Source organism: Marmota flaviventris, chromosome 4, assembly GCF_047511675.1.
Source record: "Marmota flaviventris isolate mMarFla1 chromosome 4, mMarFla1.hap1, whole genome shotgun sequence".
Classification (NCBI taxonomy): Eukaryota; Metazoa; Chordata; class Mammalia; order Rodentia; family Sciuridae; genus Marmota; species Marmota flaviventris.
Genome location: NC_092501.1, coordinates 12,292,778 through 12,364,866, shown reverse-complemented (window position 1 = coordinate 12,364,866; position 72,089 = coordinate 12,292,778). Strand labels below are relative to the sequence as shown.

General features: G+C 39.4%; 1 protein-coding gene across 3 annotated transcripts; it reads right to left on the bottom strand.

Moving 5' to 3' along the window:
• Window positions 1-28,190: 28,190 nt before the first annotated feature.
• Fam204a (family with sequence similarity 204 member A) lies at window positions 28,191-62,242 on the bottom strand. 3 transcript variants are annotated; one of them, XM_027930386.3, is made up of 8 exons: window positions 62,189-62,242; window positions 56,221-56,462; window positions 55,622-55,709; window positions 55,447-55,477; window positions 55,179-55,278; window positions 45,264-45,353; window positions 31,378-31,484; window positions 28,191-31,067 (listed from the first exon to the last, which is right to left on the bottom strand). In XM_027930386.3, the coding sequence occupies exons 2-8, from the start codon at window positions 56,452-56,454 to the stop codon at window positions 31,016-31,018; spliced, it is 702 nt and encodes a 233-aa protein (XP_027786187.1). In that variant the 5' UTR covers window positions 56,455-56,462; window positions 62,189-62,242; the 3' UTR covers window positions 28,191-31,015. The 3 variants fall into 3 exon arrangements, with proteins under 3 accessions (XP_027786187.1, XP_027786189.1, XP_027786188.1); XM_027930388.3 differs by having other exon boundaries at window positions 56,221-56,459; window positions 62,189-62,223; XM_027930387.3 differs by lacking the exon at window positions 62,189-62,242 and adding an exon at window positions 61,750-62,147.
• Window positions 62,243-72,089: the final 9,847 nt, after the last annotated feature.

Sequence of the window (72,089 nt, the reverse complement as noted above, 5' to 3'; positions counted from 1 at the left end):
AACTCTCCATTTCAAAATCGTGCATCTCCCCTCCTCGGGGCGGGGAGGCATCAGCTGCCCCATTGAGCGTCTGGGCACTTCCCCCAGTTTCCATTTTAAGCTGGTAGCAATGAAAATCTCTGGTAATGAGTTCCCTGCCCCCGACGCAAGTTCTGCATCCAATTTGTCCTCGGCCCGGCGACATGGTTTACAAGGCTGAGAGTCCGAGGGTGGAAAATCTAAAGGAATTCTCCCGAGAAAGAATGAAGTGCTATCACTGAAATCTTTATTTATGCGAAGAAAAAAGAGCTAAAACATTACCTCAGAATGCAAGATTACAACATCAGTGGGATAGAACGTAAATCTGGTCTAGTGGTGACACACCAGAAACCCCTAATCCTTTCTCAAAGCCCTTTTGTTATTTTAATGGCCAACAAATTATGCTTTTTAAAAAAAAAAAAAAAAGAAGAAGAAAAACACTTAGATTTGAGAGGTTTCTTTTGCTGCAGCAAAACTAATTTCGCCCGCTAAAAAAAAAAAAAAAAAGTTTTAATTTTCTGTAGCCCAGTCTTTGCTGTGCTGATCGACAGACTGCACCCGGCCAAGGTAATTTTTTAGCTTCAATAGGATTGGGCACAAAGTGACCACCAAGATCGGCCTCGAGTTGCTATGGCAACTGTAGACCTAAAAGGTACTTGCCTTAAGCTGGGCATTTGGGGTTGCTAATTTGAAACTTTTGCCATTATAGTTTTTGGGGTGTTTTTTTTTTTAAGCGGATGTGCATGGATGAGTAAATTTTAATACTGTATTTTCTCCCTTTTTACGACAGTCATATCAAAGATATTGTCCAAGTCTATGACTTTGCAAGGTACCCGCTAAGAAACATGGAAATAGTCAAAGAAAATTGTGCAAATGGGGATATATACAGACAGAGAGAGAGAGAGAGAGAGAGAGAGAGAGAGAGAGAGAGAGAGAGAGAGAGAACGAGGCTAATTTTTAATTTAATTAACCCCTATTTTTTCTGTAGAAGCTCTTTTGTGGGAAGTTGTCTTGGGAAACCCATGAGAAGAGACAGGCCAGGAGGGATGTGGCTTTCATGTGCTGGCCTGGCTTGGTGCAGAGACAGGAAGTCCAGGTCCCCAGGGATGGAAGTGTATATACACCGACAAGATATAATGACAGATTGACAGGTGATGAGGGTGAAAGTGATCGTCCACCAAGGGCTCCATTTTATAAGTACTTTGACCTATAATTTGACCTTTCCTTGATAACTCAAAGGTGGAGGTCAATCAACAGATATTTATTGAGTGTCAACTAGATAACATGAGGCTAAAATAAACACCCTTGCGCTCACAAAGCAAAGGAGTGAGGGGAGTCAAAGAAAAGTCAAGTAAATAATATAGATAACTGATTGACAGATAATAGGTAGCAAACAGTCAGAAGGCTATATGTGCTATGGGGCGGGAAATAAAGGAGAAGTTCCAAGAGTCCAAATGGGGTATGATTTAGGAGAGTCAGGACAGACCTCACTGAGATTGGGGACATTTAACCAGAGGAGGGGTCAGGCAAGTGGAGGGAAGAGCGTAGGCAAAACCTGGGATTCAGGAGATGGTTGTGAATGTCCGTCTTTGTTACCACACTTTGGAAAACAAGAAACCTTGGGGTCTATAACATTTGTAGGCTTTTGTGAAGTTTTGTCTCTCTCTGCTAAATGGCCCAGATGTCACTGCACACTTGACTCTTCTCGTCTTCTCTCTTTCCTCCTAGCCAGCCATGCTCATCAGACACTTTTGCCTTGACCCAGAAACAGCCACTCCTCCTTTCTCATCAGCCAGCTGTGCAGTGGTGGGATTTAGGAAGACAGATGACCAACCTGTTGGATCGGGGTCCAAGCACGACTGATGCTCTGGGGGCGGGGGTGCATCACCAGGGAGAACTCAATGCTGTGTTCATCTTTTACGCATAAATCTCTTCAAGTATGTGACATCATACTTGTGTCCCTTCACACAGCTGGCGCCTGGCACACAGCGCAGGGGACGAGGGGATGTCCTACAGATGCATGAGTCTACTTTTGGGCGTCTGTTCTGTGGATCCAGATGCCTTTCCCCCTCCTTCACGGTTCTCCTCACTTGGGGATGCCAGAGGAGTGAGTGTTGGCCTCAGCAGGGTTTTCCCCCGTCTTTGCAAGTCCCTGGCCTCACCAGGATGCCAGCGCCCTCTGAAGCACGCAGAGAAAGCCTCAACTAACAGAGGGCTGGCAGATCAAAGGCAGAGCGCGCCTGGGCAGCAGGAGAGGCAGACTCCATGTGGACTGGGGGTCCTGATGCTGGTTCAGCCCCCACCACTCTCTCACAATGGACAGCAACAGCTGGGCCAGCAGAGGCTTGCGGCTTCCAGTGGAAACATGTGAACCATTGTACCATTGGTCAAGACGAGGTGGCAGAGCCACCCGAAAGATGTAAGCTCCAAGGACAAAGCCAGCAATTGAGCCAGTAGGCCAGGCTTGCCTGAAAATGCCTGGAAACGAGGGTGGGGTAATAGTGCTTGACTGCTGGTCTTGGGACGGTCACCAACATGCTCTTGGGGACAGTAGTTCACATCCCTGAGCCTCAGTTTCCCCAATGGTGAGAAGAGAGCACAGGCAGCAAACAAGACCATTTCAGAGGCCCCCGAGACACAAAATATCACAGAAGGAAGTACCGACAGGAACTCTGCCTCTGTTCTCCCTCATGCCCTGTTCCAGGCCCCAAGGGTTCCACAACTTAGGCAGGCGGCAGAAATTCAGCAAAAATTAAGTAACAGTGTCCTCTCTGAATTTATTTTACATTTCTTTTCTGTTCATGGCAAATGCCGATTTTCATCTCTAGTAGGCATATCAAGATTCCTTTTAAAACAAATGGATTTAAGTAAACAGAATTATTGAAAGGGAAATGCTAATAATCATTAAAGGTGGGAGCACAGAAAAAGCAAAATCATGAAGGTGGTGTAAGAGTGATGCAATGAGGTCAGATGACCTCAGGGATCCTGCTCTGAAGAGCAGTGGAGGTGGTAGTCACAGGTTTGGGCTGTAGAACTGCACAGCTTGGCCACTGACACGGTTGGCCCAATCTGGTTAGGTTACTTAACCTCTCCGAGCCTCAGTCTCATCTGTGCAGTGGGAATAACAGGACACGTACCTCAAAAGATTGGTGTTGCCCTCAGAAGAGCACCTGGCTCCGTCTAAGTGCTATATGAGGTTACCTCCTCCTATTATCACTTTCAGGGAAGGCTTTGGGAAAAGACAAGGCCCCAGTACCATGACCATACTTGTCACCTGACCAGAACCCGCTGGCTCACACACGCCGCTCCCTGTCCCTGAACACATAACCCTAGTGTCCCTCCTTCTCTCACTGTTCCCTTCTCATTGGAAAGTGAGGGAAGCCTTCCATAAATACGGGCGTGGAGGAGAGAGGCCATCTGATCTCATCCCCTATCCATGTAGAATGGTAAGAGGTGCCCAGGTGTCACCTGTCTTCTCAGCGTTTATCTGAGAGCCTGTAGGAGTCAGCTGGGAGCCACATGTTCAGTCAGCTCTTGAGCCAAAAAGAAAAGAAGGCTCCTGAAGCCAGAGTGCAAAGATGGCAGCTCGCCCACCCACGGTCCTCCTGGGGCTCTTCCCACTACACCCGCACCCTGCTCTGAGTCACATTTCATATTTCTCTGTGACAAAGCCTTTTGGGTTTTGCTCTGGGAAATCCACTTGCTTTCTTCTGGTGCAAGTCAACATTCTCCTGGGATCCAGCATGTGGGCAGGGTCCTTCTGAGCAGGCAGGATTTCCTTTACAATTTACTTCCCAACACCCAGCAAATAGAGGTAAGCAAGGCCTCTTGTCTGCTTGCATCTGTGGCAGCAGATGCCATGTGACTGTTACTAGACTGGCTTGGAAAACTCATTTAAAGGGGAAAACTCATATTCTCTTCCAGGGAGTGTGAAGGATGCTGAAGCAGCTTGGCTGTGGCATATGCACAACCTCAGAAGCCATGCTGTGGACATTTCTAAGAAGTGATGGCAAACTGGGAACTACCACCAGGGCCACATGCTGGAGGGGCAGTGTTTAGACTGTCATCTTCAGTAGAGCAGGAGATTCTGGATGCTCAGATTTGCTATTCTTTGAAGCAAAGGAACCATCTCCACTACCCTTGACTCCCCTCTATCCTTGATATTTCTTTTCTCACCTCCACAAATAGTTGCAAACCAAACCTGGACTGCAGAATTTAATACAACCTAGAGAGAAGATAATACAGTGCTGGGAAGTATGGCTTCCAAAGCTAGATCACCTCAGTTTCAATCCCAAGTTTTCTATTTCTTTTTTTTTTTTTTACAAGTTTTTTTTCTTTCTGTGTGTCTCTCACTAGACACACTAAATAGTTCATTTTATTTATTTATTTATTTTTTATTGGTTGTTCAAAACATTACAAAGCTCTTGACATATCATATTTCATACATTAGATTCAAGTGGGTTATGAACTCCCATTTTACCCCAAATACAGATTGCAGAATCACATCAGTTACACATCCACATTTTTACATAATGCCATATTAGTGAGTTTTCTATTTCTAAGTGAATGATATTTACTTTTTCATTAGTGCAAACTTCTTAAACTATTAGCACCTCAGTTTATTCATTATAAAATGAGGATAATAGGACCAATTTCATAGGCTTATTGTTATAGTTAAAGCTTTGTCCCAGGGTTTCATAAACTGACTTCCAGACCATTCACGTATAATCGAAATCAAGCCTTTATTGAAGCACACTGGTGGCGGCTGACCAGAACATAAGGCTGTTCCCCTGATCAGCCCCGAACAATTGCAAGGGCGCTCCTTATAAGCCTGAAAACCGCAGAAGGGATGTTCGGGGGGTCTAGCCAATGCAAGTAAGACAGGTTACAGAAGTGGGACAGTGCAGTCAAGCAGCGGGAAGCCTAACCAATCACAGTTAGCCCAGTCACCCCAGTTACAGAAACAGAGCCCCGTTACCCTAGTTACAGAAACAATGCCCCATTAGGTAGTTCCGTGTTCTTAAAGGTTTCTATAGCAAAAGGAAAAGAACATCTTGCCCCAGTCATGACTCTTCTACTTGGCGTGGTTGTTTTACAGGATGAAGTCATAAAACAAAATGGATCACATTTGCTCCTACTATCACATTATCAGAAAGATTGAATTAATACATGTAAGCCCTTCAACAGTTACTATGACATAGCAAATACAGGATAAACACAACTACTGTTGTCAGAGAAAATTTTTACCCTGTGTATAGTAGCCAGCCTCCAAGATGGCTCATGACGAGTCTCATCTCCTCTCATTCATGCTCTTGTATAGTTCCTTCCACACTGAATAGGGCTGACTATAACCAATAGGATCTGGAGGACCAGGTAAAGTGTGATAGCTGTAGGTCATGAAGTCATTTCAGCTTCTAACTTGTGCTCTCTGGGATCATTTTGATTCATGCTCCAGCTGCCATATTGTGAGGATACTCAAGCAGCCATGTGGAGAGTCAATTTTCCAGCCATGTGCCTGAGCCACCTTGAGAGAGGATCCTTCAGCCCAAGTCAAGCCTTCTGATGAGAACACCTACCCAGGGGGACCTCATTTAGAGAAAATAGGAGAATTTCCATGTGTCATGCTGGAACAATAAACTCTTTCATGTCAAAGAAGACCTGTTTCCTTATGCATCTTCACAGACTCAGGAAGGTGAAAACCTTCCCCAACCCTCCTCCAGGGAGGGTGAATGTGACAAAGTGTGGAACAGGTGAGGACAGTGCACCAAGAAGAGGAACTCACCATCGTTTACCTGTGGCCAGGTACTTTCTCTCTACTCACTAGCCCATGATGTCATTGTCCAGGCAGAGTAAAGACCCAAGCTCTGCCACATCCCCATCTCCATTATATTTTTTTCTGTGCTAAAGATAGGAAGCATCCTATTTATGGATGTTGTATCAAAAGGGGCTTTTGGTGTGTTTCTACTGTGCCCAGAATCTGTCAAAAGACCTTGCCAGGGTAGACCAGAGGAGGGATTACACGTGGAACTCTTCAGAGACTTCACAACATGGTGGGAGCCTATCCATTGACAGAACACAGCAGATGATGTAGGATTGGGCTTGAACAAGGGAATATGGTGCTTTGGGGGCAGAGAGTTAGGAGTAGTCCATAAAAGAGAAAAGGAGATGTTATAAAATATTCTCAATTGCCACAGTCCGGCTGCAGCAAAATAACCGGGGGGTGACGAACAACTTGTGTACATTGATACAGCAGGAGTGGGAGCCGTTTATTGTAGGACAGGAGTGGTATATATACATTCCACACAGCTTATCTTAATTAACATAAAATAGATACAGCAGTCAACCAATAAGGAATCACCACACTTAATGGCTCGCTAGCATTACTTCACAAACCACTTCCTCTGGCAAAATGCCAGGTGCCATCCTGACTTGTTTACAGACTCTAACACTCAATCATACTGTAAAATCTGTTGTTTTATCCTACATTAATTTCTTAATCTTGCAAGTCTATATTTTCTTACAAGTACCAAGCAGATACTTTCTAAACATTTTGCCCCTTATGTGAATCTTTTCCTAGATGTTGATTTTCTCGATATCTTCAGACTATATTCTTGTGTTTTCTTAGGTTATAACTCATCTTTTTTTAAAAAAAAAAAAATCAATTGCTCAGCTCTCAGTGATTTATTATTGTTCACGTCTTGGGTCTGCTGGAATTTGACTGATCTAGGTGGTCTCAGCTGAGAACTCTGCTTCACACATCATGGCATCTCTGTTGCTCACTACAGGTCTGAGAGCTGATGGGTGCCACCCTACTCCATATGCATTTCATCCTCCTTTGACCAGTGAGCTAGCGTGGGCATGTTTATCTTATAGTGATAGTAGAGGTACCAAATGGCAAATGGAAATATGAGCTTAGTGTGCCAGCTCTGAGCCTGTCACTTCTACCTATCATTAGGCCAAAAAATTGCATGGCCAAGCCCAGATTCCAGTTGTATGAAGCTGTGTTCTGCCATTTTGCCCATAGAGATAGTGGGAGGGTCACAAAGCCATTGGGAAAAGGAAGCATAAGGAAGGGATAAAGAAGTGAGCCCTATAATGCAATCACTTGTGGTGGTTCAAAGACAAATATGGATCTAGAAGCTCAGAGTCTGCCTCCAAGGCATCAAGAAAAATACTGAGAAGGGATATTCAAGAGGAGAAAGGGTTTCGGGAGGAAGAGAGCTGGGCCCCAGGGAACACGTCTGGCCTCATACTACCCATCTTTCCACTTGCTCCAGGTTTCATCTGATTCTTCAAAGAACTGCTCAGTCTGCTACCATCAGAGCCTCCCACAGAGCATGCCCGGCTCCAGGCCACCAATTCCTGCAAAGAATACCCAGCCAGGTTCATGATTTCCCGGCTAGCCCAACACACGAATAGACCCTCAGTCTGCATATGGACTAGCTCTCTCACATGACTAAGTGTACTTGCAGACTGTGACTTCCTGAAAATGTCACTGCTTTTAATTGCTAGTGCATGCTCACCAACTACTACACAACAGCAAGTCCCTCGAGGGATTCATTACCTTAATAAGCAGAACATTTTGTACAGGATAAAAATAGTTTCCCCTAAGAATGGAGCCCAGCCTCCTTTTAAGGGCTTGGTCTCCAGTCCCAACTGTCCCAGAGAATGACACAGGATCCTTTGGGCACAAAGATGTTGTGCTGAGTTTTTTAAAGAAAATCCATGTGATACAAGATGGGTGTTAACCTGAGGGAGTCGTGGGGGTGTCATGGAGGAGGAAAATAAAAGGTCATCGTAGTCTGGGGGATGGCAAACTTTTCTGTAGTAAAGATGTTGGGTATTGTGGGCCATACTGTCTGGTTGCCCTCCACTGTAGCAGGAAAGCAGCTATAAACCATATGCAGACAAAGGAACAGGGTGGTGCTTTAATGAAACTTCGTTTACAGAAATAACTGACAGGTCAAATTCGATCCACAGGTTGAGTCAGCTCTACCTGGCTGACCTCTGCTCTGACCTCTCATTTTACAGATGTGGAACCTGACCCTTGGTGGCTGCTTCTCCTGCCAGCACGGATCCTCGTGCAACCTATGTGATGGGAATGGTCTTTGGATATCTTCTCCTGAAAGCCCCAGTACGAGTGTGGTGAGCGGTGGTGTCTGGGCCTCTATGGTTGTGAAACATTTGTAATGTCACACTTGTTTGTTGACATTAAGGGTTTCCCAAAAGACAGAGCTCTTTGAGGTTGGAGACCTTGAATCAGCCAACTCCTAACCCCAGTTATTTCCCAGCCCAGCCTCTAAGGCACTGGAAGGGCAGGGTAGAAGTGAATAAATGAGGCCCAGAGAGGGGAAGGGTTGGAACAAGGTCACTAGTTTAATTAGCGGTCAGAATCCAAATCAGGACATTGCAACTTCTCTGTTTTCATATAATATAATCTGCCATTGGTTAAATATAAAGCTGTTCAAGGCATTGCAGAATTGTAAGCATGTTACTTAATTCATCAAGGAATACCTATTCAAAGCACCTGCAAGTCAAGAGGCCCCCCACTGAATGCTGTGGGCAGGGAAGGGCTCTGAGCACCGAGCACCATACCATGACTCTGGGAAAATAGGTTTCACCTTTACTTTCCACCTCTCCCTCTCCCACAGATGCATGTGCACACGTTCTCACACACAGAGGCATATGCACAAGCATACATGGACACACACAGAGCAGGACTGTCACTGAAGAGTCAGTCCAGGGCCTTTGAGCTAGATTTCTGGGAATAACCTCCACCCAAACTCCAAGACTTTCTGGAGCATCCGTAAATCACACATAAACCCATGTGCCTTTTTTAGATTATTACAACAAACCATGATTTCCCAAAGCTCAACTGTACTCAGAAAGTGACTTAAGATACCCTTCCCGATTTGGGGTGTGCTGTAGTGTATTTGGTGTCTGTTTTAACACTAAGATGACAGGCAATGCCACAGTGCACAAAATAAAAAGAGTGGAAGCAAGTCCTTTTTCTTACAGTGTCCTCTGAGCACCAATGAGGGTCGCTCATTTGACATCAGCTCTCAGGTGTTCAGAGTTGGATCTGTAGGCTCTAGACTGCTTTGGCATCAGGGTTGAACATTTCTGCCACAAAGTGGAAAAACCGGGAACAAGGAACCAAATCTGAAGGCTGATTTCGCCACCTTCCACCAGCTGGGAGCTGTTCTCTAACTTAACCTCCCTCAGATCCCTTCATGCATCTTAGCATCTCGATTCACCTGTCTGCAAAATTAAAACACCTGCCTCACAGACCCCCTGTGAACACTAAATAAATCATGCAAATTTTTAAGGGTCTAGAACAGTCCATGGTAAGTACTCAGTCGGTCTGGCACATTTAGCAGGTATCTAATTAGGTATTCTCTATTCCTCCATTTTTGTTTTTCATGTAAAATAAAATATTTTGCAGAATGAATATTTTGCAGTACACTCCCAGAAGGATTTTTTAAAATTTATTTTGTTTTTGTTTTTTTAATTCAGAAGTAGTAAAAGCACAGAGGTGCTCCATGACATCTGTGTCACCCGTCTGCTTTCCCTGGCCTTTGAACAAAGCAAAAAGAGGCAACTACAGAAAAGGCGGGGAAAAATCCAGACTCAAACTGCAAGAAAAAAGCCCAAACCCCAATGTTTCATCAGCTGCCTTCATGTGGAGTTTGGCTGATTCAACAAGACTATTTCATTTTTTTCTTAAAATATTCTCATTCCTAGGAGCACAATTCCATTCAAAAGCACAGTTCACTTGGGAAGTTCACCAACCTGTCACTCAATCCATCTCATGCCTTCTTTTTGGAAGGGCCTTTGCAGCCAGGCTGTGAGGCCTGGAGTGACAGTCACAGGTCAAGCTCACCTGCACTGCACTTCTCCCAGGCGGGCTCTGCACACACCTTGAGGAGCCCCACCTGGACACCCTGCCCTGTAGCAGGCTGGAGACACAGAGCAGGCCGCAGGCTGTCCTTCCAGAGCTGCGTTCCAGTGAGTGGGACAGAGACCAAGCAAGGAAGGATGGCAGAGATGCCAAGGTTTGTAACAGAGGGGTGCAAGACCATGAGGGTACCCAGATGGGGACACCCCGTCAGGACGTAAAATCGGGGATGGATTCCTGGAGGAAGATCAGCAGGAGCAGGCAAAGCCCCTGGGCCTCTTGTAAGGAGGTGTCTTCTTCGGCAGCCTTTTCACTGCTGCAACCAAAAGACCAACAGAACAACTGTAGAGGAGGAAAAGGTTTTAGGGGCTCACGGTTTCAGAGGTCTCACTCCCCAGACAGCAGGCTCCACTCCTCAGGGCTCCAGACGAGGCAGGACATCACGGGGGGAAGAGCGGGAAGACAGCAGCTCACAGGATGATCAGGAAGCAGAGCGACTCCCCTCTCCACACACAAAATATATACCCCATGGCCACGCCCCCAGTGAACCACTCCTCCAGCCACACCCACCTGCCTCCAGTTACCACTCAGTTAATCCCACCAGGGATCAATTCACTGATTAGGATGAGTCTATAACCCAATCATTTCTCCTCCAAACCTTGCATTGTCTCACACGTGAGCTTTTGGGAGACGCCTCACATCCAAGCTATTACAGAAGGGGAAAAGCAGAGATGTCCACTAAGCGATGGGCAGCCTGGTCTGGGCTGGCGGGCAGGCTCCTGACGCAGAAAGCTGCTATTACTCTGCAGCTTCCTATCTGGCCAGTCCCCAGAGGATCTGGCAGGGCTCTCCCCACGCATGCCCACCAGCATCCAGGGTGGCATATCCAAGAGCCTTCTGGCTTGGGGACAGAGCCATGCTTAGAGACCCATACAGGCAAGTAGGGAACATGGTAGTAGCTGTTCTATAGGCCCCATAGCCCAGAAACCTGGGGTGTGGGAGGCCGCCCGCCCATGAGCTAAGCATCCCCTCTCAGTCTTGAGTAAAGGGGGTGTTGGTCTGGCATCACATGCCACATGCTGTGCAAAGCAGTGACCTTCACCTTTGCTCCGCAGAGAAGATTGCTCTAGCCCTGGACTTGGGTGTTACTCAATGGGATTGGACAAATCCCCCTCCCCTGAAACCTTATCCCTTGTCTTATTTGGTGAAGAACATCCTATGGAAACTCCTTTGTGTGTCCCCCCCCATAAAAATAAAGAGATTCTGGGTGCACGCTCTCTTTTCCAGCGCCTTCCAGCGTGGAAGCTGACCCTTAAGGTCGCAGAGCCATCCTGCCTTGATATGAAAATGACTTCTGTGTCCGGTGCTTTCTCACTGTTTTCTTAGCTTAATGTTGCAGCCAGCTCTTTTGAACCCAGTTCATCTTCAGCGTGGGTCACTGGCGAGACCAGGGAGTTACAGAGAGTAGCAGGGTCACCTGATGAGACCCACACTGTCACTCCTACTCTAGGCTGTTCTTCCCAAAGCATCAGGGTCCAGACACAAGGCCTCTTCTGGGTCACGTGCAGGCACAGATAGTGATGTTGGAAGTGCCCATAGCTCCAGAGGCCCGAGGAGGGAAGCATGTCCCCCAGCTGTGAGAGCAGGCCCTGAGCCAAGCCACACCTGACAAGCTGCAGAAGCCCTTGCACTCCTGACCCCAAACTTCCCATGAAGAGCGTCTGTCTCGGTGAGGAGGGGGCCGGGGAGGTGCAGAGGGCTCTGCAGCATTCCCAGGTTGGAGTATTTGCCTCCAACAGCACTGGGAAAGGAAAGGCCCTGAGAGCTCTGTCCCTGGGGTGAAGTCAGCTTCTAGAGACACAGAACTGAAAAAGAGAGCAGATGGGGAAAACCGGCCGGGGAAGACAGAGGAAATGCTTTGCTGAACCGTTTCTAGAAAATATGCTAGAAACCACGTGCTATGTTTTGTTAAATATAGTTTATTAAACATATATTTTAAAATAGGAGAACTCTTTTTTTTTTTTTTGGCAGGGGGTGGGGGTGGGTCTTGAACCCAGGGGTGTTCAACCACTGAGCCATTCCCTCGTCCTTTTTTATATTCAGAGAGGGTCTTGTTAAGTTGCTTAGGGTCTTGTTAAGTTCCTGAGGCTGGCTTTGAACTTGTGATCCTCCTGTCTCAGTCTCCTGAGCTGCTGGGATTACAGGCGTGCACCTCAGTGCCCGGCTAGGAGAACTCTGAATGTGATATATTTTTTCACAAGAGAAGATACTAGACCATACTTTGGGAGTTCTATTTGTAAAGTTAGATATTAGTCCATGGTTGACAATATGTTGGGATCCCCCAGGAGGGCTATTTCACTTTAAACTCTGTTCAGGAAGTCCCTAATTCCCAGGGTTAGTCTTTGAGATTCATAACTTCAATTTTGCATTCTGCTTTGGCTTAGCCCCTTGAACACAAGCCAGATTGTGCTGTACAGAGCCTGGACATCCTGTCTGTAGTCTTCTTCCATAGTAACAACTCTCTGGCTGCCTGATTGAGGCTGCTTCTGTGAAGAGTGGAATTGACATATCTCTGACCCACAGCCTGCCAAGTGCAGCCATAGCATCTGCTGAGGAGTATAGAACTTCCCTTGGAAATCCGGCCACTGCTCTCAAAGTCCATCTAATGAGAGCAAAATTTGTAGACTGTGCATCAGAAGAGACATTGTAACAAATTAACTGCAAAAATCACTCGGAAAAGTAATTTGGGATGGTCTCTATTATACACCCTATCTTTAAAACTTTTCAAACAAGTATCTTTTTCGAAAGTTTCCAAGAATATGAGAAAACCTAGCCAATGCTGTTGCAAACCTACAAGGATCCATTTACTTCATGCAGCAAGCCGTCTAGAAGGAAATTCCTGGTGTGACCACCGAAAGAATGCAAGAAGGAGCCAGGGCGGTGATGCATGCCTGTAATCCCAGCATCTCAGGAGGCTGAGACAGGAGGATCGCAAGTTCAAAGCCAGCCTCAGCAAAAAGAGAGGCACTAAGTGATTCAGTGAGATCCTGTCTCTAAATAAAATACAAAATAGGGCTGGGGATGTAGCTCAGTGGTTGAGTGCCCCTGCATTCAAATCCTGGTACTGCCCCACCCCACCCCCCAAAAAAAAAATAAATGCAAGAAGGACTTACATCCTCTTAATTCTTGTGTCACATGTCCTGTGCAAGCCCAAACAGCCTCCATAGCCACAAGATGGGTGCAGCAATTTCCAGACTTGCAGGAGGAGAAGGATGAAGGGCAAAAGGGCCAAAATGCCTTTTCCACAGGAGCTGTATTTCCTAACACTTTATTTTCACAATATCTTAAATGTATAGTTGAAAGTAATTTATAGGAAACATTTGTATACCCAACACCTGGATTCTATTAATATTTCGACATATCTGTTGAATCACACATCTGTCCAGCTATCCATCATCAATTGTCAGAGACGTTTCAACATAAATTACAGAATCGGTACACTTTCCCCTTACTTAAGCATCCTCATGAGTTTTGCCCTGTCCAAGACACTCTCACATCTCATTGGTCAGAAATGTATCCAATGGCCATCTTGCTGCAAGGAAGGCTGGGAGATCATGTGTTTTAAGTCGTCTTGGCATTCCAAATAAAACCAGGGTTGTGTGAGTTAAGAAAGAGATGGGCAATGGACATTGGTTGGGCAACCAGCAGGGTCTGCACAAAAGGGGCAGCTCTTTATAAAGTTTAGCCTTACTGGAATTTTTATCGTTCTTAATCTGAAAATGTGCCCAGAGCAGAGAACCAACCCAGCAGCACTGGTGTGCAGCTCTGGAGGCTGAGGCCACATTTGCGATGGCTTAGTTTCACTGGCTGACTTTTACTGGCTGACTTCTCTGGGGACAGGAGCAAACCCGGAACTGGCCCTTTCTCCCTTCCAGCTGCTGGTATAGTTTTTTGGTCTCTCTCAAAATTTCAACAGAAGACCCAGTTAATGAATATTTATATAGTAAAACATATCAATCTGTCAGCTACGCTTCCAGAAACTCAGCTGCTCAAAAGGTAGCCATGAACCTGAGTACCACTGTGTGTTTCTACTTTCTGAAAATAAGTTGTCGGGGAAGGGAAGTCCTGGGGTCCAGATTGGGGAATTTAGGTTCTGGTCTTTGTTCTGCTCCCAACTAGCTCACTCCTTTTTGGGCCTCCTTTTCCTCATTTGGGATATAATCTATGCATGCTAACAAACAACCTTTGATGAGCAATCCTACACATGGGGTCTGGAATGATTTCATTAAATATTACATGGTCTCCACCTTTGAGAATGTGACGTCTACTCTCTCTATAGGGCAGGTGGCAGCAACCAGGCACCGTGCAGCAAGAACTGACAGCCCGAGGAGAAAGGAAATCAAAGTACATAAGCCCAGCTACAGAGGGGCGTTTGGTGGGGTGAGGGGTGGGGTAAAAGCTCTGCACCCTCAACCGCCCCACGGACAGAGCACACCTATTCTTGATGATTATGGTGAGTACCCTGACCCATGAAAAGGTCCAAATTAGCTTCTAAGTCTGGGTAAGAAAGCAGAGGTATTTGAAACTCATTTTAGAAATATTTCATAAAATGGTTTAATATTTTAAATGCTATTACATTTATGTTACCGGATGACTCACACGTTTTATGGTATATACCAACATCACAGGGTCAGACCACGATCTGCTGAATGTGTCCCAGACACAGACTCATAACCACACTCACTCAACTATTTAACAGGAGGCATTCTCCTCTGTGCAAAAGCACTGGGTCCATGAGGGGCACACAAAGGGTGACAGGAAACTAGAGGAGGGTTAGAGAGCCACCTTGAACTTCAAGGAGAAAATGGTCCTTTTTCTACACCTTCATCAGGTGCAGAGCATCCAATGGGGAGGCTTTCTGAAACAACAGGCAGAGGGTCCAGGAAAAGGCAACATGCAGGAGAGTGGGATTTGTGGAGACAGAGGAAAGGTGCCAAGTGTTTATTAAGTGATATAGAAAGAAACATGGATGCTCTTGGCAACTAAGAATCTGACCTTTACTTACAGACTATGAACTACCATTGAGGGTCTGACAGGATCAGAGCTGTGCCTTTGGAAGAATGTTCTGGAAGCAATGTGTAGGCTGTATTAGCGCAGGGTGAGGCTAGAGACAGCAAGATCCAGCAAGAGGCTACCAAAATCATCTCTTAAAATCACTAAAATGAGCCAGGTGCAGTGGCACACCCCTGTAATCCCAGTGGCTTGGGAGGCTGAGGAGAAAGGATCACAAATTCAAGTTAAGCTTTGCCTACTCGTAGCCTTTGCCCAATTTTCTGTTGGGGTGTTTGTAGTTTTGTTTTTGTTTTTGTTTTTTTTTTGATGCCCTATGTTTTATGTTCTATGTTTTTACATGTTCTGTGTACAAATAATTTATTAGTTTTATGCTGTACATGTGTCCTTGTAAAGACCACGGCTGCTTCTAAGCTGCTTATGGTATCTTGTACAGAATTTTGATCTGGTCAAAATTACCAGTATTTTCCTTTGTGAAAAAAAACTAAAGTAAAAGAATAAATAATGAAAATATAATATTAATATTAAATAATAAAATTATAATAATATAATAAGACCTTCATTTTATTTATTTATGTGTGGTGCTGAGAATCGAACCCAGTGCTTCTTACTCTTGGTTTTTTGTTTTGTTTTGTTTTTATAAGTTATAAGTTGTGGCTCAGTGGTTGAGCATCCCTGAGTTCAATTCCTGGTATTTTTTCAATAATAAAAAATTATTGAAATTAATAACTAATGAAAAGGTCCTTGCAAAGACTGATACACAAATGTTTACAACAACATTAGTCACAATAACCCAAACTGGATATGACCAAATGTGCTTCAAAAGAAGAATGGTTAAACAAATTGTGGTATATCTACACAATGGAATACTACTCAGTAATATAAAGAAATGAACTACCGGTACATGCAACAACATGTCTGAATATCAAGATCATTATGATGTTGTAATAAAGAGGCCATTCCTCCCCCCCCGCCCCAAAAGTATATATTGTTTGATACCATTTGTGCAAAATTACAGAGTTACAAAGTAATCTGTAATGATAAAAAGGATATCAGTGGTTGGAGAATAGGAGTGGGAGATGAATGGCCAATGGGGTCACAAGGAATCTTTTGGGGCTCATGGAAATTCTTAGAAGGTTTTTCAGTATATAATTCTATCTAAACTAATCAAATTGCTTATTTTAAATGGATGTGCCTTGCTGTATATGAATTATACCAAAATAAAATTTATTTAAAAAGTTAAGATTTTTGGATAAAGATGGTGGGTGGAACTTAACTGTTCTATTCTTTCCTTGCAATAATAAAAGTGTTGTTTTTAAAAGGCACATATCTAAAAGGGCAATAAAATGGAAAGAGAGTCATTAGCAGCAAAATTAGTAGAAGCTAGAAGGGAGCCCAAATAGAGCAGACCTGAGATGATGGGATCCAGATGAAATCTGGTGAAGATTTTCTTTCCCATTAAGTCTCAGGTTTTCTTTCTTTCTTTCTTTCTTTCTTTCTTTCTTTCTTTCTTTCTTTCTTTCTTTCTTTCTTTCTTCTCTCTCTCTCTCTCTCTCTCTCTCTCTCTCTCTCTCTCTCTCTTTCTTAAGGCTAGTCATTTTACTACAATTTGCTTTGCTGTTGGGCAAGACCAATAATTGTCAGGCAGTATGTCCTGAAGCTGACGATTCTGGGTCAATATTCTCAGCCACACAAGATAGGTCTTCAATATGTTTTCGAATCTTTTTCTTTCCAGCTTTTGAAAACATTGCTTGAGTGCAGGGTTTTTAATAGTTATTTTGTTCCTTGTATTGATTTTCCTCTTCTATTATCTATATCTTGTGTCTTCTTCTCTTAATTTCCAAAATTTGTCACTTTCTTTTTTTCTCACAAATTCTTTTGACATCTTTTTGCAAAACTGTTTTGAAATTTTCTTCCTTTTCACTTCCTCTTCATTCCTTCTACTTTACTCCTCATTTCTGAAATTGTCTTTTATTTCTAATTCCTTCTTGCATTTTGTCACCTCATCCCTGAGTTTTTCTAATTTTGTGTTGGTTGTTTTCATATCATGTCATTGTCTGTTGTCTTTTAACCTGTCTTGAAATGGTACATTACAACTTTTGTGAGCTTTTATTCTTTGGGGTAAAAGTTTCATTCTTTGTCATTGCTTATAGGGATGTTATCCTGTTTCTTACTCTTTTAAAAAAAATTTTTTTTTTAGTTGTTGATGGACCTTCATTTTATTTATTTATGTGTGGTGAGAATCAAACCCAGTGCTGCTTACTCTTGTTTTTTTTTTTAATAAGTTTAAACATTTGACCCCAATGTTTCTGATGTTTAATTATATATAACTTTAGTTTTCCTAAACTTTTAGAGAGAAGATTGAGTCAAAGTGCTTTTCTAACTTGATGGCACCAATAACGGTGTGTATGGGTGTGTGTGTGTGTTAAAAAATATGGTGGCTTGGGCTGGGACATAGTTTAGTGGTAGAGTGCTTATTTGTGCCAGGAATGAGTGAAGCCTGGTTTCCATCCCCGCTGCATTTTATACACACACACACACACACACACACACACACATATTAATATATACAACATATATAGCATTACATATATAATCACACACACACACACACATGCATGAGCACGCACATGGTGGCTTACTTTCCAAGATTTCCTGGCTCTGCCCTCTCAGCAACTTAACTCTAATCTGAACCTTCTCTTTCCCTCTTCGTCCCTATTGCCCTTGTCCTACCCACCTTGATTTCAGCCCAACACTTTTCCTCTGCTGGGCCCTGACTTGAAAGGGAGCCTCACAGGTTCAATTTTGAGTTCACAGTGACCAGACTGCAGTGGCCCCTTCAGTGTTATTGCAGTCTCCTGGCTTCCATCTTCCCTGTCCCACCTGTTCAAAATGTCTTGCTGTGCTTTCCTGTGTACACCTGGTGACTCTGTCAAGCTGACTTGGGTCCCTCAGATGCTCTATTGATTTCCGCTGTGAAGATGCTAATAGCATTCAGGTCTTGAAGTTGTTGAGTTTCCCCAACCTTTTGAATGTTGGAGTTCATGGTTTAGCTATCTAGTTGCTGGGGGATTTTGTTTTTGTTTTATTTCATCTGAGAAGTATGTTGCCCAAATCACAATCACCTTGTGGATTTCACTAACTTAATGGGTAGTTTAGGGAGATAACAAATACAGCCAAGGAGAGAAGGAGTAGGACAGACACAATGAACAAATTGGTCAACTCTTTCTTTTAACATTTTTTTAGTTGTTGATAGACCTTTATTTTATTTATTTATATGCACTGCTGAGAATTGAACCCAGTGCCTCACACATGCCAGGCGAGTTCTCTACCACTGAGCCCCAGCCCCAGCCCCAACTTTGCTGACTCTTTACGTGTGACAGCAAATGAAAAATATTAATCCTCTAATTTTTTTTTTCTATGTAAACCTCACCTCAAGGTCAAATCTGTCAAAATTTAAAAACGTGAGAATTCTTTCGTACAAAGCTAGGTCTTTGGTTCTTAAAGTAAAACATCTGTCAAGACTAGACCTCCAGGGCTGGGGATGTGGCGCAAGCGGTAGTGTGCTCGCCTGGCATGCGTATGGCCTGGGTTCGATCCTTAGCACCACATACAAACAAAGATGTTATGTCCGCCGAGAAATAAAAAAATAAATATTAAAAAAAAAAGACTAGACCTCCACACCAACTCTCCCTACTCCACCCTTGTTTTTCATTTATATTATCTGCCTGAAGTTCAGAACCCTACAGTCCAGAGAGAGACAGAGACAGGGTCAAAGAGACAGAGGAGCTGGGGACAAAATATAATCCCCAAGGGCACAGATGAATTAATCCCCTGATGAGATCACAGCTCATCTATAATCATCTCACTTTGAACATTGCTGTGTTGGATAGCATGTCTCCCACACATGAGCTCTTTGGAGGGCATTTCACAACCAAACCATAGCACAGGTTCTTTTCATGTGCCAAAAAGCGTTCCTTATACAAACAGGTGTTAATTCCATGTGTTTATGCTCCAGTTCTGTGAATGATATGCTATTAGGTATCTGCAAAATTAAGCAGAGTCAGAACTCCATTGTTACCTCCCCTTGACCACCATTGCTTGCCAATAGAGGCACCCCATTAGGATAAGCTCCAGCTTGGGACAATGAACAGCAGAGGATAGAGATTATTCAAACTGTATCAATGTGAAGATTGCAAGCTTTACATTTTACAACATCAGATACTGTCATTATTTCACCAGGGACATTATTTTTGGCATCATGAAACGTGAAGATAAGTGATGAAATGCATGGGGAAGAGGTTTCAGTAAACAGTCACTATCTTTAACATCCCGCCCAAGAGTGATCTAACCTTTGCAAAGCATTCACTGATTTGAGAAGCTCGAACACATTTTCATTGTTAGGTCTCACTGGTAATTCTCTGTTGCATTACCTTTTCTGTTTAAAAAATAAATTAAAACAATCTAAGAAGGCAGATAATGTTTAATGGAAAAGGGCAGCAATGGACTAATGGTTGCTTAGCAACCACTAGACATTGTTTTGCTGCTTCATTTTACAGAAGCCAAAATGGCGGCTGTAATCCTTCTGCAGCCCCCTGGACTGTGTATGTGTGACAATTCCCTCTGGGTGAAAATCATTTTATTTTTTTGTCTTGGGCTCTGGATCCTTCCTTTTTTCAACCTCCAAGTGGAGAAAACTCACTGCCTAATATTTGGACATGCTAATGCTTTCATGAACTTCTTTGGGTGACAGTATTGTTTTCAGACCTTCCCCACTTGTTGAGTCCCCCTTCCTGCCACTCTTGATGGGTGATTGGATGAATAACCAGATCCTGGTTACATATATTTTGAGGTGAAGAAAGTTACTTGGTATGGTTTAGTTTTGGAAAGTACCCTCTCGTCTCACCCTCCCTTCTGTTTCCAGAGAGTCTTGATTGCTCAGTTCCCAAAGGCCAAGGGAAGATGCTAATTCTTTGTCAATGGGATTTTTCTCACAACTAGAGGATGGAAGGGTGGACAAATATGGCTACAAAAAGTATATTTAGAATTTTCAGGATTATAATTATGTCCAATAAGACTTAATGAACCTATTTTTAAAAAATAACATTTCTATTAGCTTGTCTTGAAACACAATAAGAAAACCCAAAATATCTGAATTTCTTTAACTTTTTGCTATCCTTATCTCACAAGTAGACTGGAAGTAGGTCTTTTGTGGCCTTGGCTACTATGAAATAGCAACCATGTTGGGGTTGTTCATGATGGCTTGCTGATTTGGGGCAGATACAGGGGAGGTGATTTCTCAGCCACCTCATGGTGGAAACTGTAGTAAAGCAGGCTGGAAATTGGAGTATTTAAGAGGTAGGAAAGTTTTAAGAGGTTTGTGATCTACTGAAACTGTGCTTAGAATGCAGTGTGTATGTTAACATGTACATCTTTCTAGAAAGAGGGTCTGTAACCTTCAACAGTTAAAAACCAGGAGCAGAGAGGGAGATGAGGAAATGAAGAGTTTTGTGAAGAATCTTTGCTCACAGAACAATACACTGAGGACAAGCTAGAGCAGAAATATCTTCAAAGGAAAGATGAGAGAAAAGGAGGAATTGTCAAGTTAGTTTTTTAGTTCATTAATTCAGTCAACAGACACCTTTTGGACATTTACCATGTATGAGTCATTGAGAAAGGTCCCAGGAACACATCATGAAAGACAAGGCCTATGGTATGCAGCCTAGGGCACTGAACATTGGCTGAACACATACTGTATGCTGGAGCGTTTGTGCACATTAATAAAATCTTCATGAACAACCATATAAACTTCAAATTATTATATGACCATATTAAACCTCAAAGTGTATATGAACTAAGATCTAACTCCAAAGCCAGTCCTTTACCAACCCCACCCATAGACTCTTAGCTTTGAGGAATTCTTTGGGCAAAATCCAGGAATATATCAAGCTGGGATTTGGGTGATTCCAAAGACAGCAGCTTCCACCTGGAATGTGCACTGTATTGGGGCCTGACTTCCCTAAAGGTCCAGGGAGGGAACAGAAATGTTCTGACTGTGTGCTAAGCACCAAAGGAGAACCAGTGCTAATAACTGAGGCCCTGACTGCATGCCTGGCTCCGTGCTAAACTCTCCACCTGCGTCATTGGAACATCCACCATACGTTGAGGCTTAAAGGGTTTCTGTCACTTTGAAATTCTTTGAAAACGGGAGTTATCAATTACACTTTTGTTTCTTCACATAGACTAGAGTAATAACTCCAGTCAAGCCAACATTTACACGGACACGGGACACTCAAGAATTGTGAAGGAGCTTAGATTTCGCCCTCCTTGCAAGTTAGCCTGCACTGTTACATGGATGCTGGCAGAAGACCCTAGATTCTTGGGTCCAAGAGATAAAGGACAGTTTACTATTCACCATGAGAGAAGTAGCTATAGTTTCAGTGTTTTGCACTGATTCCTAAAGTGTAATCTTAGGAGGGCCGATGTCACATTGGAGAGGGGCTCTGATATTAGGGAATATCCTGGTGGAAGCACTGCTGCTCTTGCCCGAGTGAGACACCATCTCAATCTTCCAAGATTGTTTATAATATTTATAAACACCCTTACAAAGATAGTTTGGAACAAAAGGGTAAAGTGCTTCCTGCTTTGCTTGTCAAGATGTGAAAAAAGTCCAAGAATTGTCTGGAGAATCATCTCCTAACAGGCATATTGTGTGCTCCATGTCATAGTCTATTGTAAGTACTTTCATGCTCATTAATTTCTTTAATTCTCACAACCCTATTATCATCTTCATTTTTTTCAGAATAACCTAAGGTACAGGAAGATTAAGCAATCTGCCTGATGTTACACATTCTGCAATCCACCATGCGGCCTGCGCATTGGTTTCATTAATGAGGTTCTTGGCATAAAAGTTAGCTAGCAGAGATGGAAATAAAACACACAGACTCAGTTACCTTTTTCTATGACCAGGTCCGAGACGGCTCCCCTCTCTGGCTCCAACCTCGAACCACCGGTAGGGCAGCAAGGATTACTCAGGGCTAGCAGGAGAGAGCGAGCGAGCACGCCAAGGAGTAGCCTTTTATTGGGGAACAAGAAATTCAGGGGAGAATTCCATCCAATGAAGGTTGAGGGGGGCCGCACTCCAAGGTCAGGGTCAGTGATTGGGCCCCCGGGGTCAGTGGTCAGTCACACCCCCACACAGACGGGTTCTCTCATCAGGAGAGGGCCGGGAAAGCTCCGACACAGGTTAGTCAGAGCGCCTCAGACCCAAACCGGGAGTCGCCCAGTCACGTGTGAGAATGGCTCTCCACACTGCAAGTGTCAGGGCTGAGATTTAAATCTGGGTTGTCCCATAGCCCACTGTGATGCGACTTCACCACTTGCATATCTTCTGGAGTCGGCAACACGTCCCTCTGGGCCCCTTGTTATCCATAGCTTATCACCATTGAGAGCACAGTGCTTCTCAACCTGGAGTGCACATCAGAATCCCCGGGGTCTTGTTACAACAGTTCCTGATTCAGGTCATGTGTGGGGCCTGAGCACTTGCATTTGTCTTTCCCAGGTGATGTCACAATTTTATTATCTGTTCTCCCCACTATAATACAAGCTCTACAAAGTCCAGTATTTTTGTTTTATGCACAGTATCCTCAGTGCTTGCCACAGTACCCAGAACATCACAAGCCTTCAATATGTATTTATTCAAAGAATGAGGAAAGAAAATGGGTATGTGTGTGTGGCGTTTCTTCCAGATTCTCTTATCTGACCTTGAGTTTGGAAAATCTTCTAGTGCCATCCTGGCAGACCATGGAGCAGTCCTCATTGCCTCAAGGCTACAGAGGTAAAGGGACCAGGGCACTGAATCTTTTTTTTTTTTTTTTTAAATGTATCTGTTTTTTTTTTTTTTATTTATTTTATTTTTTTAGTTATCGGCAGACACAACATCTTTGTATGACACAACATCTTTGTTTGTATGTGGTGCTGAGGATCGAACCCGGGCCGCACGCATGCCAGGCCAGCGCGCTACCGCTTGAGCCACATCCCCAGCCCATAGGGCACTGAATCTTGAAGAAGGCAGCCTGCTCCTGAGAGCTGCACAACTGACAAGGTTTTAGACAGCAAGGATTGTTGAAGCCACTTTTGGTAATATATGAATTTCATAAACACACCTTCTGAGGTGCAGAGAAACATCTGAGGACTTTAATTAAGCCCTCCACCGTTGGGAATGGAACTTTCAAGTGCGTGGACTTCGGATTTTTCTTTTTGAACACTGCTGGCAAGAAAGCAAGTATCAAGCAAGGATTCCAATTGAGTTCTTTGACACAGACCCTTTCTTTTCTGCTCTTTTTTGAAAATGAAAAGTGGTTTACCAAGTAGAGCCAGACTGTTTGGGGCTGTGAGCATTATATTAATGCAGTTACTCAGTATTCATACTATATGGTATTCCACCTCCCTATGGTTCGTGGAAAGATGTATGAGTCTCGTTGGCTTGCCTTTCTTTCCTTCTCCATGTAGGAAGGAGGTGTTCCTCTACAACAACATGTCATTGTTAGGATGCACTAATCACAGAGGAGTGTATTAAAATACAGACTCCCAGGCCCAGTTCCCCAAGTGGGACCACGAAGTTTATATTTTAGTAAATGATTCTGCTTGCAGGTGGGCATTAATCACACTTTGAGAATCACTTGTCTTACTCAATTTTATGTTACTATAACAAACTATCAGAGACCAGGTTATTAACAAAGCACAGAAGTTTATTTGGCACACAGTTCTCGAGCTGAGAAGTCCCAGAACATGGCACCAGTGATTGCTTGGCATTTGGTGAGGGCTTTCTTACTACAGCCTAACATGGAAGGTGTCACATGATGAAACACAACAAGTGTTAGCCAGTGTGGGTCCCTCTTCCTATTAAGCCACTAATGCCATCATGAGGATTCACCCTCATGAATCCAAATACCTCTCAAAGGTCCCACCTTCAAATACCATTAACATAAGACTTTGGGGATTAAGTTCCCAATACAGGAACTTTCAGGGGACACTTCATAGCAGAATAGGGGGAAAGCGCAAAGGCCTAGCCTTGGTTCTAATGCTGGAGCTTTAATGCTAGATGTATAGCTCTTAAATCTCCTAGCACCTCACTGTCCTCATTTTACAGAACAAAATATAATGCTTGTTGGGCTTCCTTAGAGAGGTGGTGCACAAGCACTGTATGCAAATAGTAAAAAAAAAAGAGTCTTCAATTTTTGATTACTAGACATTTACACGATGTTTGTATAAGTAAGGTGTCTCTTTAAGGCAGGAGCATAAATAACAATAAATTCTCAGTGTTTAAAAATTTTTCAGTTGAGGGGCTGGGATTGTGGCTCAGTGGTAGAATGCCTGCCTACTACTGAGGCACTGGATTTGATCCATAGCACCGAATTAAAAAATAAATAAATAAATGTCCATCCATCCATTCTTTCATCCCATGTAAAAAGCTGGCCTGCGATCCTGTACTGGGTAGCTGAATAGGAATCACTCGAGAGGTAGAAAGCAAAGAAGAACAGATCAAGATGGCATGCTTGGAGGCTCAGCAGATCTGGCTGGGTTGGGCTCAGAAATCTATGAGGGTTTTGAGGATGTGATTTCCAACCTAAAGGTCAAGAAAAACCTAGAGGAGTAGGGGACTGTAAATGATCCTTGAATAGTTTGATTTATCCTGGAAGTCAGTAGTCACAATATTTATGACTTCAGCTCCAGCACGCTTCATCCAACGTATGATTCCACTGAATCATAACCACCAGCTAGAGTGTGCACTATTTAATCCCTTTGACTTCAATTCCCCACCCCATGCTGCCTTGTTTAAACAGATCTCAGCAGAACAACAGCGAAGAGAATGGCTTGTCCTGGCGCACACTGCACTGCCCTCTTCTGTAGTAGGTGCCCAGCTCATGGCTGCCAACTGTTCTCAGCTGTCCCTTTTCTGGATAACTACCCTCCATTGGAGAAAGTCTCTAGGTAGAGGACCCCTTGCTCTAGGCACTGATAGACTGATTCCAGGTGTAAGGATCGTTCCCTCCATGCAAACAGGAGCGCCCCCACCCCATGCACTGGCTTTATCCTGTTCTGCTATTCCTTTCCCTTGCAGGTTTTTCCTGAAGTGCATTCCTTTATAAATTACTTTCACAAGAGATCTGAGGTACTGCTTCTAGGAAACCCACCTAAGGCACCCTCTACTGTGATCCTGGCTTACATGTTGGTTTGGTCATGATCCCCAGCACCGCTGGGTGCTCACAGTCACCTCTCTGCCATTCTCTTGCTTGACATCTCAGATGTTGCTGTTGAAGTGCTACCTTTTAAAACTTTCCTCCTCAACCTGTCTTCTGCACAATCTTCCCTTCTGGAAGATTTTGACTCAGCTTTGTCAACACATTCGAGTAAGTCTGACTACACCAAGTTACAAGAAGCAGTTTCTGCTAGTTAAAATCAGAAAAACTTACAGGTACTACTACTTCAAGGTCATGTGTGATTAAGGCAATGTGGCAGGTCTGCTGTTTATGAAAGCTTACTTCCTCTTCTTTCTGGAAGCAGCCAGTCTACATTTCCCAGCCTCCCCTGCAGTTAGGTGTAAAGTGATGAAGTTCTAGCCAGGGCAGTAAGGAGTACTGAGTTCCACTTCTAGGCCAGGCCTGTAACTTCCAGGAGTACTCTTTCCCTGCCAGTGTACTGGGGCAGGGACACCTGGCACAACTAGGAAAAGGTGGCACAGCACCAACAGCCCGGGTATGAATGAGTGTCCAGGGCAAAGGCTCCAGTTGGTAGGATCATCCCTTGTCCCTTGTCTCATACGCAAGCAACAAACTTCTGTGCTTGAGTCATTATATTTTGGGGACACACGTTTGGCAGAAGCTAGCATTACCCTAACGTGGGCAGGCACTGACACCGCCTACCTGAGGACATATTGACACAGTCTAACAAAAGCTCCAGCTTAAGTTACTAGGTGGTGAACAGAACCCAATGTTAATGTTCATTCCTGAGTCACACTCCACCAGCAATCCTCACCTCTAGAGTGAGCACAGGAAGTGAGGCAAAAGTCAGGGTGTCATCCACCCACTCTAACACAAGCACCATGGATCAGTCCCAAGCTTGAGAACAACTGTAGGCAACTGCTCAGCTAGGCAATTCAACGTCCTGCACGCACACATGTAGGTGACTAAAACTGTTAATTTACTGCATGTGAATTATTTCTTTGTATTCAGCAAAGGAAAATCTCACTGATTTTCTTAATAACCCATCTAAAAATCCAGTTGTCCAAAACTTGGTTTATATATATTTTCCATTAGACTGTGCTTATTTATCTTTGGGTGTGCCAGAGTTAGCTCAGTAAATGCCACATGGTTAAAGCTGTTCAGTAAACGCTCCTCAGATATCATGTGGGGAGGAATTCAAAGAAACTCAAAGCTTCATTGTTTGTTTCATTATTTCTTGTGACATTCATAATTACTTCTCCTGGTATCACCCACTTTACAAATGAAAACACCTTTTTTCCTGGGCAGTCATAATTGTATGCTATCCATCAAACAATAAAACTTTGATAGCTGAGACACATTCAGCCTGAAGATGAAGTGATATATTAACTTCTTGACCAAATGCCAGAACTTACAGATGAATATGAAACAGACATCAATAATTACAGCTTGTACTGTAGCTGTTGGTTTCTAAAGCTCTCGGTTCAATGAACAAGTAATGACTGGATGGACACACCCTTCAGAAATGAGAGGTGGGAAAAGATTACCTCATTCCATACCTGTCACCAAGCAGGCCCCCTGCAGCAATTCAGCAAGAAGCAGCCCACGGGCCCATGAGGTGGCACTGGCTGCAGCTGCTAGGGTGGTGCTCAGGAATGGGCACAGAAGGCAAGCTGGCATAGGACCAATAGGAGCCAAGTTTCTCTCAGGCACTGCCCTCCCTCTTTTTTGTTCCTGGGCATTTCTGTTTCCTTAAAAAACAGACCTGGGCATAAAACTAAAAATCAATTTCTTAAAAATGCCATCTCATTTGGGATATTTTTCATGTTTTTCTACTTGAATTTAGAAAGGGATTACTAATACCAATAAAAATATAATTATGCCTCAGATAATTCTTGATTTTACAAGCAGCTCTAGAAACACAGTATACTGCATGGCATTTCATAAACTGTTCCACCAGAGCCTGTCACTGTGTTCCAGGGATCAAAATCACCAGAGCCAGCATAACAGGAAGCTTTTCAGAAGGCACAGCTGTACTTGAAGACACCCGGGCAAAATGAACACCCACCAAAGAGCAGGAGGAAGTGCCACTAAGGAAACACTCCACTCCACTCCCACACCATAGCAAAACTGTGACTCCTTTCTAAGTTCCCTTACAGCCACCCTGAGCTGCCACACACTGCTCTGCTCCTGACCAAAGAACCCCTTCCCCTAAGTGGGTGCTGATGATTGCCACCATGCTAACGTGTGTGTGTGTGTGTGTGTGTGAGGGAATAGTGTGGAGAGAAAAATAAAATAATAAAGTAAAAAAAAAACGCAGTTCTGCTCACTTGATTAAAAATCTACAGAGAACCTCAACCTCAGAAATATAAAATTGGTCTCACTAAGTGTGCTACAACGGCGAAGAACCACATATCTTCATAAAATGTATCTTGATAGTTCACTGAAACTTATTCTATTGTATTCTGCTTTACAGCATAAGTCTCTCACTTAAGTTTGAAAACTTGGAAACACGTTCTGATTGTTTCACAATAAAACTACTTGAACTGTGCTGCTATGAGTTTTACCTTCAACCTTTAAAAGTACTTTCAAGATCTGTTACCAGGTTAGAAGGCACCGATGCCACAGATACCAACCTATGCTCGGTTTTGGAAAAAGATTTTCATGTACACATTTTGTCCAAATATTACTATTTGTTTCATGAAAGTCAGAGCTAAGACTTTAGTAGAGTGTAAATTTTAAGCCAATGAATAAACAGTTGGCTTGACAAAATATTAAATTGACATGCAAAGCACTTGCAACCCTGCCAGATACTAAAAATAAAAGTGACTTCTGCCAACACTGAAAAACTTCAATTGTCCCAGTTGGTTCTGAGTTAGATGACTAGGTTTCACTGAGTTAATTTTCCAAAATGGTACTAAACATAACATCGGCCTGTTTCCCCAAACTTTATTCTCTCTTAAAAAAAAAAAAAAAACAAACGATGTATAATGGGCATTTTATTTAAATATCAGATTCATACAATATTTTTTGGTAAAACACATTGCTAAAAAAGTAATAATCTTTAACAAATGAGAATTTAGACATTCTGTAAATTACATCTTCATATTTTGAGTTAAATTCAAACTTCTCTAAGTTGTTAATAAGCTGAGTTATTAAAATATTTAAAAAAGAATACTTTAGACAAAAGGCATAAAGGAAATCAGTAGATTTCAACTGTGACGTTCTAAGTTGTTAACTTGAGATAACATTTTATTCCTGTCCTTGGTCTGCCCCTCCTTAATCTGTCTGCCCCCAAAAATAAGTGTTTAAAATATGGAGTCTGAGATTTATGATCAGTTGCAGAAACCTGTTTAACTACTGATTTACAGTCTTGGCTGAGGTATTTAACTCTGTCATCAGAACTAATTATAGCAAGCCTGAGATTATATATTCAAACTCTCCTTTTGGTGAAGGAAATAGAATGTTCTGCTGAAAATCAGAAACATCCTGAGGGCTCCTACACAAGAATGCACTACCAACTTTACTTCTCAAAACCAGGGCTGTAAAGCTCCAAATTACTGTTCTTTAGTAAGCTGTTTTAGCCTAAAGTACTTAAACAATAAATCATAGTTACATTAATGCCATACCAATGGCTTAAAACATATTAATCTCAGTTAACAATAACTGACATTTACATTACTAATCTAATTCAAGCATTCTGGTAGTAGTACATGCACATGTTGAAGCTTCAGGAACTGAAGTTATTACTGATCCATAAAGAATCCTTATTTTAATGTGATCGGAATGGAGAGCCCTTGGGCAACAGGGGTACTCTAGGAATAATGCTCCCATTTCACTTTATAATGAGTAAAATGTCTAATTTGTATCAAGGCTGATCAAACAAACTGGTCCCAAATAAGGTGCAGGCAGGGCCAACATAAGACACCAGTTCCTTCCTCTCTTGAAAATCCTTCCCTTCCACCCACTCTTTGGCTGAACCAGTGTTTTGAAGCTTTTCACAGCTCATACCCTTAAACGAGTAGGGACATCATAGGAGATAGGGTTCCCTTGTCAAGTGAGTCCCCTATTGCATCTGACCCCACCACCTCTGTATTCCACTCAGTTAAAATGCTCACACAGACATAACCATGAACTGGGGGGCACTGTAGGAGCAGTTGCTAGCACCAAACAGGGGTGAAGAAGGGCTTTTGGAGGCCAGCCTTCATTCAGAGACTCTCAGATCCAACCCTAAAGGAAGCCATTCTGGTGAGGCCTCAGCAGGAGAAGCAAGGTGTGAAGCACCTGTAGGGGTCACTAAATGCCAAAGGAAGCACATATTGGGGTGGGGGAGGCAGGGGCAAGGCAGAGGTCAAAGAGAAATCTTGTCTTGGGGACCTGTGTATGAGAATACCTACACCACCCAGTGCTCAAAGACAGTATTTTTCATACTGCAGACAAAACCAGTGGATTATGTCATGGATACCTCTTCCACAATGGCTTTGTAGAAGAAAGGTTCCTGTGCTCTAAGTTTGTATTGACCCTTTAGGAGTCTAAAATAAATGTTGTAGGTAACTAGTACATGATAATATCTATAAAATGGAACAAGGAATACTATGTTATAAAATATACAGCTTCCCAATATCTGGTCTGAATACTTGTTCATGATAAATTACTAGATGCACAATCTCCTAAATCTTGCTTTCTCTACATCAGCTTTCCTCAACTATACAGAAGCAAGATATGACTTTTGGACTTTTAAATAACAAGCAATTATTCACTTATTCTAGAACATAAAAAAGTTAAATGCAACACCATAAATGAATAAAGTTTTATTACTATTTATAACATAGGTTCAACTGTGGACTTCCTTACCAGCTTATTGTATGATTTCTCAAAGCCCCTTCCCATTAGGACTATGAAACACACATCTAATGAAAACTACTTCCTGTGGGACCATTCCTCTTTTCAGCCTCATTCATACATTCATTCATTCATTCTATCTGTTAAGGAGAAATGGGGAAGAGAATAAAAACAAACCAGTTCTTAGACAATTCAAAGTTATGTTATCTTGAGTTATAATTGTCTGCTTAATATAATTTTACCACTTTCTATTCCAAGAATCATCTCACAATTTAAAGAATGACAAGGTCACGAGATATTTAGGAAAACATTTCTAGGCCGTGCTGAATTTAAACCATCCTCCAAATACTACATTCTAAAGTATTTGCATACCTTCCAATTGAAGGTATGCAAAAATAATCAGAAGGTATGCAAAATATATCAATTGCTTTTAATATGTGACTTTGAAATATCAACTCTAGTGCCTCCAATAAATAAAAAAGTTGTTTTGATGACATCAGGGTAATTAAAGTCATTTGTAAAGACAGCATCAATTGAGACTTACTTGCACTTATAACTAATCCATTATAAACAAAAGCCAATCTTAAAAACACAATTCTAGAAAAAAGTGTAGTTATGCCAAGAACAGATAAGCAAGTAAAGTACAAGGACCTCACAGGCTATGCTATACCAAACACATGAAAAGCAAAATTGATTTTATACTGTAGGTCTATACAAATAAATAAATAAAATCCCATTTCTTTTCTTGTATGTATGCTTAGTTTCCTTACATAAATAATAAAATGCTTCATTTCATCCACTTCAATAGAAAGAACTCCTTATGAAAAGGCTGAAAAGAGTTGATAATCAACTCCATAGTTTTATGCTTATTTTTTCTACTTCTATCAATTTCCTGATATATTTAACCTAAGTAGGAAAATCTTTTCAGTAAATTTCTGCAAGTGTCTTGAAGAACTCTGACAAATTACATATATCCCATGTTGCTTTTGGTTTCCCATCTCTTCTTTGCTTCAAATCTAAAATGAAGAACATAAAAATTTCAATTTATTTCTAAAATAGAATAATTTGTTAAAGTAACATGTTTACTAAGTGATCAAAGTCAAAACAAATGTAAAAACGACACATACTCCATTGCTTACAAAACAAACATCAAACAGGGTAAAAAAATGCCTCCATATTTATAATCTGATAAACATTCAGCAAAGATACAAACAATAAAGTAAGGAACAGTTCTGTACAAATTGGATTCACAAAATGTATTAGCAGGCTTTCTACAATTCCTATGAGATCAGTAGAATAACTACGAAAAATCTGAAGTGAACTCACCCCCACGCAAGTTTCTTCTTTTTTCGAGCAGCCTGAGAGTTTTCAGCCTCCTTTTTGGCTTTTACAAACTTGTGACAGGCAATTGCTTTGGCAATTTTTACACCAAGCTAAGAATCACAAAGAAGGAAAAAAATGTGAAAATAAATATTCTAGCTAATACAAGAATTATAATACCAATAACTGAAAATGTGTGGGTAAGAAAGCTACATTTTAGAACTGAGAAATCCTATGCTCAGGCCCCTTAAATACACAAGAATGAATACATAGATATGGCCCATATCTCCCTTCCCTCCCAACACTCAACCCTAGCTGCGCCGTCTCCTGGATGGAAATCCTTCCCAAACAGAGGCCCCTTGAGGGTCCACAAAGGTAGTAATGAGGCTCTTCAAGCTACCCTAGCATTTTAGTCAGCGGAACAGGAATTTGTCCTGATAAGGCTGCACAGACTGACAGAGACATCAACTTTCTTTGCTCTGGGCTAGAATTACAGCAACTCAGTACGGTCACACCAGTTATCTCATGCTGATCAGAAGCGTTGATTGGCAGTCACAGATGGGATTAATAAAACATGGGAAAGCTAATTACTACTTCATAAATGCACTCTGCATGATGGGCAACAGCTTTTAAGTATCTGAGAGAGAAAAGAATATAAGGGGTACTAGGAAGTGAAAAGGCTGGACCCCAGGACCCAGGTATTCCCTGGGCAGGGCCCTCTGCGTACCTCCCTAATGTCCAACTGCCAGTCCCACAAGAGTCATTCAAAATTAACCTCCCACCCCCCAAAGTCTTCTCTAATTCATTCTATCACCATTCTTGCTTCTGCATTTTTCCATCCCTTTTCTGGTTTCAGAGCTTTTCCCCACAAAGTATCTCCAGGTCAAGGATGCTGATTTTAAAATGCCCAGCATACACGGAGGGCTCAATCAGATCTGTTGAGAGCCCAGATTAACAATGGAGGTTAAACCTTTCCAGTGTTTGTTTTTTTGTATTCCTTCACTCAACCTAATGCTTATTGGTAGACATGCAGACTAGTGGATGAGAAGAAAGGACCCGGAAGCCACCCTAAAGACAACACATCAAAGCCTAAAACTTTAGGGATCTTCTTGCCAACAGGAAGGCATTGTAGGAGGTTAAGAGCACATGTGTAAGGAAAGAAGCCAAGTTAGGAAAGCAAGGTCTGGCATGCTTGACATGTCTTTCAGCTTATCTTGGAGAACAGTTTCCTTTAGGGCAAAACAGACAAGTGGTAATCAAGCACTGGCTGGCGCTTATAAATGGGAGAAAAAAGAGTTTCAGTTAAAAATATGTACATAAAACATAAGCAAATGGAAGGAAGCTGACAATCAAGCCAAGGTGCTGAACCGGTCAACACCAACAGAACAGCCACTGAAGAAGGAATGACTAATCATGACTTGAGAGCTCACTTGAGAAAGCAGACCAAACTTAGTATACACTCAAAACTCAAACCAATGTTAACACTGCTGTTGTCATCTTTTCTACAAGAACATGCTTTTTGACAGCACAAATGCACAATTTTGCCAGGCATGTTCTAGGTGCTGGAGACACAGCACTGAACCAACAAGGCTTGCTTTCAAGCTGTGGGCGAGGAGAGCAAGCGGCCTCAATGAAGGCTTTGTTCTGCTGGTTCTTCTTTTACTCCCAGCTCTTTATTATAGAAAAATTCACCTAAGTCAACCAAAAGAAGGCTTAGAATCAAAGGGTTGTAGCATCATTGTCGAAAATTTGGAAGGATGCTGTGTGTCATTTTTCATTAAGATGGAATTCCTACCCACTGAAAAACCTTCTACTTGTGACACCAGTAAAACCTCAAGTTAGCACCCACTGGGTTAGGCTGGTCACCACTGCAGTACCAAACAAATCCTCAATCTCACTGGCCAAGCTTTTACTTGTTTTGCTTGAAGTCCTTGTGCACAGGCAGGCCTTTCCATCTTGTGCTGCCAGTCCCTCCACACCTGGCCTTCACAGTCAACATGGCACAAGAAGAGGTAGAGGGTCTCATACTGGCTCTTAAATACTTTCATCCCAAAGTGACATACATCATTTCTGCTCACACAGAAATATAAAGGCACAATAGGACACTAGGGGAGCAGTCCGCACACCTAAAAAGCCATCTTCTGCCAAAAAATACAGCTTTCAACCTTAAGTTTATGATGCACAAGAGGCTACCCACATTCACACAGAACCCACAAAGGTAAAACATAAAAATCTATACTTGGGGGCTGGAGTGTGGTTCAGTGGTAGAGCATGGGCCTACCATGTGAAGACCCTGAGCTCTATTCCCAGCATGGAGGGGGAAAATAATCTGTATTTTTCCATAACTCCATTCGTATGTATTTATATATCAAATGCAAATGTGATATATATAATACAGTTTTTCCATACGCTCAAAGGGACTCACTCAGCTAGTTTATCTTATATTTAAATTAAGCCTAGACTTTGGGTAAGAAATAAAAACAATTCAAACCATCTCTGCTATACGCCACTAGCCATTTAAGAAAATCATTTTCTAAAACTGTTTTAAATTAAGCTTTATATTTTAAACTTATTGCAATTTCCCAGTATGGGTTTCCTGAATTCAAAAAGACGAACCAAGGTGGATCTCAGTATGTGGACACGCAGCCACTTGACTCCTGTGGGCTCTCCACCTCAACACACTCACCCACTCTGAGAATGGAAACCCCCCCATGTCCCAGCAAGGCCACAGCCAAACCCAACACAGTATAGGCTCAGTGCATACAATCTTAACACACAGTATAAACTTGTTAAAAATGACTCATTAGAATGCATTAGAAAGCGTTCACACGAGATGGGTCCATCATTTTGTGAACTAAATAAATACAAGCAGTTATCAGGTGCATAGAAACACTTTCAGACAAACTGACTTGTTCCTGTAAAAAGTATACTCTCTAACTGTACCTTATTACCATAGGTTACGTTAAATGGAATGTTCTTCAACTGATAAACATTAAATAGAAAACTGTTTTAGCTTGTAATGATGGTGAAAAGTCATAGTCCCTCATGTGCTTAAAAATTAGTGTTTCACTTATTTCTGTGAGGAAAGAAAAAAGAACAAGAACTATCTGGAAACGTAAAAGGATAATAAGGCCTTCAATGGAAAAGACGGTTGAGGGAAAAACGTAGTTTTCCCAGCAAGATGACTACCTCGAGTTCCAGAATATAAAGGAATACTGCGCTGTTTCAGTATTACAAACAAATAAAACAGGCCGACAAGAATCCCCCTTTTGCTTCTATAAAAAGAAAATGCATCTTCCTGCCCAATGTAAACATCACAAAAGCTTGGTCAATGGTTTTTATATTAAAAAACTGTTTCAGGTCATCAGATAACTACAGCAACACAATGTGGAAAGACATTTTTTTAAATGAATAAAAAAATATACAGAGTTTCTTGTATGTGTAGCCAAAGTATCAGCATTTTCCATATAGAACATCCAATATTTTGCTGCATTTTAATTAAGGTGTCTAAACATTATCACAAAGAACTGCAAATTGGTCAGAGCATGCGGTAAGGAAAATTAAGCTCTAAAGGCTTTTTATCACCATATTTCAGGAACCAAGGGTGTAAAATGTTCTAATTTGGGATATATTAAAAGCCATAAAAGGTCTTTCAAAAAGATTAATGGTACTTTGCTTGGATTTAAGATAAGGGCTTTAGCTGGTTGGAAAAGCAGGGCCCTGGCTGGACCCTTGAGGCATTCATCTTTACAGCCACTTGGAAGATTTGTAAAAGCGTCTGCATAACCTCAAGCAAATGCACGGCGACATTTTTTTAATTCCTTTCAATTTTACAGGTTTAGCATGTGTAAATCATATTGGGTTGTAAAATAGATATAATGGCACATCCTTATAGCACGGTACAGATATTTTAAAGACAAACTTCAAAATAAAGTTAGTTTTGTACAGAAAATATTGTCATTATAAAGTTTGCTGATAATCATTTGAAGCATCTGATTCAAACAGCTTAATCTAGCACAACTATAAACTTCTTATCCATTTCATAAAATATTTTACTCATCTCAAAATTACTAGCTTGTAACAGATTTATGAAGTTTTCCTCCCTTTTGAACACTTTCAAGGCACTTATTTAAAAATACCAATTATCATACTTTAACTTTTTATGGAATAATAGGTCTCTATGAAAAATATTTATGCCATTCTCTTTTGTTCTTTAATTAAATGAAAACAGATGTTTTCTGAAGTAAAGCGGAACCATTACTGGAGTACTTAAAGTGTTAAGGTCTTTAATTTTTATATCAGTTTGGTCGACAATTCCTGATTGTCTTTACTCAAGCTCAACATTAATGTCAAGCAAGTTACCTAGGAGACGAAAGAGATCAAAGAGACAAAAAACCCTCCAATGTCTGATTAATCAAGCCTGCAAACAGCTTATTTCTTTTAGCCTGCATGCAAGTATGAAAATGAGATTCTGGGAGCCGAACATTGTGCAGATTTGTTCATTCTTATCAGAACAAAGCCAGCAGCAGCTTATTTCATGGATCATTGGCACTGTCATCAGTGCTACACAGAACGGGTGACAGCTCCTCATTTTGAGGCTTGAACAAAATTAGCAAAAAGTCGGCACAAATTAGCCTCTCATCTTTTTAGTAATATGACATTATTCATTTACTTTTTATCCAATTTTTAATTTTTTCCTTGTCAGCTATCCCTTTCTAGTGTCTCTCGCATGGCATCGTGAAATGCCTTCTAAAAAATAAGCAAAGAAATAGTCAAAGTTGAAATCACATACAAAGTTCATGAAGCAAATAAGAACAAGCACTTCGAATAACTGGGAATGCTATGTTTTTAAAAACTTTTAAAAAAAAACTTTGCAGTAATAATTGATTTTTTAAAAACAGCCACTTGGAATGCCAAGCAGTTAAGGAGTTTTATAAAATTGGTAGTATACTTCAAGAACATAATGTTGACTAATGGGTTTCACTCATTTCACAACTGAACATGGGATGTGCTCCAGTAAACTCAGATGTCCACATCTGGATTGGGACCTTTCTTCCCAGGATCACACCTGAGATGCCAAACCTCTGATGACAGCAAATAAGCTATGCCACACCTAGTCATTTAACTCTGATTCTAAATCAAGTCATTTTCTCTGTCAGAGGAAATAACTGAATTTCACTGTCATCTTAAAAGGTGCAAAGCAGAGACTGGCATATGTTTGCATCTGTTTGTGCACAACATGAATCTACATGTGTGTACAACTGTGCACAATCCTGACTTTAAAACACATCAAATATATACACATACACACAAACCAAATCTTATATATGGTATAAGCAGATATACACATCCATACATGATATAATTCACATATTCAACTTTGATTTAACAGTGAAATAGTTTATATAACACCTGTTTTAATGATGACTATTAAGGCTTCAAGTTATATGTAGATTACAGCATTCCAAAAGACAGAGAAAAGATGCTATACTGTTGAAATTACTCTTGTACACAGACATTTATATTCAAGCAACTTATTCCATTCATAAGAGAAAAAAAGCATTAAAAAATTAACCATAAGCTGTTAGATGCTTTACACAGCCCCCATAAGAAAGACAGTTTTTTAAAAGAACTGTAGTACTGTTTTCAGCAATTTCTTTATCTCTGTTCTTCTAAGTAAGAAAGCCTATTAACAAGCTTTGAACTTAAAATCACATTTACAATAATGTGCCATCAACAGTTTTATAAGCTAATTAGAAAAAAGATTAATTAATGACTGGCTGCTAATAAAATGGCAATCATGAAGAAAGAAACCAAGGGTGCTAAGCTTCAACTACCACCAATTAAGAGCTAATTACAAACAAATTATATATGTGTTTTGCTGTGGGCTTTAATTTACTAAAATGGTTTTAATTAAAAGAGAAAACATGCTGATTAATTGAACTGCAGAAAAAATCTACAGTATAAACTGTGCTTTGTCTGTCTCTTTAATTAGACTTGTAACATCTGAAATCTTTTTTTTTAAGGTTAGTTAAAAGCACAGATAAACATAATTAAAAGAGAGCATAAGGCATGCCATTCGAGGTGATCACCCAATCGGACCCCAAAGGTCAGAAGAAAATATCCACAGTGCAATGAGATCTGAGTAAGCAAACCTAAAATCCTGAGAGAAAAGGCCTGTCACTGAGCACCACTCTTACTTTTCTGATGTTAAAATGTTCCAACTTCAAGGCAATGTTTTATGAGAATGAACATATCTTCAGAGTAGATGTGAAGGAATGTACCAGGCCTCCTATGCTGGATAGACACAGCGTATTTTCTATATATTTTATTAAGTGTTCACCTTTAGGTAATGAATGAATTGCTTACAAGAAGTAAGGAGAACAAGGCTTCAAAGAATTAAAATAACCATTTAAGCCCCAGACTATATACCCTGAGTACAAAATGATACATGGAGGAACACTGAAATTAAAAAGCAGTGAGAGATGACCAAAGTTAATGAAAGGGAATCAGCTCTCAGGATCCCTAGCAGACACACCCGCCTCCGGAAGATGACAGCCCCCACTCCATAGGTTGCTGATGGAGCTACTGAGGAGGAGGAGGAGGAGGAGGAGCCGCAACCTATTCAGTGAGAGGGCTTTTCTTCCCCAGTGTCCTATATTCTTTCCCATTGCAAATCAGTGAAAATTTATCCAAAACAAAATGGTCCTGACCTCTACTGCCTAATTGGCAAGAGAAATAAACAAAAGAAAAGTAAGAAATCAAAGGCAGAGTAGTAAAATTTGAAAGAGACATAAAATATATTTTTCCAGAGTATCTGCAGACATTAGTTGAATCTGCATGAAGTAATTTAAGTAGAAAACAACCATGTGCTTTTAAAGCAAACCTATAGTTGGACTGTATTCACCATATACATTTCAGTAATCACAGCAAAATAATCTCCATTCCATAAAAATACTGAGGTTGAGCTGTTTAAATTCTTAATATATACAAATAAATGATATTCAGTACATTTTTACTGTGTTTAGCCAGTCTTCAGTGGCTAGAAATCACAATAATTAAGACAGCAGAAAGGACCTACCCTTCTTCAGAAAGGTTACAGGTTCCAGTGATAAATTTTTATAACAGCTAATTGGAATATGCTGTTCAGCTTTGTATCTGAGCAAATTGTTTTATTTCAGAAACATGGTTTGTCAAGATTATTTCTATACAAAGAAAGTATTTACAAAAATGGGAACAATGTTGTTCTCTGGCCTATAGAATGAAGGGTTTAGAATTAAAACTTGCTTCACTATGTCTTTTAATTCAGCTTTTTTAAAGCTTTTGTTGTTTTGGTGCAAACATAACCACCATGACTAGAAGTAACTTTAAACTTCTAGTCAGTCTGATAGCATTTCTAGTTTAAACATTTACACAAATGCTTCACGTTAAAACTTTAGATGTGACAACAATCCAGGTGTATGATAGTCTCTCTCTCAAAATCATATTATTTGAGCGGGGCGGGGGGGGGGGCGGCGTTGGGTTCAAGCTCCTATTCCATAAATCTTACATCTATATCAAACAACTGAAATTAAAGGAATAATTAGTCAAACCCTCTCATGGTAAGCCAAAGCCTAGTAACAAACTGATTTGGAAAACCCCTAATGCTAGAACAAGTGCTTCAGTATGCAGAACACTTGAGAAAGGACTACTTTTTGGATGTTAACATAAAATGCAAAACCTTCTCAAATGTACATGCATAGCTCTGGTTAATGAAAATGCTTTCAGATTTTCTAGGAAATTACTCTAAAAATAAAATATAAGCTACAAATTAACACTCTGCCCCAATTTAGAGAGCATTTAATTCACTCATCTATGGAAGAAGACAATCAATATAAACTTTAATTTTTTTAAAAAGCCATTCTTATCTAAATATTAACAAACTATTAGTACTTTGTTAACTTTAACTGCTTTGCAAACCAAAAATTTAAGTTGTCTATTAATAAAATTAAATTCCTGGTTTAACTCATACTAGCCATGTAATATTTACTTACATACATAAAGATAATATTAAAATTATATATAGACAGACAGATAGATAAAAATCATATCTACCTGTGGTACTTCAATTAGATTCTAAATGACTATTGTGTTCAACAGCAAGTCATTGCTTTGGGTCCTCAGTTGTTAAATTCAAGAAAATGAACTTTAAAATATGAAATATTTTATCATATCATTTATCTAAATGAAAGGTTTTGGCTTTTGGCCTTGGCCAAAGATGGCAGGGGATTATAACCAAAGTATCCCAGATGTGAATATTAATAAGTTGCAAATCATCAAAAACAACTTGACTCTTTCCAGTTTGCAAAAAACAGTTTAATGCTACAACATGACGTACTGGTGTTTTCAAGGAGTAAATTTACTCGGTGTGGCCTAAGATCATTGTATTTTAGTTACTTTAAGGACATACAAAACAAAGCTCAAATAAAATTTATAGGAACCCCTGCTCATTCCTGCCCTGACACTGTACAGGTAAAAGTGTCACTCACCTGGGTAGTATAGCTAATGTAGGTGTGACAAATTTGTTGGTAAGAACACCTTGTTCTGCCAAACCAATTGTTTATCTCCAGCAGCCAAAACGAAGATCTAAGAGAAAAGTTTTCTTTACAAAATGTGACGTTCAACCTAACTGCTACCTACTTAATTAAATTTAGGCTTTAGCACTTAATTGCAGAATACTAGTTTCTACTGGTTTCTATAAATTGGTATAGATAGTGTGATGAAGACATCAGAAAAGATATTACCAAAGGACCATATCAATAAACAAAATGTACTTCCAAGTCTAAGGTTAAACAAGCCACAAATACAATACTTGTGTTCATACACTTAACAAAAAACCAAGACATTTTATTCAAATTAGAACAGTTTTATCAGTATGACACAACATTAAGTGTATGTCTCCACTTCATTTTTCCTACAAGACTGTTAACAGCAACAAAGTATTCAACCAACAGGAGGGACAGTCTCAAAGCAGCCCATTAAGACACGACAAACCAAGGATGACAGACAAGCCAGGCTTCAAACACATGAACTCAGGCCATTTCCCCAAACTAGACTCTGTATCATCCTTAATGTCATCATTAATTTAAGGGAATGTGTTTCCGGAAAATTATGTGCTTGCTGTGACACAATGATAGCACACTGACAGGCTTATTCTGACACAGTTTTTTTTTTTTTTTTCTTTGTTTCATTTTGTTTTTTAAGAACTGTTTTCAAGGAGTATTCTCTACTTTTGGCTTCATTTTTCTCAAAACTAATGCTGCCCTATTAGTTTCACAGGCTTATAAATGTTAAACATCAAAAATTAGCTTCCCTTATTATGGCTGGAAAAGGCTTTAAGAACTCTGGGATCTGTGCCTCTGAGCAAAGGCTTTATCAGCAGGTCCCAGTCGCCGCTTCTTGAAAAAAGAAAATGGTACTGATTAAAAACCAACATACCTGATTTCCAAAAGGACACCTACCAGGCATGCGGACACTTAGATTCATAAAGAGTTTCTATCCTAAATTTACACTTACTTCTCAAAATCCCATCTCCCGTATCCACAGTGATAGCACCACCAAGATGAATAAGAAAATTTAAAGCTCAAACTAAACTATTCATTCAGGAATTCCATCTTCATCAGTTATTCTTCATGGGTGCTTAATTAATGTGCCCTCAGTATCTTTCTAGTACCTAGGTCTGAATGCCATTTTTCAGATGTCTTGATGTCTTTCCACTTATCCAGGAGAAAGTAGAGGGCCCAAATTATTGTTTTCTCTTTTAATCAGAATTATTTAACACTACACTAAATAACTTTAATTTGACACAACAAAGCATTACATTTGTATGGAAGTAAAAAGAATAATGTTTCCCATTTTACAAGTGCTGAAAATATGTATTTAAAAAAAAAAACTCATTTATATTAAAGTGCACCAGGAAGTAACAGCCCTTTAGATGAAAAGCACCTTGTTGATATTATTTATAAAAGTTCCATTTCTAAAACAGGATAACAAAATACCAAAAATCCTGAAGCCTTCAGTACTGCTTCCAGGTATTTTTCCAGGCAGCTTTACACTGTACTCAGCAAGGCCAGTTCACCTGGATGAGTACAGCAGGTGGGGGAGGTCAGTAATGCAATCCAGGTGCGCACAGTGTCAATGGGCAACCCCTTCCCAACCCAGAACATCATATGTAGGAAACTGTCCACATTTACTGATTTAATATGGACACAGAAAAGATTTTATAATTAAATATCTCACTTCAGCCAAATTTTAGATTTGGTTTGCCAAGTAAAGGCAAATCAAATCTAAAAGATCTAAAGTCATTTGGTAATCATCATCAAGCAAGAAAGGAATCAGCAATGGATGTTAAAACTAGAAGGTACAAGTATGAGAAAGAAGATGGCTAAAGTCTCAGACTACCTCCCATCTCTCCACAGGCACTCATTACAAAACAGATTCACCACCCCAATCAAATAATCAAATTAACACCATCAATAAAGGGGACAAAGAGATAGCAGGTGCCTCTGAGTAGCTCACATTGAGAAGGACACATGGCCAACTGCTTGATTTTTCTGCCCAAAACACACAACCTGAAATTAACCTGAGGAAGCATCAGGCAGACCAAAGTTGAGGGGCATGCCATTGGACAAGTGGCCTCCATTCTTCAAAATTACCAAGGCTCTAAGAAACAGAGTGAGGAATTGCTCCAGATTAAAGACAAAGAAAATCCAACAAAATGAAGGAAACCAAAATTGTTATTTTGTTATTTAGGAAATTAGTAAGACACCTGGTAAGTTTAAAGTATGCAGAAAAGAGAGAAAAACATACAAATTTCCAACCTTCTCAAAGTCTGAATAATTTTTTTAAAAAAATTAAGTAAGGGCTGGGGATGTGGCTCAAGCGGTAACGCGCTCGCCTGGCATGCGTGGGGTGCTGGGTTCGATCCTCAGCACCACATTAAAAAAAAATAAATAAAGATGTTGTGTCCACAGAAAACTGAAAAATAAATATTAAAAAATTCTCTCTTCTCTCTCTCTAAAGAAAAATTAAGTAAAACATGTTCAACTCAAAGTTTTAGCATTACTAACTCTACTAAAAGGAACCCAACCTACAGTGGGGGTGCCACTGTTAAACAGAAAGAGACCACAAGGAATGGACAGCCATCAGTGGGTCACATGGAGCTCCTATTTTAATGCTGTAGCGTAGGCTTGACTTTATCCTTTTCCTTTCTTCCTTTACCAAGGCCAAAATCTAAGGCCACTGACTGGCCTGGGCACTCTGCTGTCACAGTTGCCATGGTATTTGGAAGAGATTAGATAATATGCAACTCTTGGGTCTTAGAAAAGGAAGGCTGGACAAAGAATGAGGATGGGAGACCAGTTGGCTGAGTCCTATACTCTTGAACAGACCAGAGAAGAGACAGAAACCCACAATACTCACAGCTGCAGTAGTGCAGCCATACTCTATAGCCCTGCTTGTTTTTTTCCACATGCCTGTATTATGCTTTATTGGAACTATCTAGCTGACTCAAAGACAAACCAGCATCAGAGAGCAACCAGTAACACATTTCTGGAATTTTTAAAGGGATTCAAGAGAAATTTGCTCAACATATAGCCCAACATGAAACATGTCATCATCGGTGATGTATTTAAGTACCAGTTCTCTGATTCTCTGATGGGTTTTGTTCCTGATTCAAAGGACACTGCCACCAGCTTCCATAAATCCCTACTTAACTGTGAAATAGTTAAGTGACTGAATATTCTGTCTGTGCTTTCCAGTCCCTGAAAGCCCCCTCAGATCTTGAGCCACTCCTCCCTATCCCAACAGGATGCCTTACTATACTGCCCATTGTCAGAGCCACGAACAATATCTACCCACTGGAGTCTCTTCCAGCCACACAAGCATTGCCCCTCCCCACCATTCCCTAATGATTTCATGGTCAGCACTACAAAATTTGGAGATCAGATATATCACTGGTGTAACCTGGCTATCTCATGAGTTATCTACACTCTCAAGCTGACCAAGAAACTAAGCCACTGTTTCTAACAGCACTTCTATGGAAATATAAGTTCCAAGTGCCAAATAGTTTACTTGCTAACAAATAAAAGATGCTATGTTTGTTGAGTGGAATTTTTAAAAGGATATCTTAGGCACAGTTTTCCAGGTAGGGACGAGGTTCCCTATCTTACCCATACTGAAGAAGAACAGTATTCAAACAGATATTAGTACACTTATGTTCACAGCAACATCATTCAGCTGAATGCACAAACAAAACATAACACCCAGAATCTAACAAATACCTGCAGAGTATTGATAAGTCTGAAAAAGGAAGGAAATTCTGACAAATACTGGGATATGGATAGATTCTGAAGATGTTACATCACAAGGACAAGCATGATTCCACTTGTAAGAGGTACCTATGAGTGAGAGTCCCATTCAGAGAGAGAGAGGGGTGTCCAGGGCTGTATGAAGGGGAGAACAGGGAGCCACTGTTTAATGGGTTCAGAGTTTCAGTTCTGCAAGATGAAGAGAGCTCTGGAGATGGACAATGGTGATGGGCTGCACAACAGAGTAGATGTATTTAATGCCAAGGTAAATTTATGTATGTTTTGCTGCAATAAAAATACTTTTTAAAATGTCAGCTTAGTTTTTGAAAAGCCACGTACCTATGATTTATGCTACTTCTTGTCAGTGTCCCTAAATGAAGTCCACAGCTTTATAATTTCCATGATATCAGACATTAACACATACATATATGCACACAAACTACACAATGGAAGTATTTAAGTAACAAATCATTTTAAAGGGATTAAAGAAAAACATATTTTTGGAATCTCTAAGGCTCTCTTTTGAACTTTTTTTTTTTTTAATTTTTTAACATTTATTTTTCAAGTATTGGCGGACACAACATCTTTGTTTGTATGTGGTGCATGAGGATCGAACCCAGGCCGCACGCATGCCAGGCAAGTGTGCTACCACTTGAGCCACATCCCCAGCCCCTGAACTGTTTTACCTACATGAAAATATAAAATTCACAAGATTCAGCCAAAATTATGAGGAGAAAACACAAAAATCATAATGACTATTAATGGCAGATTTTTTTGTCTTCTGATGAAGAGTACAATAGTATTTCCAAAGAACAGTACACCGAAATAGTAAGTTTATCCCTAGAGTCTCAGTTTAGAAGCAAATATCACCTGCAAGTGAGCTAGAATCTGAACCTGGCCAGCAGTTCACACAGATGGCCCAATAATGCCCAATAATGCCTAAGCACAGGAGCAGTTAGGCTAAGAATGAGTAAGGTTCCAGGCACTAAAAATAAAAACTAGGGTAGAGATTTCTTTTCTAGAAAGAAAAAAACAAACAAAATGCATGCCTCCATGAGCTCTTTAGTCTATATATCAAGTTAATTTTCAGTGGGAGGAATCCCCTTATCTCCAGGGAGTAGGAGTCAGAATTTTCTTGTTGCCTTCTGTAGTTGGAAAAAGAATATTCAAAGTACTTGTTCTTTTATACTATAGACTACAGGGGGAAAAAGTAGACATTTCTATAGGGCTAAGGGGGCTGTGCAGAGTAAGCAGTAAAAAGGCTATAGAGCAAGGTTTAAGAAAAGGTTGAGGGGTGTGACTTTAGAAGTATGGATGCCCTCAGGAAGAGTTTAAACTTAAAGACACAAGTGGAAAAAGAAAGCTAGTCTTTTAATCATACCTGGGGAAAAACTCTCTAAGTAAGTAAATGTAGGTTTAGATATCAATTTATGGATTATTTCCAGCATAAGTTTCAGTTAATACTGAGCTTATTAAAAATTGCAAAAAGAATGTAGATTCATTTTAGAAAACACTGAAGTGCAATTTGTAATCAGTCTGACTCACCTCTCGAGTAGCAAGCTGGTTGCTGAGTTCTTCAGCCTTCTCAACATCCCATTCCTCCACAGCCTGGTCTATCCTCTTTTCAAGACCTGACTAGAAAAGAAAGAAATCTAAAATTAAGAATACAAATGAAAAGAGTGCATTTGATAGCCAACATTATGTAACAGGACTACACCAAATGTATCAGACATGCAGACCACTTAACTCTCACAATAACATACGGTAGTTGTTACTATTCTATTCATGATTGGAAAGTCTAAGAAACATTACATGACTTATCCAAGATTATATAATTCTTAACTAACAATAAAAAGGAGATTCAAATCGGATTCTTGTGACTCCAAAAACTATACTTTCCCTTAAAATAACATTATTAATAGTAATAACAGTTAAAAATTATGAAGAGCTTATTATGTGGTAGACTCTGGGTTTAGTACTGGGAAGAAAGCTCATTAAACTTTGTAACAACTCCATCGAATAATGCTACCCTTTTTTAAAGATGAAGAAACAGAGCTCCGGACTCCTTAATTTAGCCAAACTTAAGTTATATGAATAAAAGGTTTATTCAGACCCTGCAAAGCCTACACTTCTAGCTCAAGATTTTCACTCAACAGCCCTTCATCATATTTGACAAAGAAGATTTAAGTTGAATATTAAATATGGGAGTTAATCACATTTTATTTGCTTATGGCAATGTCTTAATTTACTAAAGATGCTACAAAAATTTGTAATTATAATTTTCATGGGATTACCTGACTAGGTAGGACTCAGCATACATTTATGGAAAGATGTCTTGACAAAAATGAGTTCTGAGTTGTGAAAATAATTACTAAAAAAAATAATTTTTTTAAAAGAAATGGTCTAACACCTTAAATTATACTACAGAGCCACAGTAATAAAAATAGTGTGGAACTGGCACGAAAACAGATATGTAGACCAATGGTACAGAACAGAAGACACAGCGTCAAACACCCACATAAATACAATATCTCATACTAGACAAAGGTGCCAAAATCATACATTGGAGAAAAGTTAGCCTCTTCAACAAGTGGTGCTGGGGAAACTGAAAACCCATATGTAGCAAAATGAAATCAAACCCCTCTCTTTCACCCTGCACAGGAATCAACTTAAAATGGATCAAGGACTTACGCATTAGAACAGAGACCTTGCACCTAATAGAAGAAAAAGTAGGCCCAAATATGCACCACGTTGGCTTAGGAACTGACTTCTAAAGTGCAAAAAGTAACATCAAGAATCAATAAATGGAATGGAATCAAACTAAAAAGCTTCCTCACTGCAAAGGAAACAATTAGTAGCGTGAAGAGAGAGCCTACAGAATAGGAGAAAATCTTTACCACACACTCCTCAGATAGAGCATTAATCTCCAGGACATATAAAGAACTCAAAAACCAACATCAAAAAAACAAATAACCCAATCAATAAATGGGTAAGGAACTAAGTTGTATTTCACAGAAGAAGAAATACAATTGATCATCAAATACATGAAAAAAATGTTCAACATCTCTAGCAATTAGAGAAATGCAAATCCATCTGGAGAGTGACATTCCATCTCACTCCAGTCAGAATGGCAACTGTCAAGAATACAAGCAAAAATAAATGTTGGTGAGAATGTGGGGGGAAAGGTACACTCATACATAGCTGGTGGGACTACAAGTTGGTGTAACCACTCTGGAAAGCAGTATAAAGATTCCTCAGAAAACTTGGAATGGACCAAGCTATCATTTGACCCAGCTACCCCAATCCTTGGTATATACTCAAAGGACTTAAAGTCAACATACTACAGTGACACAGCCACATCCATGTTTATAGCAGCTCAATTCACAATAGCTAAACTATGGAACCAACCTAGGTGCCCTTCAACAGATGAATGGATAAAGAAATTATGATACACACACACACACACACACACACAAACACACACTAGAATATTACTCAGCCTTACATAAGAACGAAATTATGGCATTTACCAGTAAATGTATGGAACTGGAGAATTTCATGCTAAGCGAAATAAGCCAATCTCAAAGAACCAAAGGTCCAATGTTTTCTTTGATATGTCATTGCTAATTCACATTAAGGGGTTGGGGGTATAGGGGAGAATAGACATACTTTGGATTAGACAGAGGGGAGTGAAAGAAGGGGAGGGGATATGGGATAAGAATGATAGTAGAATGAATCAGACATTATTAATATATAAAATATAATTACTCCTTAAAAATGTGCATATATGATTACATGACCTGTGTAACTCTATATCATGTACAACCAGAAATAAGAAGTTAGACTCCATTTACATATGATGTATCAAAATGTGTTCTACTGTCATGTGTAGAACTAATTAGTACCCCCCAAATGGTCTAACATATGCTTCTTGTAAGAAAATCTTATTCTAACGATGATTTCCCTACTGTATCCTTAAACAAGCACATATTCAGTTAATATTACCATATAGACTTCTCCCTCTTTATGTAACAACAGAAGTCCTAAGAACATCTCTTCCATCAGTATACTGCTTGATTATTCCAGTCAACCGAGAGAAAATTTGTTCCTATGCAGCCTTGTTGAAATGAGACTTAAAAAACAACATAATCTGTTTAAAAAGTCTGGAGAAACAGCCCAGTGAGGTCATTACCAATGTCTATCACAGAGTGAAGCCTGTCCTTTCTCACAAACCCTTCCAAAGGACTGGGAGCCAACAGGCTTTCTCACTTGCTCCAAACAGGAGTTAGAGACCTTCATCAATGGCCCTTCATAATCTTTGACCCTAAAAAGGCCACATGGCTCTCATGCCCTCTTCCCACTCTTTCTAATCTCCAAATATTTCCCTTCTGGTATTTCTGCAGAACTCTTCCATGACCCAGACACCCTGGACTCACTTTTTCAGAATCCTTCTTTTTCAGGAAGCTCTAACCCTGCTCACCTCAGAAGCCGAGGGCAGTGCCACTCCAACTGTGGTCTACATTGTGGTCCACTTGTGGTCTGTGAATAGTGTCAATCCACGAACTGTTTCACTCCAAGCAAAGCTAAGGAACTTGTGTCAGAATGCAAATGAACTTCACGACTAACACAACTTTGTCTGGATGACTTAAGTTTTCTCAGCCCATCTTTGGTAATGCTATGCTTCCTAATCTATGGCCACATTTACCATTTGATCAATGTTCTCATGCCTCTGATGTGCTTCCCTTTGAACATTCTTTCAAGCTTACATCAAATGTTACCTTTTCTATGGCCCTACATAACTTCTGAGTCTTCAATCCTGTCCCTGTACCCCGCCAGCCGGCTCATCACTCTGCTGCGGATGCACCTCCTCCCTTCAGCACGTACTCATCTCACATGCTGTCTTCCTTTCTTGGGCTCTATGCTCAGTAAGGACAAACTCTGTGTATCACTGGCTTGGTGTTTCCCCAAATCCAGCCAGTTCCTCCCATGTAAGAGGCACTCATTCACTGACAGAATATTCACAGTGAAGTAATCAAAACTTTGCATCCATACTGCAGGACCCACCCATGCTGGGGACATGCTTTGAGATGGCCACTGCTTTGAGACGGCCCCAAGAGAATTTTGCAATAGTAATACTCAAGTAATAATGCCCCTATGATTAAAATAAGGCGTGGGGGGGTCACATGTTATAACATTTGTTTATACAAAAATCTATCTAGCTATTAAAATATATATTCCCTGAGGACATGTGAAATATGCCATCTTGGGCTCCAGGAGTTTAGTTTACCTGCATCTAGAACTTCATATTTATTATTTAACTTAGAATGGAAATAAAGTCATTTTTAAAATGTTGACAGCTTCTCCTTCCTGGCAGAATATTAATTATCTCCTCAAATGCCACTTAGATAGATGAAACAAAACATCAATATCAAATTCAATCATCCTTACATCACAAATTCTAGGTAATCTGACACCTCAACTCAGAATTCACCCAATCAATCAACAAACCCAGGTTAGCTCCAATTTTTCACCTCAGCAACCTGGTTAGGAATCCATTCTTAAACCTGCCTAAGTTTTTGTTTTTGATTTTTCTTAATTTCAACCAAGTTTTGCTAGATAAAACTGTTTCTTCCTTTCCTTTTGTCTGATTAATTTATTAAAGCAAAATATAATTACTCCTTAAAAAATTTCTAGTTCCACGTGGACGCCCAAGTTTTCTGTTTGTGTAATAATACAGCAACATTCCAAATACATTCAAAATGTTTATATTAATAAAAAATACATTCACCTGTAAAATATCTTCTTAAGACTCTAAGTTCACAGTAGTTTACAAAGAGCACAGGTCAGGAGGTGAGACCTGGGCTCAGATATCAGCTCCTCCACCTATGAACTGAGCAATCCTGGGTGAGTTTCTAACCTGTGTGAGCTATAATAAAACCACTCTCTCTGAAAAGTTATGGTCAGAATCAAAGAAGATACATGTAAAATATCTAGCCACGCCTGAAATCTCTTTGGCTCGGGAGGTTAAGACAGGAGGACTGTGAGTCCAAAGCCAGCCTCAGCAAAATCGAGGCACTAAGCAACTCAATTTTATTTAGAGACCCTGTCTCTAAATAAAAGAGAAAACAAGCTGGGGATGTAGCTCAGTGGTGGAGTGCCCCTGAGTTTAATCCCCAGTAACCACCCCCCAAAAAATCTAGCGACATTTTCAGAATATAAATGATCACTATTCATTCATTAAGTTGCTCCTATATCTAAATATCCAGATACCACAATGCAAAGAGAGGGCTTTTCTTTCTATGACCATAGACCTAGTCATAGTTCTTCAAGCACTCACATCCAATCAGAGACCCAAGAATTCAATTTTGAGTCAGTAAATAGTCCCATGAAATAAGATTTCAGCATTAAAGCTTTTTAAAAAAGTCTTAAACTGGACCTAAGAGGAACCTATATTATTTAACTTGTTCAGGGCATCTTCCACACCAGAGATCAGACAAGAAGTAGAGCACTGCTGGTAATGGTGATGCTTGGTGGGTTTCTAACCTTGCCTTTTGGCAAGAATGAAAATTCAGATCAAGATATATATCAACACAGACAGATCAACTTAGGAATGGCAATTTGGCCACAGATGGAAAATTCATCTAAGGGCAATACCTAACAGGTTCCCATGAGGCAATAACCAACCTCTAATTAATAAAGTTTTGCTGCAGATGCCAAGAAGGTATGGCTACGCACACAAGAAATTTATGGGTACCAAAATGCCCAAATATGCATTTGCAGAATATCTTTTATTGTATGATTAAAGGTTGTTAAGTCAAACTGTATCGCAATATATTTCTATGAATTTTTTTTTACTAGATATTTATTTTGATACTACATTTAATTTCTGAAGCATGATAACAAATGAATTTCATGCTTTATTATGACTGGACTCAAATATCTAGAAACAATGAGGTAATTTCTCCATAAACAAGGGGGGGAACAACCTTTATATATAAACATATATCATATAATTACAAATGATACTTATGATTTTATTGTCTTTATATCTAAATTATATTCACTTAAATCAGTTGAATCAAGAAAAGCAAAAACTAAATTCAGCTGTTATTTCAGAAAAATCTAGATTTGGGACCAAATGACTTGGTTTTAAACTCATTTCACTAAGAAGTTTCTGCTTTGTTTATTTTGTAGGCAAATTATATTGTGCTTCAGTTTCTTCATCTATATTAGGAGAATAACACTGGCCCTGCCTACCTACCCCACAGGGATCACACAGGGATCAAGAGAGAATGCTTTGTAATTGATACCAGGGGAGCTTCCTGGTACCACCACAACACTCCCACACCCTTCCTGCTCCCTCCTGCCCAATAGAGGCAGCCCAAGCTTTTATATGATCTATGCACTGCAGTTCCACATAAGAGCTGGGATGGAAAAGTGTGAAAAAGCTCTACTACACAATAGCAGTTTCCTCTCACGAACACCTTTAAAAAACCATCAGACACTGTACAATTACTATAAAAATTATTAAAAGAGTATCCATAGACACATAGAAAACTACTTCAATAATGACTGCTGGCTGATCAAATTGATTCAACTAGAATACTTGAGACATTTTTAATGAAATTCATGAGTGAAATTATTCTATAGAAATTCCCACATAGATTGAAAATAATTATGTTACAATTACATAATTATTAGCAAGTCTGAAACACAATTATAGCTGTGTTTAATACAAAGAATATTTTGAAACAGCTTTGGATATTAGGAAGATTGCATTTAAAAAATGCAAGCCTCCTTGTATTGTCCGGCAAGCAGGTGACAGCAGTGCTGTAGACACACATTCTAGGCTGAGCAACAGTATCAGCTTGGCAATATTCCAAAACCAAAACACTGTGGGATAGATGCAAGATTAAGAAATTTGTTTTGCTTTACCGTTACTGAGGGCTGAGTGAATATAAAATTAAAAGACTCTCTGAGATACGGTGACAGATCAGCCTCTGCTCCAGAGAAATAAAATAATGGACTGAAAATCCATGCTGGTCCATCCATGCTACATCAGGTTTTCATGATCCTCAAGAGATTTCATGAGCAGCAGCTACTATCTCCTGAACTTACATTTACTCATAGCTTTTATCTTGGTGCTTCCAATGTGGACATTCTCTAAAGTTTATTTACTCTGTTGGATTCACAGCAGAGACTTCAGCACCACAGCAAAGGGGGTGACACATAAAACCACAATCCCAAATCAAAGAACGAGCATGGACTTACTGGCATGCAATTACACTGAAACTCCCAAGAGAACATGAAATAATTTGGCTTCACTAAATCCTTCCTTCCCTTTTATGTTTGCATTTATTTGTAGAATATGAAGTGCTGGCAAAATCCTAGCCAGCATCAGTTTCCTTGTTTAGAAAACTGTCATAACTTTCTTAGCCAGCTGCCACACAGAGGAATGTCTGCATTAAGAAAACCCAGATTTATAAAATAGATCAACGGGTAATTACAACAGGATTTACAGCAATTTCCCTTAAACAGAAGATCTCATTTTTAAAATGGTGTTTGACTTATAATTTTCTTCTAGAACATAGCTAATGCATAATGTGAAATAGAACACCAGTCCCTGAAACTGAATTATTTAAAAGATTTTTGTACAAAGAATTTTAGAATCCTATACTAAAGTAACTTCACATAAATTACAAATTCTAGACGATGAATAAGAGCTAGTATACCTAACCAGGATTAAGATAGTACAATCTCATATGTAATTTCTAAGATAAATTCTAGAAAATATCTCTAAATTTCTATTTTTTAAGAATGCCTAAAAAGTTCATTTTGTGGCTTTAATGCCACTAAAACAATTTAGATAACCTAATCAATAATTGTAAGGAAACATAACAAACACTTTCAATTGCAAATCACATCATTCATCAGTAAAACTTCAAAAAAAATGCCTGGTAGAACCAATATTTAATCATTTATTTCTTAATGAACAATCCAATCATCAGCTGGGACTCCAAATCTGCCAGAGATGGCATTTAGACCAAAGTGCTCAGTACCATTCTCCTCCCTTACACTTTAAAATAGATCTGGTACAATCAAGAGCATCCCTCTTTACATAGCCCCTTCTCCAAGTCCTCCAGAATTTCAAGGGTCAGAGGCATGGCAATGACACTGGCAAACAGTCACCATCAGTTCTAGAGTGAACCCAGGGAACTAAGAATGGGTCATGAAACCTGAGTTTTACTTTTAAAACTACTAGTGATCTTTCTTTGCCAGAAATTTTAGCATTTTTGCATCATGGTTAAAGAAGACTGCTCAGTAACAAAAAGTAATCTTAGTTTCAATTACCCAGTGTTCTAGGGACTATTTTTGGATAATAAAAAATTCTTTACAAAGTTGAAATAAAAAATTCACATGTAAAATTCTGTTCTGACAATTGCTTGATATATGTGCTCTCAATGACACAAAACCACCCAATGATGGATTTAAACCAGAGGATTTTTCACAAGAAATACCAACTGATCAAAATGGCAAAGGTTTCCAAGTACGCACAGTAGCCTACACAGCAATGATTCATGTAAGAGGCATCTATCTACACTATATACAGGAGACATTGCACTTGGGCTTCAACTACTAGCTCCCTATCATTCAGTACTTGATTTTCATATTCCTAGAGCCTGCCAACATCCCCCTAGGTGAATATGCGAGTTACTTTCATTCAAGCCTTTACTAAGTTCTATAGACTGACAACTCAAAATGTGTACTTCAATCTCAGGCTCTTCTCCAAGCCTTCTATCTCATTTTTTTAGTCACCTACTCTATTCCTGTTTCCCAGTTAATATCCATGCTCCAAACTGAATTCTGAATAGGCTCCACTATAAATCTTTTCCCCTCCAAACTTTCTCGTCTTCATAACTAGCATTATTGTGCACACCGCTGCATAAGGCAAAACCTTGAATGGTTTCCTCTTCCTCCTTATTCTTCAGCACCTTATGAGAAATGCAGAGGCAAACACTGTCAATTCTACTTCTATACTATGCCTCAGATACTATACCCACCCACTTTTCTCCATCCTCAGCAGCACCATTCTTGTTCAATTCACCATCACCTCATGCCTAGAAATTTCTGAACTATTCTGTTCTCGTCTACTTTTGTTGCCTCATAATTGATTCTCCAATAAGAGTTGGGGCAATCTTTTTAAACTAAAATTAGATCACATCACACTTTTGACTTAAAACCCTTTAAGGAGGCTCAACTGCACTGTAAATAAAACCCATTTCATGACATGCTCTCTGAGGTCCTACCCAGTTTGATCCCTGTCCATCAGTCTCTATAATCTTATCTTAGGCCACTGTTCTCCATGCTGATGACACTTCAGCCAGGCTGGTGTTCTTACAGTTACTTAACAGTCTCTGATGACCCTTCCCTAGATCTTTACCCACATTATTGCCTCTGCATGATCACTCTTTGATCTTTTCAAACTCTTCAGGTCTTGCTGAAATGGCATCTTCTAAGAAAGGCTTTTCCATCAGGCACAGTGGAGCATGATTATAATCCCAGTGGCTTGGGAGGCTGAGGCAGGAGGACCTTGAGTTCAAAGCCAGTCTCATCAGAAAGTGAGGCAGTAAGCAACTCAGTGAGACCCTGTCTCTAAATAAAATACGAAAAATAGGGCCGGGGATGTGGCTCAGTAGTGGAGTGCCCCTGAGTTCAATCCCTGGTATCGCTCCCCTCAAAAAAATACACAAAAAAGGACTTTCCCTCACCTCTAAAGCTAAAGTGAGGCCTCTGTTTTAATATTTGTTACTATAGTCTGTTCTTTTCCTTCTTAACACTTATTAAAAAATGATTTTATAATTATATCTACTTGTTTATGTATGTCTTTTTGGTACAAAATAGGTACACATTTTTAAAATTTATTCTAACCTGTTATATTATGACAGCAGAATGTAATTCAATTCATATTGTACATATAGAGCACAACTTTTCATGTCTCTGGTTGTACACAAAGTAAAGTCACACCATTTGTGTCTTCATACATGTACTTAGGGTAATTATGTCTATCTTATTCCACCATCTTTCCCATCCCCATTCACCCTCCCTTCCCCACCCTGCCCTATCTAAAGTTCGTCTATTCCTCCCATGCTACCCCTGCAATCCCCATTATGAATCATCATCCTTATATCAAAGAAAACATTGGATATTTGTTTTTTGGGGGGGATTGGCTTACTTCACTTAGCATTATGTTCTCCAACTCCATCCATTTACCTGAAAATGCCATTATTTTATTCTCTTTCAATGCTGAGTAATATTCCATTGTGTATATATACCACATTTTCTTTGTCCATTCATCTGGCACATTCACTTTTTAACTGGATGAACTAATGGACAAGTACCTTAGACAGATTAATAAAAAATATATCCTGGTAGCTAACATAAGATAATAAAAGATCTTACCTTTTCAACTTTTTTCTTTTTAACAGGGGGTTCAAATCTATCATTGGCTCCAAAGTACTGAGTAAGCTCCTTCCATTGGGTTTCATTTAAAGGCTGTTCACTACAAAAAGACAAAAAGTCCTTTTAATCATTTTTATTTTTTCTATTTTTTAATTGGTTACTACAATTACTAGATTTTATGTTTCATCAAGATCACAGATTAGTAGTTGAGCTATTTGGACAAGTTCTACAAATACTGCCTAGAATAATTATTTTAAATCCTACTTACCTATGAGATTCTTTTTCATTCTTCAATTTATCTGAAAAGAATTTACAAAGCATTAATACTTAAGTATTTGGTATTATTTCAAAATCATGTTTTCAAAAAATTATTTAATTAGTCACAATTTAGCACTGACACTATGGACAATGTGAACATAAATCAAAAAACAAAACAAAAAAACCTTTTCTGGAGCGTTTTCTCTTTTTCCCTCTGAATCTTGAGGTTGAGATTTTCTGTTCAGAATGTTTTTTATGCAATTCTTGAAATTTCTATATGAAAGTGAAAATAAGAAAAAAAAAGATATTAAGAAACAAATATATTTTGAAGAAAAACATGCATTTAAAAATCTAAATGTGTTAAGTAATAAAAATATTTATATTCTGGCATTTATAAAGATGCCAACTCAATGAAAACAGAGCTCTTGAGATACTGTACTCCCTGAAGATACAACCTGAGTTTTGAAGTTCATTTGTTTTGATAAAAACTGTTGAATAATTGAGACTGAAAAGCTTGATAACTCATAGATAAAGAGATTAAAATGAAGTTAGAAACTCCTCATATACCACATCAGGCAAAATAGTCAATTCCTTCCTCTTTTTATGAAAAACAAAGTAAAAATGAAAAGCACCTAAATGGCTGATTACTCAAAGGACAGTAAAAGCACTCAGAGCCCACCTTCCCTGTCTGCTTCATCACAACATTCACACTGACCAGGCAGAGACACTGAACACACTCGTGCACACACAGGCTTTCAGGTGAGCACATTAGGAAAACACCTACATTCCACAAATTTAAGGGAATTCCAGAAGGGCATTCTTCATATGCATCTATATTGGCCTCTGTTTCTGTTTTTGGTCCATCTGCTGGGAAACTTGAGATTTCTGTGTCTCTATTAGTCCCATCCTCTTTATTTTCCTGTAAGTCGAGTTCAGACTTCTCCAGTGTGGCTTCATCTTCAGAATTTGACTCAACATCACTTTCATTTAGGCCAGGAGGCAGCAGTCCACTCCACATCTTTTCTTCTAGAACAAAAAAAATAAATTTAGAAATAAAAAGTAGCCATGGAAACAATTATAAAATCATTTTAAAAGACACTCCTGAAGCCAAGAAGTCTACCAATGGTCGGAGAACAGTCGGCCTAAACTTTTTTAAAATCTAAAATGTAATGCACCTTCCATATTAAAATAACTAAAACCTTCACTTGGGTAAGTTAAAAGAAAAGTTTTAAAAGTAGTTGAAACTAGTTTGTTACAGCATACATTTAAAGGAAATAAGACCTCGATTTGCTAATATATAGATAATTTTATCTTGAAAAATGAAATTCAGGAAAGAAATAATTGCTCAAGAATGTGAAAAGTCCAATGACATATATTCTACGAGAAATTTAAGAATTCAAGTATTATATACCAAACTATATAGATCAACTATAGTAAAAGAAAGATGGAAGTTTCACCCATGTTTGAATGCATAAAACTTTTAGGGGAATTACTGATTAAGGAGCAGGGAAAGAATAATTTAAAGGATAATTTAATATGATTAAGCAGTTTGAAGAAGGTATAATAGAAAAAGGATACCATAGTTTTCCATTTTAAAGCACTTGCTAAACTGACAATAAATGAAATATAATTCTAACAGCTTAACAAAACATAACAGCTTTTTTGAGTAACAATACTATATTTGGAAAACTAAAGTTAAAGTTCAGGATAATATTTAGCATTAGTTGTCTACTAATTGGTAGAGAGAATCACTCGTAGAGAGAACATACGCCATTGGTAGAGAGAATCATTATCTAAGTTTAATAAACATCATTTCTTAAAAAAATCAGAATTGTAATCATTTGCTAAAATCATGATAATTGAGTACATTTTCATCATTCATTTTCATGACAGACTATTTTTACGTATGTTCTGAGCCAAAACCGGTACACTCAAAATTAAGTCTAAAATAGAGAAGCTGATTATACTGTTCATAATTTACTATAACTCAAAAGAAATAAATAGAAGGGCAGAAATCTGTTTTGCTGAGTTTTCTGTCAATTGTCATTAACCTAGCAAGATAATCAAAAAGACATCAGGGGATTTGGCATTAATCTCAATAATTTTCTTTAAAGCATCTCCTCTTGGACCCAAAGAATCAGATCTTATTTGTGTGTGTGTGTGTGGGGGGGGGGGGTTAGTACAGACTCATCAGTTTCTGGTTTTCTGAAACATCTTCACTAAAATACTCTTGTTTTTTAAAGAGGAAGGACTCTATTACCTAACTGCTCCAACTAGACTCCTAATTCTACCACTCACTAGTGGTACAAGCAAATCATTTACAATCTCTGACCATGAGTTTCTTTATCTGTAACACAAGGATAATTATACTGCTTATAAGTTATTCTGAGGATTAAATGAGATAAGCCACTCAACATAGTATTTAGGAGGTTCTGGGGCTTAATAAATAGTAAGTTCCTTTTGCTATTATTATTTCTGCGGCTATGTATTACATTTTTATCATTTCTATAAATGGAAGGATTCAGAAGATAGTTTTGAAGTTTCTAATATTTGTGGTATATTCACTTAGCAATGAATGCAAATTGTTTATTTCTGATTTACACAGTATGGGAAAGTTTTAAATTAAAAAATATGGCATTTGGTTTTTTTGAATGGAGCAATAAGAGGCAAATTATCAGGAAGACAACAGAGCTTAAGTTTCAAGGCTCCTCATTTGCATACGTCTTTCCAAAGCATTGAATTTAAATTTTCTATTCAGAATTTACATTCTTTGTTGTTGTTGTTATTGTTGTTGTTTTAGCAGGCCCATAAGACCTGTATCCATCTATTAATAGGGCCTATAGATGTTAAAGGCTGGGATTGAGTACTCTTGAAATACTTTAATAGCACAAAGGATATCATCCAAAAATATGACAATATTGGAAAACAGCTGTTATATTATTAATAAAAATATTTCTACTACTCTGAGGAGCAAGGGGAGGAAAGCAATAATAAACTCCAGCAAACTTTTTTGTCCCTGGCATAAAATAAACCTGTAGGTTCGCTATCCATTTAAGAAGAGTAACAGATTTCAGATTTAGATTTCTTAACAGCTTATGTTAGAAAGCACTGTTTCTTTTCTAGTCCACAGAATCTTTTGCATACTCATCTTCTGCCAGGTACTCCTCCAGACCTTGAAAACATAAGTATTCAAAACAAGCCAAGAATCCTAAACTCATGGAACAACATATCTATATAAATGGCAAGTTTCTATTGATCAGCAGCCAAGTGTCACTCAGCTTGGCACCTTAAATGGTATGTGCCTCCCCAAGAAACAGTGGCAAGGTCTCCCACTAAACCTCTGTTGTAGCAGGTAAGTAGGAGCGTACATGCTTTTCCTCAACAGATTTTCAAACAGCTATCCATTTTTTATGACTCTAGGTCCTTCTGATATGGCATTAAGAACTGTCTTCACAGTTATTTATTATGTTAGATATTTGCCTAACATAATCTGAGTGTACCTAAAGAAAATCAATTTTAAAAAAATGCAAATCTGGGGCTGAGGTCTGGCTCAGTGGTAGAGCGCTTGCCTAGCGTGTGTGAGGCACTGGGTTCGATTCTCAGCACCACATATAAATAAATGAAATAAAGACCCATTGACAACTAAAGAATATTTTTTAAAAAGTGCAAATCTACCTGCAAATCCATAAAATAAGGCAAAATTCAAAAAAGGTATGTTTTTAAGATAGTTCTTTAAACTCTTTAACATCGCATGCCCTTTTCCTGTGACTTTAAAATAAAAAAAAAAGCAAGTATGTTCTGATAAACACAGAAAACTGCTGCCCCTCACTATGAAGCCTGTAATATGGAATTGCTTCTGTGAGATGCAGCTCAACTAACTGTAAATCAGCCAATATGAAGTGGCTGCTCAGTAACTTCTGCTGTGGGCTCATATTTGAAAACACCATCTTCTATTCATAACACAAATGTCAGTCATGCATTTTCTAACTGGCACCATGTCTGGCCTCCTATTATTCCCATTGTGGCTGTTCTGGAGGATGACTCTCTCTTCACTAAAGTATCTCTTACCCATGCCTTTCAAAGTATATTTCTTTATTTTAAGGCAGACCATTCCAAATTTCCCTTTAACTGAGAAAATTCACTTGGCCATTCTCAAGAGATGTGGAGTACCAGAGAAGTAGAAATTTAATTTTTTTTTTCATGTACATTGTAGCCAGGTCCATCTAATAGCCAATGCATTCATTAATAAGCTTTTAGTTTTCAGCCCAAAACCCATATAATTTTAAATTTAATCATTTTGGTCCCAAGGAAACTGTAACAGAATCAGAATCTCCTTTTTCTCAATGGGTTTGAATATCATCTTCAACATTTCATACATCTGGAGTTAAGATTTATGCCATCTACAATTATTCTACAAAACATTCTGTGTATACTATGCCAAATACATCTCATTCTTGCTGACACAATTTACTATGAACTGATAATATTTCTGTATTGCTCTAGTTTGAGTAGCTGAGTTTTCTTTTGCCCTTGAGAACCAACCATATATATTATTTACTACACTTGGGCAGAAAACAATGTATCAAGAACAGGCAGAATTTAGTGGTTCCCATTCTATGTTTTTTTATCTGAGTTTTATCATGACAGTAAAAGGGGTCACTAAGTTATTTTCAATATTTTAAAAAACCCAAGATATCAGTCACCTTTAGGTAAGGAATCACAAAGTCCATGTTCACCAGAAATGCTGACTGATAGCTATTGAGCTGAATTTTATTAGAAAAACAATGAATGGGTATAGTTTAATATACATAATCTTTCGAAATAGAGAACTCACAGAGATATCAAAACATAGTAAGAAGAAGTTCTAGACTGTGCAAAGATTGAGAACTACTGGTTATAGGGGCAAAAACAATGTCTTAAAAGTCAGAAAATTATTTCTAGTCCTGAGCAGGCCACTGTATTTGTCTGGGTCCCCATTTTTAAGTCTTAAAATGAAGTTTGGTCAGATGATCTTTGAGATGTCTTGCAGCTCTAAAATGTTTCCCTCTGATCTTAATATTATAAGTGGCACAAATGCCCAGAGCCCACCTCACTCACTCCTCACTCCTTGGTATAATACTCCATTCTCAACCAGTCATATCCAATCCTGATTAAAACCAAGTAGATAAGATTTCTATCTGCCAACTGGCCACCAAGATTACAAGCTTTCAGAGAGACTTTGCACCTCAGGTTGCTAATAAAGGAAACCCCAGTTAAAACAGAAAACAGAACAGAAAGAAAGAGGCATACAAGCAATGTGGCAGGTACTGGTTTACCATTAATCTTCACAACTCTTCCAGGAGGAATTACTACCCAGGCCCTTTTTACAGATGAGGAAACTGACTTCCCTCATGCATTGAGATCCACTTATTTTACAAAATGATGAACTCTTAAATTATAAACTTTCAGAGAGCAGAGTTGAATGGTGTAAAATATTCTCAGAGGCAAAGATTTGAGAGTAGGTGTGAAGAATGATTGTATATACAGACTTGCTAAAATTTGGTTAGGAAGAATTATTTTTCTATAGTTTTTAAACACAAAAAGCTACATAAAATGTTATACTAAACCACATAAGTGAAAGTCAGAGATTAGAATAATTCAAATATATCATTAAAATTAATATAAAAGTTAATAATATTATTCAAATTAATATTTCTTGAAAGACCAGGCAGCTGCTTAAAAATCAAAACCCAAAAGACATAACTGCTGAGCAGCTCAACGAATGTTTACTGTCTAATAATCCTGAATTTAAATTCCATTCTCACCAAATAAAGCTCTTATGTTCTATATTTTGTATTCAATTGGAAATAATCACAGAAATCTAAATCCTTCCTAAATTTAATCATACTTGTGAAATAGCCATGAACCATCATCCACTAATCCGAAAGATCTTGTTAAAAAACTACATAATAATCAGTTACTGTGTTTTAAAATTAGTTGCCTAATTAAAATATTTGTACGCAGGTAATATTGACTTCAATGTACAAGTATTTTAAACTTTTCTAAAATAAATGTGTTCCCTTTTCTCAAAAAGTTACAGAAAGTGCAACTGAATCATAGGCCTGAGTTCAGATTAAAGTTGCCAATCCGCTTATCCAGATAAACTATTTACTTAACAGGGTTTTGCATGTATGCGTGTGTTAATTAACGAGGGTGTGAGTTTAGTCGGGACCTGGAAAACACTTCCCCAGACCTTTGACCTTGCACGGAAAGATTATCAATGAACCAGTCACATTGAGGCTCATTTTAAGGCGACGCGGGCGAAAATACTTACAGGGTTGGAGACAGCACGGAGCTCCGCGGGCTCACGGACGGCGGTGTCACGGCCAGGTCCCCAAGCCCGCAGAACCCCGTCCGGGCATGGAACTGACCGCCGCGGGCTCCGGCGCCCAAGTCCAGCCTGCCGGCGTTCGCACTACCTGGCGCTGTTTTCCGGGACACTGCAGTGTAAATAGGAGCCTGCCTCCTCCTCCGAAAGCCCCCTCACCCCTTCTCACTTTGGCCCGGCTGGGACCGAGAAACGCACTAACAGGCTGAGGAAGGCGCCGCAATGACCCCGCCAGGGCTCCCGTGGGCCTGTTTCAGGTGCCCCGGGCAAGGAACCGTCGGGCCGCAGAGCCTGGCTCCTCCGCTGCCCTCCCGCGGCCCTCTCGGACCCGTCGCCGCAGAGCCCGAGCCAGCCAGGAACCAGCCCAGCGATGAGCCCTACTCACCGGTCAGGAAGCGGCTGCCCGGCGTCCATCTTAAGACCCCGTCAACATCGCGCCTTCTCATTGGCTCCTGCGCCTCAGCCAATGGGCTGCGGCCGTTCTGGCTCCAAGATCGCCATGGCAACGGCTTCGCTTGGCTTCCCTGTGCGTTGGCCTGAAAGAGGCAATTGGCGTCTCTCGTCTCTTCCCCACCCCCTCCTTTTTCTCACCGTTTTTCTTTCTCTCGAGTGTTCTTTAAGGCTTTGTTCTCTCGCATTCCCTGCCTTACGCCGATGGGTCTGGGTGAGGAAAGTGCTGACTTCGACCCCAAACTGAGTTCGCTCCTGGAGAGAGAATGATCTCAGATGCTCCGTGCCTTCTGGGACGTTTTCTTTCATCCATCCTTTCCCCTTCCCTCTCTTTCCTTCCTCCCTTTTCTTTCCCCTCGCTTTCTGCACCTCTTGATCTGTGTGTGCTGTGTTCCAGGCACCACGCCACTCAATGGCTAGCGGAAAACCGCCCAGCTCCTGCTTTGGGGCGCTCGCCAGCTGGGGCTGAGCCGAACTGCGCCACCCGCCCGCCGCGCCGCCGCGGCCAAAAGTTTAGGAACTCCTTTTGGTGGAGAACACTGTGTAGGGCCCTGAAGAGGGTCTCGGAGGAGCATAGGAAACAAGGGAAAAGCAAAAGAGAAAAAAGGCACTGTGACGAAAATAGAAAGGGCAATGTGACTGCTTCTAGAAATGCTTCTATTTTTCGAAATAGTGTTCTGTGGTAATATTAAGAATACCTTCCTATTTTCTAGTGTTGTGTGATGGCTATATAATAAAACACACACACAGCCTTCAACCCGTTAAAAGAAAAACTTTAGACAGATTAAATTTAGCAGTTTCTTTGAGCAAATAATTGATTCATGAATGGAATAGCTCCTGAACCAGTAAAGGTTAAGAGAGCTTCATCCCTGGACGGGTAGTCAGTATAGACTTTCTTTTCTTTTCTTTCTTTTTTTTAAGAAGGAGGAAGAAAAGGAGGTGGAGGTGATGCAGAGAAACAGCTTGATTGATTATAGCTGAGCATTTGCCTTATAAATGGACATGGTCTGATTGGTTGGCAGACATTGAAGCTCAAGAGGTTGTGATTCACTGAGACTTTATATAAAATTATACTCAAGTTATGTTGCAGTTGAAGCTATATAGTTATTCAAATTAAGGAGTCTACTTTAGTCCAAATTTAAATTAAAAAACACATTACTTGTCCCAGAGTAATTTTTAGTCTTAGCTATTTGTTGTTAGTTAACAATAATGCCTTTTAAAAAAAGCATTCTAAAGATGCATAAAAATTTTGCATTGCACTCAGTAATATATCTCAAGTTAGCATAAAGAGACAGTTAAGCCTATTACTTTTAGAACGATCTGGGAGTTATAGAAACTACTCCTTAACTTGGTCTATCTTTTGGAAGATCTTGGAGGTCAGATGGGGTATTGGTGTGTTTTTGTGTCTAAGGTCCATTGTTATGCTCATATTCCCTGATTCTAGAGTACAAGCAAAGCTGAATAACTTAATGATCTGTATGAAACTCTTCTGGACAAACGTATCCATCTTCTCTATGGGGTTCTTCTTTGATTCCAAACTCTTTAAAATATTAAGTAGTTAAAAAATTATGTATATGAAACTGCTGTTGTAACTGTTCACATTGAGCCTCTTAATTGCAAGTCTGCTTGGGCCGCTATAACAAAATACTACAGACTGGGTAACTTAAATAACAAATTTATTTCTCAGGTACTAGATGCTGGGAGGGTTTACCAGAAAACAAAATATATTTTATTCTGAAGCCTCTCTTTTTGGCTTGTGGGTAGCTGCCATATCTCTGTGCTTATATGATCTCTTTATGAGCTCAGGTCAGGGAAACTCTCTGGTGTCTCTTCCTGCTACTTACAAGGACACTAATTCTACAGGATCAGGGATCATTCATTGACTTTATTTAACCTTAATTACTTCCGGGTCCCATCTTCGAATACAGCCACATTGTGAATTAAAACTTCCACATAAGAGTTTTGAGGGTACCCAACCCATAACAATTGCCAATGGGGAGATGTGACCAGAACCGGGATAGAAAGGGCAGAGGGAGAAAAACTGTGGCCTGGATGGGAATGTAGTAATGTTGGCAGATGGAAGAATTATCTGGATTACTTCTAGATCTTTTCCATTAACAAGTGCTCATTATTTAGTTTTTATAATTATGCAATGGACATAGGTGGAATAAGTACTCCAAAGATTTATGAACACCAAATTTCATATCAAAGGTTTTGGAAAGTCAAATATATGTATCTAAATATTAAGTTCCTCAGTGTTAATTTGAGATTTCTCAAGGATCTGATTGTGAGATGATTGGGTTCCTATTATAAAGGTAAATAATAGCTTAGATTTTTCTTCTGGTTTGAGTTGTAAGACTTTCAGTTTCTGAATTTTTTTTGCCAGTTTTCTAAGGGAAATGTTGGTCATTTGATTTATTTGGATCAATAAATTTACCTTCTCTCCAGCAAATTCCTGCCCTGGAGACCTGCCAAGCCATGCATTTTGTGAATGAAATATTTGTATTTTTGAGATTTCTATGAAACAGAATTGTTGAATGCCTTTTACTAAATCATAGTGAAATACCTGATGCAGCTAGTGATTTGTGCTTGAATTGTGTTGCATCTGGCACTAATTTGAAGCATGTAAGTTTCATTTAAATTATCCACCATATCTTTAAAAACACAAAGCAGTTTTTCTTTGCCAAGAAATATGAAAGTCTATGAATAGTTTTCCCTTATATTTAATAATTTTTCACAGTGTAGAGATTATAAGTCACACCCATGTTGTAAAAGATTAATCAATCGTGGAATTCTTTTTGGTGGCTGCTAAATCTGATTGATGAAAAATTTCTCCAAATATAATGAAATACTTTAAAATATTTCTCAGTTGGAAAAAAATGAATACAGTTTCATTGAACATATAATAAATGTGCTTCTTATTGAAACTGAGAAAGAGTATAATTAATTTCCTTCCATACAAAATGCCTCTTTTTCAACATTGGAGTAAAAAATGGTCTAGTCACTTGGCTAAAAGAATTGAAACCAGGGAGCTCTGACTTTCAGAAATTGTATGATGCTCTTCACAACAAAGGAAGGATAGTTTATCTAGAGTAATTTTTTAGGTTCACAGTCTGAAATATCCATACACAATGTTAATCTTCCAGGAATATGTTGAACAACTAACATTATGACAAAAGAGTTGACATTTAAGGAAAGAAAATTTTGGTATAGGATGTTGCCAAGCATATATTATTATTGTACCTTATTACATCTATATTATTGGCCATGTCTAGTATTTTCAAATTCTTCAGGTCCAATGAGTTGTATGTAGAGAGAGGGGGAAAACAGAAGAGGGAGCTTCTACATCCCAAGTTTTATGAGTCTAATATCTTACGTAATTCTATGAAGTAGCTATTGTGCATCCATTTCACAGATAAGGAAATCAAGAGTTTAAGGAACTTAACCTAATGTGTCACATGTAGTGACGTGCAGAACCAGCGTGGGAAGTTCACTGGATTTGAAAACTACTGGTCGCCCCACGGGACCTCATAAGAAGAGGCAGTACAGTGCCATCAAAGTAGAACACCATTACTGCCACATGGAATGGGACATCCAGTGGAAGCGCATGAAAAGAACGGTTATGAAGCAAAATGTCTTTTTTCCCTCCTTCCTCAGTACCAAGGGAGGGATCAGATCCCACCAGAGCCATCCTTTTCAATCATTCCTGTTTGCTACTTTGAAATCTTTGCTAGTCTCCCTTTTCCTAATACCTTTATTTTTCAACACCCCGCCCCGCGCCCCCACCACTGTCTGCTTAATCCCTCTAAATGAAGGAACACATGTAAGCTTTAATACAGAGCATGGCAAAAAAGAATAGAAAAGAAACCAAATCAGAGCATGGCATAAAGGTTGATAGTAAATATTAGTGTCCCTTTTCCTGACATGTGAAAAATAAAGAAGCAGATGAATATTGATAGATTGCCAGATTGATCCGCCAATATCTTTGAGGTCTTTACTATATGTCCAGTGCTTAGCACTGTGCTAAGGTTTAAGGATTCAAAACAGTATATGAACTGGTCTGTCAAAAAGTTTGTAGTCTGAGATATGTAATGTGTTTATAAATGATATACTCTATCCTACTAAAATTGTGAGGTTCATAAAAAAAGTATGAATATGGAAGTCCTAAGAATAGAAAAGTAAACTAGATGGAATTTGGCACATATTATTTCCTTTGCCTAGAATGCTTTTTTTTTTTTTTTTAAATACCTGTGGAACTTCTTTACATCCTTCAAAACCTAGGTCGAATATTACCTCCTGGCTTAAACCTTTCCTGATCCATGAAGTTCACGCCTTTCTTCTCTGAGCCTTTATGATAGTTGGTACATAGCACTGTGGGATTTTTCAGATTGAAATACAATTAGTTGCCATGGGTTGGTCTCCTCTGATAGATTTCGAGTTCCTCTTTGTCAGGTAGTATGTAGTGTTTGTGGAGAGAATGGCAGGATGGCAGAAGTGGAAGATGCCCAGGCATGGGGTGAAAAGAAATGGGGAATGTGAAAAAAAAAAAAAGAAATGGGGAATGTGGTTCCCAAGCATCCTGTGAACAGACCAGAGAGGGAGGAATGCCATGGTTTAAGGAAGACATGAAAAATCAGCTTGGGCCAGACTTTGGAGCCTCCCTAAGGCAAGCGGACAAGTTCTAATTGATATAGTGGAAGGAATTATAGGATTTTGATCAAGAGGGTGACATGATGAAGCAGGTGCTTCAGGGAGATTAATGGTATAGTCATGTGAATTTGAAAGATGGATTTGGAGATAGTTGAACCAATGTAAAAGCCAGAAAGCCATTGTGGAATAAATGATTAGCATCTAGACAAAGGCAATGGGAATACGGGATAAGGGGCAGTTCTGAGGATCAAGCCTAATATTTCCCCCATTTATTCAGCCCCACCCCTTCTGGTCCTCATGCTATTGCTCTTATCATTGCTCCCTGCTTTCCACCCACTCATGTTCTGTGTTCAGTTTTATGAATTCAGCCCAGCCTTCAGGGTTGCCTCCTTTGCTATGGACTTCTATAAAACATTTTTAATTAACTCTGACTTTCAGATGCTCTCCACAGCCAGCCTCCTTTCCACCCTCAGCACCACATCCTCAATTTATTCTAAACACCAACGAAGTTGATCCAGACCCTGCAGGTGGCCTCCTGTTGTTCCTCTTGGGACTGAACCAACACTTTTCTTCTAGGTGTAGAGAGAACCTTAAAAGTGCTCCCTGCCTCTCCTGGGATTCTTATAGCTCAGAATATAATGTCAGCTAACCTCCTCCTACAGGTATGGGATGGCACCTGGAAACCTCTTTGCTAGCCAAGGAACTTCAGTGTCTTGTTGTCCATCTTTTTATGACCCACAAAACAATAGTACCTACCCCATTAATCCTAACTGCCAAGCACAGAGGATGGAGGACCTGTGAAGAAAAGGAAAGGTGAAAGTTTGAAGTGAAAGGAAGGACTCATTTAAGTATTAGCATCTCCCCTCCAAAGTGACTAGAAGACTCCTTCAAAATCTTTTCCAAAATTTCCTTTCCCCACATAGAGAATAATAATTTCCTATTCAGTGTTATTTAATGTTTGGTGTGTATTGCAGTGTGGCATTATCTTCTTTGGCCTGGAAATCTAATCATCACCCAGAACATGGTCTTTAAAGAAATCACTATTTTGAATGTCCTATAATTATTTAGAGATATATATTTTAAATATTTGCTCTATTGAGGATATCTTGATGATCTGTCTCACACCATCTAAACCTTACTATGTTCTGTCTTTGAAATTTCTTCAAATTGCCTTCTGTGTTAGTCAGCTTCCTGTCACTATAACAAAATGCCTGAGGTAATTACCTTATAAAGGTTTATTTTGGCTCACAGTTATAGAGGTTTCGATCCATGACTGGTTGGCCCCATTGCTTTGGGTCAACAGCAAGGCAGTAGGACATCAAGGCAGGAGCATGAGGCAAAGCAAAACCACTCACCTCCTCATAAGCAAGAAGTAAAAGAAGGAATGAGGAAGGAGCTGGATTCACTGTCCCCTCCGTGGGTACACTTCCAGTGACCTATTGACCTCACATAAAGTACCATCTCCAACAGGCTTCACCACCTCTCAAAAGCACTAACCTGGGGACCAAATCTTTAACATATGGTCCTTTGGGGGACATTCAATATCCAAAATACAGCACTTCCTAGATTTAAACCTCCACACACCCCAGCTCCTGGAAATCACTGAGACGGTCTCTACCCTCATAGTTTTGACATTTCTGAATGGAATCATGTACATGAAATCTATTAGCACGTGGACTTTTGAGTCTAGCCTAATTTATTCAGTGACTAAAAGACCTGATAAGAATAATTTTAGGAAAGAAAAAAGTTTATTTAGAGGCTCATGGTTTCAGAGGCCTCAGTCCATAGTCAGCCAGCTCCATTCCTTGGGGCTCAAGCTGAGGCAGAACATCATTGCAGAGGAGTGTGGCAAAGGGAACCAGCTCACAGGGTGATCAGGAAATAGACCCCACACACCAGATACCAAATATATACCCCCAAAGCTACGCCCCTAGTGACCCACCTTCTCCAGCCACACCCTACCTGCCTTCAGTTACCACTCAATTAATCCCACCAGGGGACTCGTTCACTGATTGGGTTAAATCAGAGCCCAGTCATTTGTCCTCCAAACCTCCTTGAATTGTCTCACCTCACATCCAAACCATAACAGATGAGTCTACTTAAAAATGAATTTCAGTTAAGAAAAGCACAGGCCACTTTATGATCTTGAATTCCTGAATTGTAGATATGTGCTCAGCCTTCACCACCTTGCCCTCCACGCTCCCAGCCCTGAGCCTTTGCCCTCCCTTAGAACACTGGCTTCTCAGGCTCACTCACTGGCCCTTTCTAGAATTTCACTCCGATTTATACATTGGGTGTATAAATATATATAGGGTGCATACCCCTTGGGTTTATTTTTATTTTTTTTTTTGGTCACTCCAGGGATTACACTGTCCAGCTGAACTTTTTAAGTCTACTTAGAGTTAAAATCTTAACAGTTCTTGGAAAATGGAGAAATCTTAGAACCATACTGGCTCTTGACCCATCCTTGGTGATGTCATATATACTACATCCACACTGTAACGCTCACATGAAAGTGGTTTTTGCATTAATATATGTGCTTTTCAAGAAGAAAAAGACTTTTAGACATTCACCAACATAGTTACTCCTTCCAATGCTTTTCATTCTACTCCATATCATTCTATGAGTTTACATCTGCTTTAATTTATCTTTATTCTAGAAAATTCCTTCAGCATGTCATGTAGTATAGGTTTACTGGCAACAGAGTTTTCAATTTTTCTTTTATCTGAAAGTATATTCTATCTTCTTTTTTAAAAAATCAGACACCAGGATATGATGTACACATGAATTCATGCCTTATAATTTGTATACTATGAGACTTATATAGTCATGTAAACCCTACCACAATCAACATACAGAAGATTGTCATCAGCTGGAGTTGACTTGGCCACACACCCCAGCTCCTAGAAGTCACTGAGACGGTCTCTACCCTCATAGTTTTGACATGTCCTGAATGGAATCATGTACATGAAATACATTAGCAGGTGGACTTTTGAGTCTAGCCTAATTTATTCAGCTTAATGTATGTTAAGGATCATTCCTGTTACGTGCATCAGCAGTCTATTGCTTAGCAGCTTTGCCTTGTGAAGCTGTAACATAGTCTATTCACCATTGAAGGCTACTTGGATTGTTTTTAATTTGCAGCAATTATAAATTATATGAACAGAGATGTTAAAAATATTCACATACAGGTTTTTGCAAAATGACTTAATTTCTCTTGGATGAACACCCACATGTGGGATAGCTGGGTTGTATCTAGTTTATATTTAACTAGATAAGAAACTACTAAAATGTTTTCCAAAGTGGTTGTACCATTGTGCATTCCCAATGGCAATTCATAAGAGGTCCAGTTGCTTCACATTCTTGGTATGGCCATAAAAAAAATTTTAAAATAAACGGTTTAAATTACATGTATTCGTAGCTCATTGTGGTGTCAATTTTAATTTCTCTGATCATTTTTGACATTTCCAAATTGTCTTTTGATTTTCACACTGTCTTTCAAAGAGCAAAGGTTTTTTATTTTAATGAAGTTCAATTTTTCTTTGATGGTTTTTCCTTTTTGTATTAGGTCTAGGAAATGTTTGCCTTATCCAAGTTCATAAGTTTTTTTCTGTTTTATTCTGAACATTTTTTATAGTTTTAAGTTTTCGGTCTGTGTTTCATTTGGGGCCAATTATGTTCATGGTATAAAGTATAAGTCAAATTTATCTTTTGGCACCTGATGCCTAATTGTTCCACATAATTTGTTGAAACTCCTTCTTCTATTGAATCAGTTTTGTATCTTTTTTTGCAAATCAAATTGACCATACAGTTGTAAATATGTGTTCTGAACCCCTCGGTTCTCTTCTGTTGGTCTATGTGTATATCCTTTCTCTATATCACACTGTCTTAATGATAGTGCCTTTATGATACATTTTTAAATCATGTAGATGAGTCTTCCAACCAAATTATTTTTGTTTTCAAAATATTTTTATGGTTCTAGCTTGTCTCTTTTTATGCAAATGTTTAGTTTTTCAACTTCTAAAAAATACTGCAAGACTTTGAGAATACATTATAGATTAGAAAGAACTGATACCTTAACCTTATTGAGTCTTGTACTAGATTTTTTCCTAGATTTACTCAGCTCTTCTTTTCTTTCATGAACATTTCATGCTTTTCGGCATATAGATAAAGCCCACATTTAGATGTGATTTGTGCTCACCTTCTCTGTCTCTTCTTTCTAAAATTTTCTCTCACTTTCTATCAATTGCTATGGACCAGAATCCTTCCCAAGTAAAACTCGATTTCTGTCCACTTTCTGCCTCCTTCTGCAAGTGGCTGGCTGTGGCTCTCCCTCAGCATGAGAACAGAAAGCCCATGTTAATCATGTCCCTTACTGTCCCCTTCTTCAAGTATCAGGACTCTCCAGGCCTGCCTGCTTTAGTTTCTTCTCCATGTTTTTGCATAGTTACTTTGCTTCTTTTACGGTCTACAGTTATTATCTGGAAAGTCTGGTCAGATAGGAGTTTATTTGGCTATGAAAGTAAAATATATGATATGGAAATATTTTTAAATTCAGGCAGGTGCATACCTATCTTCTTAAACATCCCTTGTGTTTCTCATGAAATCATTTTGTTGTTATTGTTTGAATTTATTCCTTTTAGCTTATATTTTAAGATCAAGGACTGATTACCTTTTATGTTCAGTAACACCTGGACAGTTGCATTATCCATAGTGCTGGACACTGGGAATTGATAAATCTCTAAGTGATAAATAATGAGTAAAACTATCCAAAGTTTTCCATACTGTGCATATTTTTGTTGAGAAAAATTATTCCATGCAAGATCTCCTAGTTAATAATGGCTATTCTTCATACAAATTACCACTAGAACTAAATAAAACCTCAAATTTCTTACAAAAATGCAGAATTCTTCTTCTCTTTTAAAAGAGAATTTTAATTCAATTTATTCGACATTGATTTCATATCTATTAGGTGCAAAACACTGAGAAGCACTGTTTGGGGATGAAAGGGAAGGATGATCAAATAAGATAAGACATGGTCCCTGCTGCCCAAGAATCCAGGTAGATGCAAATATTCCCAATAAGGCAGACAATGGTAAATGCTGTGTTGAGATCGGAGCAAAATGTCGTAATTGTAGCAAATAAAGACCAAGGAAATCAGACTGGGTTTTCAGGAGAGCCTCTTA

Coding starts and splice junctions, on each gene's coding strand:
- Fam204a (XM_027930386.3), bottom strand. CDS start 56,454: ATGTGGAGTGGACTGCTGCCTCCTGGCCTAAATGAAAGTGATGTTGAG. Junction 45,354..55,178: donor AAAAGAAAAAAGTTGAAAAG/GTAAGATCTTTT, acceptor TTTCTTTTCTAG/TCAGGTCTTGAAAAGAGGAT. Junction 31,485..45,263: donor ACCAGCTTGCTACTCGAGAG/GTGAGTCAGACT, acceptor TGTGATTCTTAG/CTTGGTGTAAAAATTGCCAA.